The following is a 72,089-nucleotide window of genomic DNA, read 5'->3' as shown; positions in this document are numbered from 1 at the left end:
AATAGAATTAGTGATATGCACGGTGTGTGAAGCATTAAAAATGACCATTTTGATCCATTATTTTTAAGGTCATGTCCGATTTTGTCCTTTCAGCAATTTAAACTCTCATTTTCACAAAATAAAGTCAATGTAGGACTTTAAATGGGAATTGAAAAACCCTAATGGAGTAGGTTTTGTACAAGTTTACATTTGAATAAAAGAATAGGAAAAATAAATAGCACATGCACGTCCCAAATAATATGTGATGACATTTAAATGACAAAATTAGACATGACCGCGAAAATAATTGACCAAAAGTTACTTTTAATATTGCATATGCCGTGCATGTGATTAACCCTGTTAGAACTTTTCAATTTTTCATTAGAGGTCCTAGATTGACATTTTTTTCTATAAAGATAAGCAACTAAAATATATGTGATAATAGATAAGGGACTAAATTACTCGTAAGGAATTAGTGGTAGGAATTACTCGTAAGCGATTTGAGAAATTTATACTAGACTCGTAAGAGTGAGTAATTACAATGTTAAAGGAATTAAATTGGAGGATTAGTGCACAAGTGAAACAAACAAGAGAGAAAAGTGGTAGTGCACCTCACTATTTGAACACTATTCAAAGCTGACTTTTGTAAAGCTTCTTGGTCACATTTTCTTCAAGCTTCCAAAGCAAGATTGATCACTCAAAACACTCTCTCTCTCACTCCTTGTTCGGCTGACCCAAAGAAAGAAAAGGAGGGAAGAAAGCTCTCTTCAAAGAAAAGGAGGGAAGAAAGCTCTCTTCATCTTGCTCCAATTTTGCTTCCATTTCACTTGAAAATCTTCACCCAACTCACAAAACCTTTGGAGATTAGTTCTAGCTTGGAGAAAGACAACATCTTGTGGAGTTTCTTGGAGGATTTGTGGTGGAAAATCTGATTTTTCATCTAGGGTTAGAGGTAACCCTTTAACTCTTCTAGTCTTTCCATTTTCTTCAAGAATGAAGGTTAATTTTCATGGGTTTACAACCCTAAGCAAGAAACTAGGTTAGAGGACATGAGGAAACCATTTACCTTGCTTTAATCTCTAGGCTAGCAGTCTTGAGGAGGCTTGTAGGTAGCTGCCTTGAGGATATGTTGCTTGGTTAATGTTGGTTGTGTGATGAATGAAAGGATTACGGTTAGAAAATGAAGAGAAAGTTAGAAAATTTTGGTTAGTGCGCTGGCCGAAAATTCTGGTCATGTTGTTCACTTTTTATTTCAAAATTTTGATGCTTGGTTGGTTGTAAAATTGATGGATATATGTTGTACATTGTGTGTACAAAGTACCTTTCAAAAATTGTTACATTTGGTTGCACAATGTAAGGATCGGAAACAACCAAGTGAAAGAGATAAACAATGCAAAGATCATAAATGTAACAATAAGTAAAAGGAAAGAATTGCAAACCAATTAACTACCCAACTCCTCTTGAGCTTCAAACAAGCTACTTCAAATTGATGAATTACAATCACTCTTGTGTACAAAGGAAGGTTCACCTCCTCCTTGCCCCGAACTCCCTCGGTCAAGCCAGGACGTTTTACTATCCCTCAGGACAACCCTCACAGAGCTACACTCATGAAGTATTCACTCACAAATGAAAAGCTTACAATGAACCTCACACCACTAAGACTACAAATCTTCTTTGAAGAGTATTTTCTCAGTAAAATCTCTCTAGATCTTTTGTATCTTCAGTGTGCCAAAGTTGTTTGAAATATCTGACCAACCACTATTTATATAGGATCAAGAAAGTGCCTCATTAGTGCTTCCAACGGATAGAAAGTAGCTGAAGAGTCAACTAGCCGTTGGAGTGTCGGACGTCCGATAGCCCTGTTTTATGCGTCCGACAGCAGGCAGTAAGTTTGAGAAATTTTCTTCAATTCTTTCGGACGTCCGGTAGGTCGGTGTTCTACGTCCGAAGTGACGCAACGATTATCGGACGTCCGATCCTGACTTCTGGAGCTTCCGACAGCTTCAGCATACTTTGTCCCCTTTCAATTGCACTTGTTCATGGAATCAAATAACTTCAAAACTGAAAGTATATCTTGAAGAAATATTAGTATCATCCATTTGTTTTGTAAACATCAAAAGATAGGGATCAAGATCAACATTCTCCCCCTTTTTGATGATGACAAAACAATGGATGGAAAGAAACAAAAATAAGTATAAACTCCCCCTCAATCATCGCATCCAAAACTTATAATTTCAGAAAAACTCCCCCTTACACATAGCATCCATCTCTCCCCCTTTTTGTCATCATAAGATGAGAGTAAAAAATCAACTATCATAATCCAGCAACAATAACAGAGTATAAAAACAGAAAAATGACAGCAATCACCAACATATCACAGAGAATTTGATATCAAAAGAAGTATCAACATATGACAGAGAGTTTTGACAAAGCAAACCATCTTTAGATCAGAATTGTTCTTTTCTTTCCCTTTTGATATCATACAGATTCAGTAAAATTCAAAAACTCATATCAAAGTATCAGAAATATCAAAAAAGAAACATTATGAACAAGAATCACTGCAATGATTAACAAAATCTCCTACTTGTTAGAGTTAGCATCATGTCTAACTATCCACATGCATTTCATGCCTTTTTTTATATTCTTTTTCACATAGCAATCACTTTTCATCTGACCTTTTTGACAACAGAAATTACACATAACCAAAGAGTTATTCACATGAACGGGTTTAATAAATCTGACTTGCCTTTTCCTATGGATAGCAAATTCGTTGGAATTAGAATTCAACATATTCTTTTGAAAACAGACTTGTTTCTTGTGTTTAAGCAACTCATTTAGACCATTCATTCTTCTTTTCAAATCACCTTGTTCCTTTTTGAACAATTCACAAAGTTTTGTTTTTCTATCAAGTTCAAAATGTAAAGCAGTCTCACTCTTTTTGAAGTAATCATTTTCAGCTTTCAACTTTTTATTTTGTTGAAAAAGATTTGCATTATCTCGAAGCAAAAAACTAATTTTCTGTTTTAACTCCTTGTTTCTAGCATAGGATTCTTTCAAACTATCATGCAATTTTATAATGAAAGATTCAAGATCATCATCAGTTTCATCATCACTTTCAACTTGAGAGTTACAAGTTGTTACCTCATCATCTCCAATGGCCATGAAAGCCAATTGAGCAGATTCTTCTTCCTCTTCAATTTCACCATCGGAGTTGCATTCATTCCATGTGAACTGGAAGTTATTGAATCTGGGTTTTCTTTCACCTTTTCTCTTCTTCACTGGACACTCACTTGCATAATGTCCAGGTTGGCCGCATTCAAAGCACTTGTCACCTTGCTTTTTGTTGGCCTCATATCTTCCTTTATTTCTTGCATTGTTGAATTGATTAGAATCTGAATTGCTAGATCCTCCTCTTCTAAATCTATTTTTGTTGAGAATCCTCTTGAAACTTCTTGTGATGAGAGCAAGATCACTGTCATCAACTTCCACATCTTCTTTATCTGGGGAGGCAGAATCATCTTCATCTTGAGATGTCTTTAAAGCAATGCTCCTTCTTACTTTCGCATTCTCCTCCTCTTGCACTTTGGATTTAAGTTTCAGCTCATAAGAGGTTAGAGAATTAACAAGAGATTCAACAGGCATAGTATTCAAATCTTTAGCCTCCTCAATAGCAGTCACTTTATTTTCCCAATCATTGGACAAGGCATTCAGGATTTTTCTATTTTTCTCACCTAGAGAATATTCTTTTTCCAACACTTCTAAGTCCTTAATGAGGTCGTTGAATCTACAGTACATCTCATCTATATTTTCATGAGGTTCCATCTTGAACGATTCATACTTGGTAACCAGAATGGACTTCTTTTGTTCTGTAACATTCTCACTACCTTCATGAAATTCTCTCAATTTATCCCAAATTTCCTTGGCTGACTTGCAGCCTTTGACTCTAGCAGATTCATTTAAATCTAAGGCACAATATAACACATTCATGGCTTTTGCATTTAAGGTGAGATGAATTCTATCCGCAGCAGTCAGTTCACTTCTCATTTTTTGTCTAGATCTGTGAGTATTTTCATCTATAAGAGAGGTATCATAAGGACCTTCACTAATAATAAACCACAATTCAATATCAATAGACTGTAAAAAAATAATCATTCTTTCTTTCCAACTCACATAATTTGACCCATTAAACATAGGTGGTTTAATAACAGAATGTCCTTCAAAAAACATAGCATTATTGGTTGTCATTTTTACTCCCAAGCCGATTAAGCTTAATCTCTAGGAGACCAAGCTCTGATACCAATTGTAAGGATCGGAAACAACCAAGTGAAAGAGATAAACAATGCAAAGATCATAAATGTAACAATAAGTAAAAGGAAAGAATTGCAAACCAATTAACTACCCAGCTCCTCTTGAGCTTCAAACAAGCTACTTCAAATTGATGAATTACAATCACTCTTGTGTATAAAGGAAGGTTCACCTCCTCCTTGCCCCGAACTCTCTCGGTCAAGCCAGGACGTTTTACTATCCCTCAGGACAACCCTCACAGAGCTACACTCATGAAGTATTCACTCACAAATGAAAAGCTTACAATGAACCTCACACCACTAAGACTACAAATCTTCTTTGAAGAGTATTTTCTCACTAAAATCTCTCTAGATCTTTTGTATCTTCAGTGTGCCAAAGTTATTTGAAGTATCTGACCAACCACTATTTATATAGGATCAAGAAAGTGCCTCATTAGTGCTTCCAACGGATAGAAAATAGCTGAAGAGTCAACTAGCCGTTGGAGTGTCGGACGTCCGATAGCCCTGTTTTATGCGTCCGACAGCAGGCAGTGAGTTTGAGAAATTTTCTTCAATTCTTTCGGACGTCCGGTGCAAGCTCTTTGTGCGTCCGACAGGAAACAAAGAGATTTGAGAAATCATCTTGTTTCTATCGGACATCGGTGGAGACATATTCAGCGTTTGATGGTTTCGTCGACTTTGAAGGATCCTATCGGACGTCCGATGCTAGCGTCCGATCAAGGTCAGTGATCCAGGGGGAATGTCTTATTTCCTTCGGACGTCCGGTGGTGGAATTCTTCGTCCGAAGTTACGCAATGATTATCGGACGTCCGATCCAAGCGTCCGACAGCTTTCAGCAGCCTTTGTCCCTTTCAATTGCACTTGATCTTGAATCTGATTTGCTTTACAACTGAAAATATTTCTTGAAGAGATATTAGTATTATCCATTATTTTGTAAACATCAAAAGTTAGGGACCAAGGTCAACAGAAATTGGAAGAGCTTTGGGGTTGTTTTTCTTCTCCTTTGGCCGGCTGGAATGGAGTGAAGAGAGAGAGAGAGAGAGTTTTGATTAAAATGAAGCTTCCAAGAGAAGCTTTAATGTGTGGTCCAAAATTGAGCAAAAGTCAACTCTTGCGCCGCGCGTTTTGTGCTCGATTCCTCTCGAGTTTGTTTCACTAGTGCACTAAATCTCTAATGCACTTGTATTCGTACTATTATTATTCACTCTTAGTGGTTTAGAAATAATGGTCTTAAGTCCTTCAATTAATCGCGTGCGTAAAAACGCGTACTTTCGACTTGTGCGTTATAAAGTGAAAATTTCAAGAAATTCTTATAACGATAGTATAACTAACTAACACTTGAACACTTAAATATAAAAACACCTATGTTAAGGCTAATGTACAAGTCTCCAATTTTCCAACCTTATTGTATTCTCGAATTGATTATTGACTCCAATCGCGTATTCACTATTTTCACTTAACGAACTTGTAGACACCAATTTTTGATTTTTTAACTCTATTTGTTTAGTTAATTTAATAGTTTTAGTTGTTTCAATTCTAGGGTTTTTATTTTTATTTTATTTTATTTTGTTCTATTTTATTTATTTTATTTTTGTCTTCATACTAAATTTCAGAAAAACAAAAGAAAAGGGAAATCAATACAAAAAAAAAAAGAAAGAAAAAAAGGGATATTTAGCATTTCATTTTTTAATATATTTTCTTATGTCTAGTTTACGTAAGTTGTTATGTTTCTTTATTATTAATTAACAGAAAAAAGAAAAAATAAAAGCTGTTTCATGCAAGATGGCCATCGGATGGCCAAGGAAAATGCATGAGCTGGGGTGATTTGTGACCATCCAGATGAGGGTAAGAGAGATTCACGATGATATAAATGAAAAAGAAAGGAGCAGCTAAAGGGGGAGGACGGCTGAAAATCTAAAAGAGGGGGTGACGGCTAGGTTTTAAAAAATAGAAAAGAAAAGAGGGGGAAAGGATCCAAGTTGACGGCGGAGAAGGAAAGCAAAGAGAGGGACGGCGGAAAAATCTAGAGCAAGGGGGGAGCAGAGCACTGAATGGCGGCTGGAGAGGTTGGGGTTTTGGGATGGCTGAGAGAGAAATAAGATAGAAAGAGCGAGAGTTGGCGACTGAGAGTGATAGTTAGCGAGTTGACGGCGGAAGATATAGGAAAACAGAAAGGAAAAGAGGAGGAGTAAGGGACGAAAGCTGAACGGAGGAATCTCACCACCACCTGCGGCTGTTCTTCGAGAGAAAAACTTCTGCTCAGAAGGTAGCACGGTAAGATTCCTTCTAGCCATTTTCTCTATAGATAACTTCTGTTGAAGAAATATGGGACTATGAGAAGTGGATGGATATTTCTTCACATTGTATATATAATTATTTTCTAAATTTTAGAAAGTGCAGATTCTTCTTGTTCAAATAAATGGGAAATCATCTGAACAAGTTTTTACAATCAAAGGAGCCCACACTGGGGTAGATTTTGTAACACATTTGAGGATTTCGTCCAAGAATCATGCTGCTCTTCACATGAGTAGTAGGTGCGTCAATAAAATAAGAAATTTTAAGTGCATGTTCTATTTTGGTGAACCCCCTGTGCAAGAATTCATGGCTGAAATCGATGGAGAAACAACTAGTGATGTGGAAGGCCGATATCGAAAAAAGAGAAGAAAGAAGAAGGAAAAAGGGCCCTACACTAGGGCAAATTATTTTTGAAAAGGTTCTCTCGAAAAGACCAAAAATCAGAAAAAAAGAAAGAAAAATCAAAAATCAAAAAATCAAAAAATGAAAAAAAAAATAAAATTCAAATTTAATTTCTTGTGGGCGACGTTTCAGCGTATGTCGCGCACCCTTCCATCCCCCCCTTTTCTTGACAATCACACTTAATTTCTTGACCAATTGGATGGTAGGATTGGGTCTTATCCCACTGAACATCACAAAAATCACGTTGGGCCTGGATTTCGTGACGCCAACATCACAAACGTCACGTTGGGCCTGGACTTTGTGCCGCCAACGTCACGTTGGGCCTGAATTTTGTGCCGGCAACATCACAAAAATCACGTTGGACTTGGATTTCGTGCCACCAATAGCACAAACGTCACGTTGGGCCTGGATTTTGTGCTGCCAACATCACAAAAATCACGTTGGGCCTGGATTTCGTGCCGCCAACATCACAAACGTCACGTTGGGCCTGGACTTTGTGCCGTCAACATCACATCGGGCCTGGATTTTGTGCCGCCAACATCACAAAAATCACGTTGGGCCTGGATTTCGTGCCACCAACTAAGGCAGGCTCGGATTTAATCCCACTGACCAATGCATCACACTGGGACAAATCTTTAGATATTTTTCCAAGCAAGTCTTATACAGTTTCTTCATACATACCAGCATTTCATTTACACTGCCACTAACCGTTGGGTCAGCCCCACTAGTGAGCATTTCATTTGTACCGCCACTAGCCGTTGGGTCAGTCCCACTAGTGAGCATTTCTTTTGCACCGCCATTTCATATTGGGGTCAGTCCCCTTCGGGTCAGTCCCGATTTAAATTCCTGTTGGGGTCAGTCCCCTTTTAATTTCCTGTTCGGGTCAGTCCCATGTTTAAATTGTCTGTTCGGGTCAGTCCCCTTTTAAATTTTCTGTTCGGGTCAGTCCCGTTTTAATTTCCTGTTTCGGGTCAGTCCCGATTTAAATTTCCTGCTTCGAGTCAGTCCCGATTTTAATTTCATGTTGGGGTCAATCCCCTTCGGGTCAGTCCCGATTTAAATTCCTGTTGGGGTCAGTCCTTTTTTAATTTCCTGTTTGGGCCAGTCCCATGTTTAAATTGTCTGTTCGGGTCAGTCCCGATTTAAATTCCTGTTGGGGTCAGTCCCCTTTTAAATTTCCTGTTCGGGTCAATCCCGTTTTAATTTTCTGTTTCGGGTCAGTTCCGATTTAAATTTCCTGTTTCGGGTCGGTCCCGATTTAAATTTCATGTTGCGGGTCAGTTCCGATTTAAATTTCCTGTTACGGGTCAGTCCCGATTTAAATTTTCAATTTCGGGTCAGTCCCGATTTAAATTCCCTGTTCGGGTCAATCTCGATTTAAATTCCCTGTTCGGGTTAGTCCCGTTTAAATTTCCTGTTCGGGTCAGTCTCGTTTTAATTTTCTCATATGGGTCAGTCCCATTTTAAAATTTTGTTAAAAGGGTCAGTCCCCATTTCAGAAAGTGTCAATCGTTCTAGTTGTTCGCAGCCAAATAACAGGTAAGCATTTGGTGTCTACTTCTTTGTCTCAAGTTTTTCCAAAACTCAGACAAAGAGGGGCAAACTGTAGACACCAAATTTTTAATAATTTTTATTTTATTTTAGTGATAATTATTATCTATTTTTATTTACTAATCTCATGATTTTTGTTTCAGCCATTGTTTTTAGCATTTTATAGTATTTTAGATCATTATTATTTATTATTCTAGTTTTTTTTGTCTATTTTTTCTATATTTATTGTTGCTCATTTAGTCGTATAATTTATTTTAAGACTTTTTAGTATTGAGATTCGTCGGGAAAAGAAAATGGTTCAAAAAAAATATGTTTTATTTCTTTTATATTTAAGTTTATTGTTTATTAATTGGAAAAGAGAAAAAAGGGAAATCATTAATCAAACACAAAAATCTTAGCATTTTATCTTTTATTCCTAGTTTTGTTCATTGCATCCGATTTTTCACTTAGATTGTCATTTTGGTTAAAAAAAAAAGCGAAAAAAGAAAGAAAAGGCAAGCTCACAGACCTTGAGAAGGACATGATCCAAACCTTTGCTCTTCATTTTCATTTGTTAAAATGCAGATACAAGAAATTTCCAGCTCCTTTTCCACGGGGTTTCATTTTTTATGCTCCGTTTGATCATTCCACTTGGCTTTAATCCCTATCCTAAGAGCATCATAGGACAACAAACCATCTAAGGGTTTATAAGGTAGGAGGAAGACATCAAGTGAGGGGAACCATCGGATGTTAGGGCTAAAAGATCTTTGGGCTATAAAAAGGAAAGCTAAGGTTGGCGGCTGAAAAGAAAAGAGGGAGGGGACGGCTGATGAAAGGGAGAGCTGACGGCTAGGGGGAAAAAAAAAGGAGAGCTGGAAAAGGTTTTAGGAACAGCGGCTGAAGAGGAAAGAACCAGAAAAGCGAACCTGGGAAAACTTGGAGAAAAGCTTCGGCAAGAAAAAACAGCAAGGAAAAGGGAGAGCTTCGAAGGGGGGGACGGCTGATGTAAGGTCAAAACTGGACGGCTGGGGAGGAAACCGAGTGAGAGTGGGGGGCGGAGAAGAAAAGAAAGCGGCAACGAAGGAGCTAACAGTGGAAGGGGAGATAGCAGGAGCGCAAGGGAGAGAAAGAAAGGCTGAGCAAGGAGCGAAGGAGGGGCTACGGTTAGTAAAGGGAGAATCTGGAAAAACAGCAGGGAAGGGAAGAGCACGTAAGGATCTGGGGGAGCGGTGAAAGGAAAACAAGACGGCAAGAAAGAGAGAGAGAGAGGCTCGTTGGCGGCTGTGGGTAGTGAAAAAAGAGAAGGCTACGGGGGTTTCTGGAAAAGAAATGGGCGGCGGAGTTTGAGAGAAACCAAGAGAGCCGAGGGTTTGGGATAGAAAGGGAGAGTTTTTGCAGATAGCAGAAGGAAAACTGAGAAAGGTGGGAGCTTGAAGCTGAGAAAAAACAAGCAGGGCAGTGCTGTGGTGTCACCTGTTTCCTCCTCTTCTAGGTGCCGACGTCTCATCTGGGATTTGATCAGCAGCAGCAGCGGCAGCAAAGGCTCCCGACAGTTGCCTCAACAGCCAAGGAAGTTCATGGATCTTGGCCGACAGCAACTCCCTTCCAGTGGCCGAGAGGAGGGTCAAAGGTGATGTATCCCGTCGTTTTTCATTTCAGCTGGATTTGCTATGGCATCAAACTTGTTAAAATTTCTTGCTCAACTTGTTTTTTTTTGTTTCCTCTCTTTCTGAAATTTTTGTCGTTTATTTTTGCAACTCATTTGGTTGGATTCTACTGGTTGATGAAAGTTTTAAGTGTAGTTTATGGGTTTGAGTGTATAAAATGTGGTGTCGTCCTTAAGTCCGAAGCTTTGGAAATATGGGTTTCTCCCTTGCGTTTGCAGAAACCCAACAACCAGAAATGAAGAAAGCTTCATTCGATGCATGCATGAACATGTTACTAAAGTGGCATGAACATATGTTTCGGCTAAGTTTCTTTGCTGCATTTTTGTTGTTCTTGTTTTTGGGCCTGGATCATCTCGTTTGGCATAGTTAGGGGTAGGCACCCATGTTTAAGCTATGTTAGGATTTATGTTTACAGATGTGTATGAGTTTGATTGATGAATGATGAAGTTTTGCACAATGTTCTCGGCATTTCATCCATGCTAGTATGAAGCTGCAAAAAAAATTGCAGCAGGGCAAAGGTTGCCGCACCTACTTTGCTGTTTTTCCTTTTCCGTAACTATTCACCAGGCTTTAGCCTCTTCTAATTTGTTAGTTAGTCTTGTGTGAAAAGGGGCAGTGGAAGATTGGTCTGTGTTTGCATGTTTGAGTCCTTAAAACACTTGAATCATGATTCGATGCTTGCTGGAAAATGAAAACCAGCTTGCTGCAAGTCCTCACGTTGCTTTTACTGTTTTTTATGGTTGCACTTGTAGTGAGGTAGAGACAAATGCATATTTCGGATGCTGTGATTGTCCATTGGTTGCTGATCTCCTTTTGTTCAATGTGCAGCGCACATTTCATCATTTTTAGATGGTTTGTGCTTGTTTTTTTACTAAAACTGATGCTTTGTTGTTCAGGGCAGCAACAGCAGAAAATTTTCCAGAAAAGTTGCATGCTCCCATTTCTACGCTTCTCTTTTTCTTTCTTGGTTTGTTTTGAGCGTTGAATTTTGTGAATTCGTTGTTTTGGCATCGAGGCTTTGATGTTGGGTTGAAATATTAACTTGGTTAGGATGGAAAGATTGCATTAGCATGAACACGGCAACGGTAGAGAATTGTAGCAGGGAAAATTTCAGAATGTTATTTCGATGCTTGCATGCCCTTTTTGGCCTAATTTTGTGCGTTTAAATCCAGAAATTTCATGTTGCAAAGTGAGAAGCTTAGGTGGTAGTTTCATTTGTTTTAGTTCAAATGGAATCTGATCGTGTTTGCAAGCTGGGTTTGTGATGCCGTATGTTGCAGATGAAAGAAATTAGCAGAAACAAAGAAAGCTTCATTGCGTGCATGAAGTAGTTTCCAAAAATTGTATTCTCACCTCTTGCTTTTTGTATAATTCCACTATGACCCAACCAATTGAATAATTTCCTCAATTTGGTCCTTGGCAGCTCTAATTTTACAACTTTTCATTGCTTGTTTGCTTCAATTAACTACCATGCTTTGTTTAAATTGCACTTAATTCATGATTTTAAGAGCTTTATGATCAAGTGAGTTTGTGTTTGCATATTTTCTTTAATTTTCTCAAATTAAATTGGTGCCTTGACCTTTTTCTTTGTTTTTGGAGGATAAATAAGTAATTTCACTCCATTAGGGCTCCAACTCAAGGGAGGTACACTCTATCCCTTATTTTCACTTTATTTGATCCTATGTGCATCTACGTGGCTTATGTGTGTACTTGCATGACCTTGATTGTTTTATTTCTATTTTGTTTATTTCTTTAGTTATCCAATTTTGCATTGATTTTAGTTCAATTTTGATCATTTGAAAGGCACTTGAATGCCAAAGTTGTAATAGTTAGGGGTTTGTTTATTTATTTTTTATGCCTCTCCCCTTTTAGATTGTAGTAGGGCCTCCCTAATGTAATAGATAGGGATTTATTTGTTTTGTTTTTACTTTGTGTGATTTGCATGCCTATGTGTTAGGTGTTACCGTTTTCTTAGGACATGCATCTATATATCATGCCTATGTGCTATGTGTCTTATGTGATTTTGTTTATTTGCTTTATTATGGTTTATCTGATTTTTTTAGACTGTAATCAATGCATGTTATCACACTAGTCCAATGCTAGCTGTGATTCCTTTCCTGTCTCCACACTAGTCCAACGCTAGTTGTGGTTCCCTTGTCCGATTTCTCACTAGTCCAACACTAGACTCTTAGGAGCCCTTCGAGCGTTAGATCATGATTGTGTGATAAAATCACTTCATCTCGTGCATGTGTTTCTACTTTTAGGGTTTTTTATCATTTTTGCATGACATTCCCCTTATATGTATAGCCCTTATCCCATATTTTCCCTTATAAGTATATTCCTTCCCCCTATGTGTGATACATAACATTAGATTTGTATTTCATTTAAGAATTAGAATTAGGATAGTACATTTGTTTGATTAGATTAGGGATAGCCCCTTGTGTGAGAACCCGTAAAACCCTAATTATTTTCCTAGGGTTTATTTCCCCTTAATTGCATGTTTTCTGCATTTTCGGGCCTAGGAATATTTTTCTGCTAGATTTTATGAGTAATTATAGTTTTTAGATGATTTTTCTAGTATTGGTGAGTTTTTAGAAAATTAAGAATATATTTTGGACGTGGGACCCACTAGTGCGAAAAGTTTGGAAAAATTCGGCCAATAAGGTTAAGTTTCGGATACAGTGAAAATTTTATCGGGTGTTAAGAGATAAGTAGTGTGTGTGAAGTGATTGATGTGAGAGAGAGAAAAGAATGATAAGGATGCATTTATGGAGGTGACAAGTGTCACCTTCTCATTTGTTGGACTTTAAGAAACACTATTCACTTTCTTGACTTTTTTTGACCAAAGGTTTAAATATCAAAAAAATGCACAAAAACCACCATTTTCTTACCTCTTATGGCCGGCCCTCTCCTTGCAAAGAAGAAAGAAATTTCTTCAACTCTCAAGCTTCCATTTCACTCAATCTTGCAAGACCAAAAGCCTACACTAGATTCTATTCCATAAAAACCTTTCTTCTAGTGCTTGTAAGTGTATTAGTGAAGTTGTTTTGAAGCTCTAAGGTGGCCAACCTCTCTATCTCTCTTAATTTCTTGGTAAGTGATGCTTGAACACCCTACTACACCTAATGATGGTTATATTATGCTTAGAAGTGGCTTGAGTGTTGGATTATATGATTTATTTCTTGGTTTGGCTTGATTTGGTGAAGTTTTCCATTTTATGAGGAATTTTCTGGTTTCATATGATTTTGATGTTTTGGACTAGTATGATGGTTGGTAATAAGGGGCTTTGGCTCTAGTAGGTGTGAATTGTTGTTAAATGCAATCAATTTTGGATTTGGAATGAAATGTGAAAAGTTAGGGTTCTTGAACCCCTATTCTGTCCGAAATTTTAGGTCATAGCTAGAGGCCGAATTGGACTTTGCTCAAAACATGAAAGTTGTAGTTATTGATGAGTTTAGTGTGCCTACAAAATTTCAGGGCAATTGGACAAGTGTAGAGTGAGTTATGCCGTTTTTACTGTTGCTGTTTTTGGTGCACAGAATGTCCGAACTGCGATAGTAATTGCCTGTTTTGACTGGAATTGGTTTGGATTTTGAAGTTGGTGTCTTCTGATGAAATGTAGCTGAATGTCTTAGATAACTTATGCCTTTGGAATTTCGGCATTTGGACTTGTATGGACTGAGATATACCGATTACAGTTTTCTGTGTTTTGCAAACCTGTTTTGGTGATTCTGGTTTAGTGTTTGGCATTTTTGACCTAGTTGGGTCAGGAACTGGATTGAGTGACCTTCTACATTGTTGTAGCCCTGTCCCATAGCTTCGAAACGGTGGGTCTTACACCCCTAACCGATAATTGTAGTGAGAGTTGTGCCATTACCGCATTATGACGTCAAAACCGGTTTTCTTATCAAGGCCAACATTAAAGCCTTTCTTAATTTCTGGTTTGCTTTCATGCTTGTATATGTTTATAAAACCCTATTGGGGTTGTGAATTGGTGTTGTTTATGGCTCGGTATGGTTTCTTGTTTTATGATATTGTGAGCTATGGAACGGCTCTTGACATGAAATGCTTATATGCGTGTTGTTGGGTTGTGATTGAAGAAAAATAATGAAGCCTTATGGCTAGAAAATTTGGTAAACACAAAGGGCATGCTGCCCGAATTTTTACTCGCGATTTAGAAAACTATATTCTCGACTTGAGTAAAGGTTAAGTATTTAACCCTTGAATTTCCATGCATGAAACCCTATTGGGCGATAATTGGTTTGACTTTATGACTCGTTATCGAGTCTTATGGTATTTGTTTACATGTTCTAGGGCGTGACGATAGCTCACGACATTCTCCTGACGGAAGTGCATGAAATAGCACTTAATTGATTGGTGAGTGTACTACTCACTTGTGTGCTATTATATGGCTTTGATATTTGAACTTGAGATGTTGTATGTTAATGGATTGATGTGAGAGTGTACTTTACCACTCTCACTTATTGTTTCACATGTTATTGAAAAGTTATTGGAAAGTTATATGAACTGATATATGAAATGAAATACATGACTTGATATCGATTGGACAAGTATCCAACGACTACAAATGTTATCATTGAGCTCAACCCCATTGGTAGTTGATTGAATCGAGCCGACAAGGGTTTGGTCGTGACAATTAATGAGCCTTGGGTAAAGTTATAAGGAATCTTGTAGTATGAGAGACTCTTGATTCCGGTATACTCGAGTAATACCACAGTGCAAGTGTTTGGAGTGCGGGCCCGGTAGGGGGATGTTTGGTGGAAGGAATGGGAGAGAAGAGGAGTCTACGGTTGGTCACTCTTCAACATTGACGGAGAGTCAATGAGGTTGGATCAAGACATAAGCGTGGAAATGGGCTCTTGAGAGCCGACCGTATCCTTTCACTGATTTACTTTACTTCGAAATTGCATACTGGAATTGAATGGTTTTGCTTATGTGATCTTAATTGCTATTGTGATAGTTGCTCACTGAGCTTTAGCTCACCCCGTTCCTTTTGTTTTCCTTACAGGAATATGACACTTTTGGAATGAATTTTGATAAATGGTTGCCAAATGAACTAGATGAATGACTCTTTTGTATTGTATATAAAATGGGACCCTAAATGTATCATTAGGGCCGTTTTCACTTTTGTCTTGGCAAACCATATATGTAGCGACTTTTGTATCACTTTTAAATGTCATTTTTGGTTTGTAAAGGCTAAATGTTATGGGGCATATGTAATTCGATGTTTGGTTGGGTTCGGACGAGTCGGTTACTATTCATGGCCGACTCCGGGTTTCATTTTCTTTTATTTTGGGTTATTTTGCCCTTTTGCCTTATTTGCGCGCGTTATAAGTTCCGGAACGTGAAAGATCGCTCTATACTGCACCGTTAGTCCTGGCGAGAGTTGGGCAGGCAGTCCGCTAACCTCTTTGGTTCGCCTTAGGGGAAGGTGGGGCTGTCACAGGTGGTATCAGAGCCACGTCGCGTGGTCTCTGCGCGAAGTGAGACTGGGCCAAGTGGTGTTGTGGTCCTAATTTCATGAATATGTGTAAGTGCTCGTTTGAGCATAAGTTATGAACCTTGAAGTGTTATAGGTCTTTAATCTTTCTCATGGTATTTAAGGACCCTAGATAAGTATGTCGGACAGGAATTTTGATTTATAGATGGTTTACTCTTGGGACTGGCCAGCTCGAGATGTGAACTATCTTATTTCGGATTCTCGTGCCCGAGTACCCCAGAATTGAGGTGATGCAAGCTACTAGGTATTTGAACCCTGTGTTTTGGAAACAAGCCTTGTATTTTGGAAACGTGAACAGGCTTTGTCTGACTAAGATGAGCACAAGAGATCAATGGACATCTAGTTTGGATAGTAAGTGACGTGAGAGACCAGACGGGCTGGTACTGGGATGACTTTTCGACTGTATATGACTAAGTCTATATTTGCTTACCTACTTATCCGTCTTTTAATATAACGTGTTATATGCGATATGTTATTGGTATGATAGATTTTGTTATGTTAGTCAATTTATTGCATTCATGCATGGAAGTACCCTTTTGGAAAAAAAAAAACCCGCGGACATGGTCATAGCAGTGACACAAAACGAGACCAAGAGTCAAAGAGAAGAAAGGGACGAAACAACACCTGAACCGAACATGGACCAAGAGTGCTACTTGTAATCAAGACTTTCTTATGACCCATTGTTTTGCCGACAGGCTACCATCTGAGGTCCAGCAACTCTGTAAAATGGCACGTAGGGTTGAGATGTATAATGAAATCGGGGGTCTTCGAGACGAAATAGAAGTCCAAAAGAACCTAGTCGCATACTGGGAAGGGCGCTGGAAGCACGAGTATACAGAGAAAATTGAGCTCCTGCACAAAAACTTAGAGCTAAAAAGGAAATATGAAGGGATTTCCGAGGAGGCCCTGGAAAAGGCTCAATGCATCAAGAATGCAAAGGTGCAAGTGAAAGCTTCCCAAATACGGAAAAGGGGTGCAGTGGGTAGCGTGAGTGAGGAACCTTCTAAAGTATAGAAAGTGAACCAGTTATTCGGGCCGCCATGGACAATGGGGGCGGTAGATAAAAGATTTGTCAATGAAAGCCAAACCAGACAGGGGGAGATTTCTCCGAAAAGCAAAAAGATGACTTTCCACTTGACTTGTGACTATTGCGGAAAGGCCAATCACACTGAGAAGGATTGCTGGAGAAAGGGGAGTAGATGTCTGCGCTGTGGGAGCATCGAGCATCGAATTGCATATTGCCCGATTAAAGTGCGGAAAAAGAAAAGAACTCAACAACCAACCCAGACCGACCCTGCACCGTCAAGTGGAGAAGGGACTGGAATGAAGAACCTCGTTTCTTCTGACTCTGAAGACGGAGAAGGTACAGGCCATTGGATACTTTAAATTTGAAGGAAAATTTCGAGGACGAAATTCTTTTAAGGGGGGGAGAGTGTGAGAACCCGTAAAACCCTAATTATTTTCCTAGGGTTTATTTCCCCTTAATTGCATGTTTTCTGCATTTTCGGGCCTAGGAATATTTTTCTGGTAGATTTTATGAGTAATTATAGTTTTTAGATGATTTTTCTAGTATTGGTGAGTTTTTAGAAAATTAAGAATATATTTTGGACGTGGGACCCACTAGTGCGAAAAGTTTGGAAAAATTCGGCCAATAAGGTTAAGTTTCGGATACAGTGAAAATTTTATCGGGTGTTAAGAGATAAGTAGTGTGTGTGAAGTGATTGATGTGAGAGAGAGAAAAGAATGATAAGGATGCATTTATGGAGGTGACAAGTGTCACCTTCTCATTTGTTGGACTTTAAGAAACACTATTCACTTTCTTGACTTTTTTTGACCAAAGGTTTAAATATCAAAAAAATGCACAAAAACCACCATTTTCTTACCTCTTATGGCCGGCCCTCTCCTTGCAAAGAAGAAAGAAATTTCTTCAACTCTCAAGCTTCCATTTCACTCAATCTTGCAAGACCAAAAGCCTACACTAGATTCTATTCCATAAAAACCTTTCTTCTAGTGCTTGTAAGTGTATTAGTGAAGTTGTTTTGAAGCTCTAAGGTGGCCAACCTCTCTATCTCTCTTAATTTCTTGGTAAGTGATGCTTGAACACCCTACTACACCTAATGATGGTTATATTATGCTTAGAAGTGGCTTGAGTGTTGGATTATATGATTTATTTCTTGGTTTGGCTTGATTTGGTGAAGTTTTCCATTTTATGAGGAATTTTCTGGTTTCATATGATTTTGATGTTTTGGACTAGTATGATGGTTGGTAATAAGGGGCTTTGGCTCTAGTAGGTGTGAATTGTTGTTAAATGCAATCAATTTTGGATTTGGAATGAAATGTGAAAAGTTAGGGTTCTTGAACCCCTATTCTGTCCGAAATTTTAGGTCATAGCTAGAGGCCGAATTGGACTTTGCTCAAAACATGAAAGTTGTAGTTATTGATGAGTTTAGTGTGCCTACAAAATTTCAGGGCAATTGGACAAGTGTAGAGTGAGTTATGCCGTTTTTACTGTTGCTGTTTTTGGTGCACAGAATGTCCGAACTGCGATAGTAATTGCCTGTTTTGACTGGAATTGGTTTGGATTTTGAAGTTGGTGTCTTCTGATGAAATGTAGCTGAATGTCTTAGATAACTTATGCCTTTGGAATTTCGGCATTTGGACTTGTATGGACTGAGATATACCGATTACAGTTTTCTGTGTTTTGCAAACCTGTTTTGGTGATTCTGGTTTAGTGTTTGGCATTTTTGACCTAGTTGGGTCAGGAACTGGATTGAGTGACCTTCTACATTGTTGTAGCCCTGTCCCATAGCTTCGAAACGGTGGGTCTTACACCCCTAACCGATAATTGTAGTGAGAGTTGTGCCATTACCGCATTATGACGTCAAAACCGGTTTTCTTATCAAGGCCAACATTAAAGCCTTTCTTAATTTCTGGTTTGCTTTCATGCTTGTATATGTTTATAAAACCCTATTGGGGTTGTGAATTGGTGTTGTTTATGGCTCGGTATGGTTTCTTGTTTTATGATATTGTGAGCTATGGAACGGCTCTTGACATGAAATGCTTATATGCGTGTTGTTGGGTTGTGATTGAAGAAAAATAATGAAGCCTTATGGCTAGAAAATTTGGTAAACACAAAGGGCATGCTGCCCGAATTTTTACTCGCGATTTAGAAAACTATATTCTCGACTTGAGTAAAGGTTAAGTATTTAACCCTTGAATTTCCATGCATGAAACCCTATTGGGCGATAATTGGTTTGACTTTATGACTCGTTATCGAGTCTTATGGTATTTGTTTACATGTTCTAGGGCGTGACGATAGCTCACGACATTCTCCTGACGGAAGTGCATGAAATAGCACTTAATTGATTGGTGAGTGTACTACTCACTTGTGTGCTATTATATGGCTTTGATATTTGAACTTGAGATGTTGTATGTTAATGGATTGATGTGAGAGTGTACTTTACCACTCTCACTTATTGTTTCACATGTTATTGAAAAGTTATTGGAAAGTTATATGAACTGATATATGAAATGAAATACATGACTTGATATCGATTGGACAAGTATCCAACGACTACAAATGTTATCATTGAGCTCAACCCCATTGGTAGTTGATTGAATCGAGCCGACAAGGGTTTGGTCGTGACAATTAATGAGCCTTGGGTAAAGTTATAAGGAATCTTGTAGTATGAGAGACTCTTGATTCCGGTATACTCGAGTAATACCACAGTGCAAGTGTTTGGAGTGCGGGCCCGGTAGGGGGATGTTTGGTGGAAGGAATGGGAGAGAAGAGGAGTCTACGGTTGGTCACTCTTCAACATTGACGGAGAGTCAATGAGGTTGGATCAAGACATAAGCGTGGAAATGGGCTCTTGAGAGCCGACCGTATCCTTTCACTGATTTACTTTACTTCGAAATTGCATACTGGAATTGAATGGTTTTGCTTATGTGATCTTAATTGCTATTGTGATAGTTGCTCACTGAGCTTTAGCTCACCCCGTTCCTTTTGTTTTCCTTACAGGAATATGACACTTTTGGAATGAATTTTGATAAATGGTTGCCAAATGAACTAGATGAATGACTCTTTTGTATTGTATATAAAATGGGACCCTAAATGTATCATTAGGGCCGTTTTCACTTTTGTCTTGGCAAACCATATATGTAGCGACTTTTGTATCACTTTTAAATGTCATTTTTGGTTTGTAAAGGCTAAATGTTATGGGGCATATGTAATTCGATGTTTGGTTGGGTTCGGACGAGTCGGTTACTATTCATGGCCGACTCCGGGTTTCATTTTCTTTTATTTTGGGTTATTTTGCCCTTTTGCCTTATTTGCGCGCGTTATAAGTTCCGGAACGTGAAAGATCGCTCTATACTGCACCGTTAGTCCTGGCGAGAGTTGGGCAGGCAGTCCGCTAACCTCTTTGGTTCGCCTTAGGGGAAGGTGGGGCTGTCACAGGTGGTATCAGAGCCACGTCGCGTGGTCTCTGCGCGAAGTGAGACTGGGCCAAGTGGTGTTGTGGTCCTAATTTCATGAATATGTGTAAGTGCTCGTTTGAGCATAAGTTATGAACCTTGAAGTGTTATAGGTCTTTAATCTTTCTCATGGTATTTAAGGACCCTAGATAAGTATGTCGGACAGGAATTTTGATTTATAGATGGTTTACTCTTGGGACTGGCCAGCTCGAGATGTGAACTATCTTATTTCGGATTCTCGTGCCCGAGTACCCCAGAATTGAGGTGATGCAAGCTACTAGGTATTTGAACCCTGTGTTTTGGAAACAAGCCTTGTATTTTGGAAACGTGAACAGGCTTTGTCTGACTAAGATGAGCACAAGAGATCAATGGACATCTAGTTTGGATAGTAAGTGACGTGAGAGACCAGACGGGCTGGTACTGGGATGACTTTTCGACTGTATATGACTAAGTCTATATTTGCTTACCTACTTATCCGTCTTTTAATATAACGTGTTATATGCGATATGTTATTGGTGTGATAGATTTTGTTATGTTAGTCAATTTATTGCATTCATGCATGGAAGTACCCTTTTGGAAAAAAAAAAACCCGCGGACATGGTCATAGCAGTGACACAAAACGAGACCAAGAGTCAAAGAGAAGAAAGGGAGGAAACAACACCTGAACCGAACATGGACCAAGAGTGCTACTTGTAATCAAGACTTTCTTATGACCCATTGTTTTGCCGACAGGCTACCATCTGAGGTCCAGCAACTCTGTAAAATGGCACGTAGGGTTGAGATGTATAATGAAATCGGGGGTCTTCGAGACGAAATAGAAGTCCAAAAGAACCTAGTCGCATACTGGGAAGGGCGCTGGAAGCACGAGTATACAGAGAAAATTGAGCTCCTGCACAAAAACTTAGAGCTAAAAAGGAAATATGAAGGGATTTCCGAGGAGGCCCTGGAAAAGGCTCAATGCATCAAGAATGCAAAGGTGCAAGTGAAAGCTTCCCAAATACGGAAAAGGGGTGCAGTGGGTAGCGTGAGTGAGGAACCTTCTAAAGTATAGAAAGTGAACCAGTTATTCGGGCCGCCATGGACAATGGGGGCGGTAGATAAAAGATTTGTCAATGAAAGCCAAACCAGACAGGGGGAGATTTCTCCGAAAAGCAAAAAGATGACTTTCCACTTGACTTGTGACTATTGCGGAAAGGCCAATCACACTGAGAAGGATTGCTGGAGAAAGGGGAGTAGATGTCTGCGCTGTGGGAGCATCGAGCATCGAATTGCATATTGCCCGATTAAAGTGCGGAAAAAGAAAAGAACTCAACAACCAACCCAGACCGACCCTGCACCGTCAAGTGGAGAAGGGACTGGAATGAAGAACCTCGTTTCTTCTGACTCTGAAGACGGAGAAGGTACAGGCCATTGGATACTTTAAATTTGAAGGAAAATTTCGAGGACGAAATTCTTTTAAGGGGGGGAGAGTGTGAGAACCCGTAAAACCCTAATTATTTTCCTAGGGTTTATTTCCCCTTAATTGCATGTTTTCTGCATTTTCGGGCCTAGGAATATTTTTCTGGTAGATTTTATGAGTAATTATAGTTTTTAGATGATTTTTCTAGTATTGGTGAGTTTTTAGAAAATTAAGAATATATTTTGGACGTGGGACCCACTAGTGCGAAAAGTTTGGAAAAATTCGGCCAATAAGGTTAAGTTTCGGATACAGTGAAAATTTTATCGGGTGTTAAGAGATAAGTAGTGTGTGTGAAGTGATTGATGTGAGAGAGAGAAAAGAATGATAAGGATGCATTTATGGAGGTGACAAGTGTCACCTTCTCATTTGTTGGACTTTAAGAAACACTATTCACTTTCTTGACTTTTTTTGACCAAAGGTTTAAATATCAAAAAAATGCACAAAAACCACCATTTTCTTACCTCTTATGGCCGGCCCTCTCCTTGCAAAGAAGAAAGAAATTTCTTCAACTCTCAAGCTTCCATTTCACTCAATCTTGCAAGACCAAAAGCCTACACTAGATTCTATTCCATAAAAACCTTTCTTCTAGTGCTTGTAAGTGTATTAGTGAAGTTGTTTTGAAGCTCTAAGGTGGCCAACCTCTCTATCTCTCTTAATTTCTTGGTAAGTGATGCTTGAACACCCTACTACACCTAATGATGGTTATATTATGCTTAGAAGTGGCTTGAGTGTTGGATTATATGATTTATTTCTTGGTTTGGCTTGATTTGGTGAAGTTTTCCATTTTATGAGGAATTTTCTGGTTTCATATGATTTTGATGTTTTGGACTAGTATGATGGTTGGTAATAAGGGGCTTTGGCTCTAGTAGGTGTGAATTGTTGTTAAATGCAATCAATTTTGGATTTGGAATGAAATGTGAAAAGTTAGGGTTCTTGAACCCCTATTCTGTCCGAAATTTTAGGTCATAGCTAGAGGCCGAATTGGACTTTGCTCAAAACATGAAAGTTGTAGGTATTGATGAGTTTAGTGTGCCTACAAAATTTCAGGGCAATTGGACAAGTGTAGAGTGAGTTATGCCGTTTTTACTGTTGCTGTTTTTGGTGCACAGAATGTCCGAACTGCGATAGTAATTGCCTGTTTTGACTGGAATTGGTTTGGATTTTGAAGTTGGTGTCTTCTGATGAAATGTAGCTGAATGTCTTAGATAACTTATGCCTTTGGAATTTCGGCATTTGGACTTGTATGGACTGAGATATACCGATTACAGTTTTCTGTGTTTTGCAAACCTGTTTTGGTGATTCTGGTTTAGTGTTTGGCATTTTTGACCTAGTTGGGTCAGGAACTGGATTGAGTGACCTTCTACATTGTTGTAGCCCTGTCCCATAGCTTCGAAACGGTGGGTCTTACACCCCTAACCGATAATTGTAGTGAGAGTTGTGCCATTACCGCATTATGACGTCAAAACCGGTTTTCTTATCAAGGCCAACATTAAAGCCTTTCTTAATTTCTGGTTTGCTTTCATGCTTGTATATGTTTATAAAACCCTATTGGGGTTGTGAATTGGTGTTGTTTATGGCTCGGTATGGTTTCTTGTTTTATGATATTGTGAGCTATGGAACGGCTCTTGACATGAAATGCTTATATGCGTGTTGTTGGGTTGTGATTGAAGAAAAATAATGAAGCCTTATGGCTAGAAAATTTGGTAAACACAAAGGGCATGCTGCCCGAATTTTTACTCGCGATTTAGAAAACTATATTCTCGACTTGAGTAAAGGTTAAGTATTTAACCCTTGAATTTCCATGCATGAAACCCTATTGGGCGATAATTGGTTTGACTTTATGACTCGTTATCGAGTCTTATGGTATTTGTTTACATGTTCTAGGGCGTGACGATAGCTCACGACATTCTCCTGACGGAAGTGCATGAAATAGCACTTAATTGATTGGTGAGTGTACTACTCACTTGTGTGCTATTATATGGCTTTGATATTTGAACTTGAGATGTTGTATGTTAATGGATTGATGTGAGAGTGTACTTTACCACTCTCACTTATTGTTTCACATGTTATTGAAAAGTTATTGGAAAGTTATATGAACTGATATATGAAATGAAATACATGACTTGATATCGATTGGACAAGTATCCAACGACTACAAATGTTATCATTGAGCTCAACCCCATTGGTAGTTGATTGAATCGAGCCGACAAGGGTTTGGTCGTGACAATTAATGAGCCTTGGGTAAAGTTATAAGGAATCTTGTAGTATGAGAGACTCTTGATTCCGGTATACTCGAGTAATACCACAGTGCAAGTGTTTGGAGTGCGGGCCCGGTAGGGGGATGTTTGGTGGAAGGAATGGGAGAGAAGAGGAGTCTACGGTTGGTCACTCTTCAACATTGACGGAGAGTCAATGAGGTTGGATCAAGACATAAGCGTGGAAATGGGCTCTTGAGAGCCGACCGTATCCTTTCACTGATTTACTTTACTTCGAAATTGCATACTGGAATTGAATGGTTTTGCTTATGTGATCTTAATTGCTATTGTGATAGTTGCTCACTGAGCTTTAGCTCACCCCGTTCCTTTTGTTTTCCTTACAGGAATATGACACTTTTGGAATGAATTTTGATAAATGGTTGCCAAATGAACTAGATGAATGACTCTTTTGTATTGTATATAAAATGGGACCCTAAATGTATCATTAGGGCCGTTTTCACTTTTGTCTTGGCAAACCATATATGTAGCGACTTTTGTATCACTTTTAAATGTCATTTTTGGTTTGTAAAGGCTAAATGTTATGGGGCATATGTAATTCGATGTTTGGTTGGGTTCGGACGAGTCGGTTACTATTCATGGCCGACTCCGGGTTTCATTTTCTTTTATTTTGGGTTATTTTGCCCTTTTGCCTTATTTGCGCGCGTTATAAGTTCCGGAACGTGAAAGATCGCTCTATACTGCACCGTTAGTCCTGGCGAGAGTTGGGCAGGCAGTCCGCTAACCTCTTTGGTTCGCCTTAGGGGAAGGTGGGGCTGTCACAGGTGGTATCAGAGCCACGTCGCGTGGTCTCTGCGCGAAGTGAGACTGGGCCAAGTGGTGTTGTGGTCCTAATTTCATGAATATGTGTAAGTGCTCGTTTGAGCATAAGTTATGAACCTTGAAGTGTTATAGGTCTTTAATCTTTCTCATGGTATTTAAGGACCCTAGATAAGTATGTCGGACAGGAATTTTGATTTATAGATGGTTTACTCTTGGGACTGGCCAGCTCGAGATGTGAACTATCTTATTTCGGATTCTCGTGCCCGAGTACCCCAGAATTGAGGTGATGCAAGCTACTAGGTATTTGAACCCTGTGTTTTGGAAACAAGCCTTGTATTTTGGAAACGTGAACAGGCTTTGTCTGACTAAGATGAGCACAAGAGATCAATGGACATCTAGTTTGGATAGTAAGTGACGTGAGAGACCAGACGGGCTGGTACTGGGATGACTTTTCGACTGTATATGACTAAGTCTATATTTGCTTACCTACTTATCCGTCTTTTAATATAACGTGTTATATGCGATATGTTATTGGTATGATAGATTTTGTTATGTTAGTCAATTTATTGCATTCATGCATGGAAGTACCCTTTTGGAAAAAAAAAAACCCGCGGACATGGTCATAGCAGTGACACAAAACGAGACCAAGAGTCAAAGAGAAGAAAGGGAGGAAACAACACCTGAACCGAACATGGACCAAGAGTGCTACTTGTAATCAAGACTTTCTTATGACCCATTGTTTTGCCGACAGGCTACCATCTGAGGTCCAGCAACTCTGTAAAATGGCACGTAGGGTTGAGATGTATAATGAAATCGGGGGTCTTCGAGACGAAATAGAAGTCCAAAAGAACCTAGTCGCATACTGGGAAGGGCGCTGGAAGCACGAGTATACAGAGAAAATTGAGCTCCTGCACAAAAACTTAGAGCTAAAAAGGAAATATGAAGGGATTTCCGAGGAGGCCCTGGAAAAGGCTCAATGCATCAAGAATGCAAAGGTGCAAGTGAAAGCTTCCCAAATACGGAAAAGGGGTGCAGTGGGTAGCGTGAGTGAGGAACCTTCTAAAGTATAGAAAGTGAACCAGTTATTCGGGCCGCCATGGACAATGGGGGCGGTAGATAAAAGATTTGTCAATGAAAGCCAAACCAGACAGGGGGAGATTTCTCCGAAAAGCAAAAAGATGACTTTCCACTTGACTTGTGACTATTGCGGAAAGGCCAATCACACTGAGAAGGATTGCTGGAGAAAGGGGAGTAGATGTCTGCGCTGTGGGAGCATCGAGCATCGAATTGCATATTGCCCGATTAAAGTGCGGAAAAAGAAAAGAACTCAACAACCAACCCAGACCGACCCTGCACCGTCAAGTGGAGAAGGGACTGGAATGAAGAACCTCGTTTCTTCTGACTCTGAAGACGGAGAAGGTACAGGCCATTGGATACTTTAAATTTGAAGGAAAATTTCGAGGACGAAATTCTTTTAAGGGGGGGAGAGTGTGAGAACCCGTAAAACCCTAATTATTTTCCTAGGGTTTATTTCCCCTTAATTGCATGTTTTCTGCATTTTCGGGCCTAGGAATATTTTTCTGGTAGATTTTATGAGTAATTATAGTTTTTAGATGATTTTTCTAGTATTGGTGAGTTTTTAGAAAATTAAGAATATATTTTGGACGTGGGACCCACTAGTGCGAAAAGTTTGGAAAAATTCGGCCAATAAGGTTAAGTTTCGGATACAGTGAAAATTTTATCGGGTGTTAAGAGATAAGTAGTGTGTGTGAAGTGATTGATGTGAGAGAGAGAAAAGAATGATAAGGATGCATTTATGGAGGTGACAAGTGTCACCTTCTCATTTGTTGGACTTTAAGAAACACTATTCACTTTCTTGACTTTTTTTGACCAAAGGTTTAAATATCAAAAAAATGCACAAAAACCACCATTTTCTTACCTCTTATGGCCGGCCCTCTCCTTGCAAAGAAGAAAGAAATTTCTTCAACTCTCAAGCTTCCATTTCACTCAATCTTGCAAGACCAAAAGCCTACACTAGATTCTATTCCATAAAAACCTTTCTTCTAGTGCTTGTAAGTGTATTAGTGAAGTTGTTTTGAAGCTCTAAGGTGGCCAACCTCTCTATCTCTCTTAATTTCTTGGTAAGTGATGCTTGAACACCCTACTACACCTAATGATGGTTATATTATGCTTAGAAGTGGCTTGAGTGTTGGATTATATGATTTATTTCTTGGTTTGGCTTGATTTGGTGAAGTTTTCCATTTTATGAGGAATTTTCTGGTTTCATATGATTTTGATGTTTTGGACTAGTATGATGGTTGGTAATAAGGGGCTTTGGCTCTAGTAGGTGTGAATTGTTGTTAAATGCAATCAATTTTGGATTTGGAATGAAATGTGAAAAGTTAGGGTTCTTGAACCCCTATTCTGTCCGAAATTTTAGGTCATAGCTAGAGGCCGAATTGGACTTTGCTCAAAACATGAAAGTTGTAGGTATTGATGAGTTTAGTGTGCCTACAAAATTTCAGGGCAATTGGACAAGTGTAGAGTGAGTTATGCCGTTTTTACTGTTGCTGTTTTTGGTGCACAGAATGTCCGAACTGCGATAGTAATTGCCTGTTTTGACTGGAATTGGTTTGGATTTTGAAGTTGGTGTCTTCTGATGAAATGTAGCTGAATGTCTTAGATAACTTATGCCTTTGGAATTTCGGCATTTGGACTTGTATGGACTGAGATATACCGATTACAGTTTTCTGTGTTTTGCAAACCTGTTTTGGTGATTCTGGTTTAGTGTTTGGCATTTTTGACCTAGTTGGGTCAGGAACTGGATTGAGTGACCTTCTACATTGTTGTAGCCCTGTCCCATAGCTTCGAAACGGTGGGTCTTACACCCCTAACCGATAATTGTAGTGAGAGTTGTGCCATTACCGCATTATGACGTCAAAACCGGTTTTCTTATCAAGGCCAACATTAAAGCCTTTCTTAATTTCTGGTTTGCTTTCATGCTTGTATATGTTTATAAAACCCTATTGGGGTTGTGAATTGGTGTTGTTTATGGCTCGGTATGGTTTCTTGTTTTATGATATTGTGAGCTATGGAACGGCTCTTGACATGAAATGCTTATATGCGTGTTGTTGGGTTGTGATTGAAGAAAAATAATGAAGCCTTATGGCTAGAAAATTTGGTAAACACAAAGGGCATGCTGCCCGAATTTTTACTCGCGATTTAGAAAACTATATTCTCGACTTGAGTAAAGGTTAAGTATTTAACCCTTGAATTTCCATGCATGAAACCCTATTGGGCGATAATTGGTTTGACTTTATGACTCGTTATCGAGTCTTATGGTATTTGTTTACATGTTCTAGGGCGTGACGATAGCTCACGACATTCTCCTGACGGAAGTGCATGAAATAGCACTTAATTGATTGGTGAGTGTACTACTCACTTGTGTGCTATTATATGGCTTTGATATTTGAACTTGAGATGTTGTATGTTAATGGATTGATGTGAGAGTGTACTTTACCACTCTCACTTATTGTTTCACATGTTATTGAAAAGTTATTGGAAAGTTATATGAACTGATATATGAAATGAAATACATGACTTGATATCGATTGGACAAGTATCCAACGACTACAAATGTTATCATTGAGCTCAACCCCATTGGTAGTTGATTGAATCGAGCCGACAAGGGTTTGGTCGTGACAATTAATGAGCCTTGGGTAAAGTTATAAGGAATCTTGTAGTATGAGAGACTCTTGATTCCGGTATACTCGAGTAATACCACAGTGCAAGTGTTTGGAGTGCGGGCCCGGTAGGGGGATGTTTGGTGGAAGGAATGGGAGAGAAGAGGAGTCTACGGTTGGTCACTCTTCAACATTGACGGAGAGTCAATGAGGTTGGATCAAGACATAAGCGTGGAAATGGGCTCTTGAGAGCCGACCGTATCCTTTCACTGATTTACTTTACTTCGAAATTGCATACTGGAATTGAATGGTTTTGCTTATGTGATCTTAATTGCTATTGTGATAGTTGCTCACTGAGCTTTAGCTCACCCCGTTCCTTTTGTTTTCCTTACAGGAATATGACACTTTTGGAATGAATTTTGATAAATGGTTGCCAAATGAACTAGATGAATGACTCTTTTGTATTGTATATAAAATGGGACCCTAAATGTATCATTAGGGCCGTTTTCACTTTTGTCTTGGCAAACCATATATGTAGCGACTTTTGTATCACTTTTAAATGTCATTTTTGGTTTGTAAAGGCTAAATGTTATGGGGTATATGTAATTCGATGTTTGGTTGCGTTCGGACGAGTCGGTTACTATTCATGGCCGACTCCGGGTTTCATTTTCTTTTATTTTGGGTTATTTTGCCCTTTTGCCTTATTTGCGCGCGTTATAAGTTCCGGAACGTGAAAGATCGCTCTATACTGCACCGTTAGTCCTGGCGAGAGCTGGGCAGGCAGTCCGCTAACCTCTTTGGTTCGCCTTAGGGGAAGGTGGGGCTGTCACAGGATATGGGATATGGACGAGTTTGGCTCTTCTAGCCTTAGCACGCTCGTATTCCCTCTATTAAAAGGGAAAATTGAGTCACGAACATTAGTCCCCCGTACCCGACATGATGCACTCCTTTAAAACATGTATATTTATAATTATTTTATTTCTTTTCTTTTCTTAGAGTCTCATATTTTTTGTATTATTCGTGACTTCTTCGAAGAGTCTTCATTGGGCGTCACAATTAATGTGATTGGTACCAAATAAGCTTTGAAGATACATTTCGACCCCCCAACACCCTCCTAGGTCTAGGGTTTGCATTCATATAGTACATCCAAATGTGATAAATCTTTAGGTTAAATTAAGAAAATCTTTGACTAAATCACACAATTAGCCTTGGCTAGGTTGAAAAGGTGCCTTGGATTTTTATCCTTGCCTTCCCTTTCTTCAAATGTGACTCCCCGAACATTTTTCTTTGATTTACGTAGACTAGGAGTCGTTTAAAAGGGGTTTTCTATCTTTTCCTTTGAAAATTCATTTTTAGGTGACTTGGTACACCTTAACTCTATACCAAGTGGCAACTCCGATTTTTATTCAAAAACCCTTTTTAAACTACAATTTGGGCCCAAATCGTCGCACTTTCAAACCCCATTTAGGCCCTTTTTCTTTATTCATTTTCCTTTTTAAATCAAAAAATCATTTTTTCAATCAAAAATTCAATTTTTAAACCATTCATTTATATTATACAAAATGGGGCGCGACACTAGTAAGTAGTTAAATAATCAAGTAAAGAAACATAGAAGGAAATATAAATTAATTTTTCAAAAATCGAGGGAATTCTAAACAAATTTTCGGGTCCTCACAAAAGAACTTGAAGCTTATGATCTTTTGTTACATTTTGATGAAGAAATTTGATATGCATATGAAGGATTAAACCTCATTTCCTTAGTTTATAGTGTTGCATATTAAGTTTTGAGCCAAGGAGAGGAATTTTGTTGAAAAAGAAAGCTAAACTTTGCCTGAAATTTTCTAGACTAAACCAAGACCATAAAGTTGATTTTTCTTGTTTTAAATTTAAAATTTTGATACGTTTTATATAGGAATTTTACTGTATGTACATTTTATTTCCTTTGTTTTGAGATACATGTTGAAATATACTTGATTTGAGGTGAAATTTAGCTTAAATATAAAAAATTACTCAAAACTAGAAATAGTTGCCTAAGCTATTCGAGTATTATTAATAAAGAAGTAGACAACTAAATGTAAATTTTAAGAAAGTTGGGGTTATAAATTAGAATAAGAATTTGAGATAATTGGATTTCAGGTGTTGAGTTTAATCAAGAATCCTACCACAAAGACCATGCATAATTTGAACCTAAATCAGTGAGTGTTCTTAAATTGTTAATACTTGTTTATTTGGTTGTTTGATTTTGGTGGTTTGTTTGCATATTGGTAAACGATATGAATGAAAAGGAATGAAGTTATTGCTATGTTATTGGAATTATTGTTAAAAAGGCTAGAGCATACTTTATCGCCGCTTGCCTTATTGAACTACAATAGTTTATCACCATGATTGTTGAATGGAATGTACATAACTGTAGGCCGTTATGTACTTTATCACATCGGTCAAATTGGGTCCTAAGCCCTTGGCAAGTTGACCTAGTCGAGCCAGTAGTGGACCTGGTCGATTAGGTCAGCCCCCTCAGGCAATTGTCTAGTAAACTAGAGTATTACTCAAAAGTTTGGAGATTATTGAAATTATTAATGAATGTAGGGAATTGTTTATTGTTTTGGAGGTTATAAGGGGAAAAAATGGCACAGTGAGCAGAATATGTATCCTCTGAATTGATTGATTACTTTTATTGAAATTGATAACTTGAATTGCTATATTTAGTGAATATTTTCTATCGCTTATTGGTTACTTGTCCCTTTTAAACCTCACTGAGCTCTAGCTCAACCCTTTGTTTTGTTTTCCTTATAGGAGATGAGGTTGGGAGAGCATCGAGTAGAGATAGTTGGTTTGGAAGTCCAATTTGTATTTAGATATTAAAACTTGTATTTTGTGTTTTAATGGATAGATTTATATTCTAATCTGGCTGGTGATGTACTTAAGATAGAATGTTTGGATGTTTAATGGGAAATGTTTGTGACTTTTGGAAGTTATTGTAGCGAGTCTTAGCGAGAGTTAGGCAGACGGTCCGATAAACCCTATGGTTCGCCTTGGGGTCCAGCTGGATCGTAACAGGTATGGCTAGAATGGCACCTATTGCCCTTTGTAGCCTAAACACATCAAGTTTGACCCTCAGCCTCCACAAATCCTCCCCAACACTTGATGTTTCTCCATTCAGCATACTAGCACTCCTTACTAATTGCGCCTTGCACATCTCAAGCTCCTTCTTGAGCTTTGCAACATCTTTATGGAGTCACACAACCTCAAGCCCAAGGGCTTCATTTTCTTGGCGTAACTCATCCATGGTCCGATTTAGAGCACCTTGCATCTCCCCAAGCAACTCATCCCCATCGAATTGCCCGATACATGAGTCCAGCTCTTCCCAATAATCGTGATGGTCTACTACAGCTGATTCCACTCTTGCCAGCCATTTCTTGTACATAAATTTGTCCCTTCAACCCTTGCCTCGATTAGACTTCTCTGGCTCTTATAGGGCATGTTCTTCCTCGACCTCCTTCAGGTTAGAGGCGTCTGATACGGTAGTCATGTCGGCCAATGGCTTCACTCAAACCTTGGTATCAAGCTCTGATACCACTTATCATGGGTTGTCTACTTGACACACACTAAAGCCCATGCAACGCTAGCAAACTCGTACGCAGAAGGAAGGAGATAAGCTAGTTCAGCCTTTTCTCTAAAATGCACGAAATGTGTAGAAGCGTATGATCCAACACCCAACCATAGAGTTTGGAAGCAAGAAAGAAAGCTCTTAGAGAACTTGGAAACTCCTATATTGCACTCTCAAAGGTTTACAGCTCAACTTGTTACAAATAAGGAGGTCTTGCCCTATTTATAGGTAAGCTTCGTGACTCAAGATGATTCTAGACTATTCTACTCCTATGCTACACACTCTTGGACTTTAGAACATTCCACTAACCTCTTGAACATTCCAGTACTACTACTTACAAGTGAGAACATCTAAAAGGTTCCTTCCTATTCTAGTCCTAATCTTACAAAGCTTCAAGGCTCTTCCACCATGCCCATGAGAAGCCTAGAACATTTTGGAGGTTTCCCTAACTCTCTAGCGACTCCTAAATGCTTGCACACACATATTATTTCTCCAACAAAAGCTCTAAACATTGGCCATAGCCTCTATGGCCCTTCTTACGTTAGTTGTAACAGACTATGCCTCTACTATCGAACCTGACTTTTCCTATATGCAGTAGTGCATGTCTAGTCAGTCACATAATGGACATGTACGAACCATGTGATACGAACCCACCAAGATGGCCTGAACTCGTATCCCACGCAACCCCGAATCTTGACAAAGAATCAAGTTGAAGGTTTGTGAATTAACCTTGACCCTTCTATATCACAAGTTATAACCAAGGAGAGCCTTAACCCACAATCTAATAATTTAGTGAGCCAGAGGTTGAAGGTAGAAGATGCCACAACCAAGTGCATTTCTTGGTTGATAAGTCAATTGAATACCTAAGAATCTCTCAAGTATTCAAGTTGGATCTCTTAGACAAGAGAATTGTTAAACACACAAGTGTTTGCTGGAAATTTTCTTTATTGATTCTTGATGAATGAAAAAGAATGACGTTTTATGTTTCTTTACACCATAACCCTAACGTAACTAGGACTAGCTAAAGACATAACTAATTGGACCATTCTAACCCTAACTAAGGTCGGCTCCAAGCGTAAGAGCTGGACCGTTACATTAACTCATAATGTGAACCACAATTGACTAACACTAATGACTAACGTAAAAAGACCATAAGCTGGAACATTTGACCCTTCAAGCTCCTTCTTCAACCTCGACTTGAAGTAGATTAATGAAGCTTGAATCTCCATCTTGAACTCCACTTGGCACTCCAATTGAGTCTTGAACAACTTGAACCATGGCTTGTAATGACTCGTTGAGTCTCTTCGCTCGAGCATCATTGGTCCCCCCGCCACTACCACGAAATTGGCTTGAGCTTGGTGATCAACTTGAACAACTCTATCACTGTGTCATTCTCCCTCACTTGTTTCAGGCATTGTCTGTGAGGACTCGCAAATTTATCTATTTTAAACTCCTATTATTAGCTTATTTAAATATTTAATTGCCCGTTTACCCCGAATATTTCATTTCAATCTTTTTAGACCCAATTACATGGAGCTATGGCTTACATGTATTTTTAAAATGGCTTGTTACAAAAATTTAATTTTTGAAAACTCATTTAGTGAGAATAGTGAATGCGCGTTTGGAGACAATAATCGATTCGAGGGGACAATGAGCTTGGAAAATTGGAGACTTATACATTAGCCTTAAAATAGGTATTTTTATGCCTAAGTACTCAAGTATTAGTTAGTTATACTATCGTTATAAGAATTTTTTGGAAGTTTCACCGTAACACGTGCAAATCGAAATTTCTTGGAGATTTAAGGAATTTATTCTAGACTATTAAGAGTGAATAATTATAATGTTTAAGAAAGTGCATTGGAGGTTTAATGCACAAGTGAAACGAACCCGAGAGGAATCGGGCACAAAACGCGCGCGAACGCGCACTATTCCTAGTTGACTTTTGAAACATTTTTGGCCACACACTTAAGCTTCTCAAGGAAGCTTCATTTTCAGCAAACACACTCTCTCTCTTCACTCATAGCAGCCGGCCATCCAAGAGGAGAAGAAGAAACAAAACCCTCTTCATTTCACCTCTCATTTCTTGCTCAAATCTTCTCAAAATTTTCACACATTTTGTAAACCACTTGGAGATCAACCTAAGCTAGGAAAGAAGCTTGTTTCTCACGGTTTTTTTTGAACTTCAAAGGACCAAAAATTTCTGCTTTAGTCATCTAAGGAGGTAACAAATGATCAACTTCTTGAATCGTGGTTTATATAAGTTATATTGCACTTGTAAGCTTATAGATGCATGTGGGTAGCTCTATATTGTTGGAAATCTTGTGAGTGGGCTCTATGAAATCCCATAATGGACTTGATGAGCTGATTTGATGATATTGGGTGTTATTTATGTTGGATTAGTGCTTAATCTAGTGGATATAAGTTGTATTGTGGAAGAAAACTCAAAGGGAGTGAAATGAGAAAAAAGACCGATTCTGCCCCTCCCTTTGTCGCGCCTTTTGGTGCAAAATTTTGTGGTTCAATTGACTTGATTTTGACATATATATGTTGTAGAGGTTGTGTGGAAAGTTTCCACCAAAAATCACTTGATTTGGTTGGCCAAATGTTGAGATTTTGAAATTTTATCAAAACTGGAATTTGTGTCCCGAATTGTTCTGGCAGCGATTTTGAAATGACCATAACTCTTTGCTCCGATGTCAAAATCGAGTGCCTTTTGTGGCATTAGAAACTAGACACTTCCAGTTTTCCAACGGTATAAAATGCATCCCCTGATTCCACCTGAGTGAACCGTACCAATCTTTAAAAGTCACCTGCCCTGTTTCTTGACTGTGTTGGTAAATCTGTTATGAGTTGCAACTTGATGCTCAAATATGAGCTAGTTGTGGACAGAACTTTAAAATGATTCCTTCTGTAAAATTATATCCTTATAAATGTAGTTTTCAACGCCACCAACTGCACTCAATTCCAAGTTGAATTGAGTGAGTTATGGCTGAAATACAGACCTGCCCCATTGGTTGAAAACCCTAAATTTGGGCTGATCAATGGCTAATCTGGATTGGGAGTTGTTATTTCGAAACTCTTGGTGTTAATCACCTATAAAACACATTTTGGATGTTTCTTAAACATTTTCTTCATAAATGGATCATGTTTGAAAAGATTTCATTGGCCAAATGTTTGAGAAGAGGAAAATGGAAGCGCAAGGCAGATTTGCCTTAGAAATTTTTGGAACTTGAGTGACTTTGTTAACTAACTTCCCGTACGAATTTTTATATGATATTTGACAGAGGAATAGCCCTTATATGGTAGTGTAATACTACCAAATTTAGTGCCATTCCAAGTCCATTTCGATACTCAACCAAAGTCTCAAAGTTCACCTTTTAAATCTGGAAAATCCTTGTTTAAGGAGAAAATTTTAGTAAATTTGAGCCGTTATATCTTGGTGCTCAAAACTTCAATTCGTGTTCCTCTTGTTGTGTTTTAAACTTTGATTATAACTCTAATTGGGTTCCAAATTTCAGAGGCTAGTTCGCATTGTGTGAATTTTGTCGAATTTCCAAACTTTGTCAAAAATCAACCCCAAAACTGTCTTGGTACTCCAAGACAACATCTTGAACCCAAAATTTGAATGTCTTCCAATTGGAATCATAAAAAAGTGTTTTCTAGGAACTTTTAGTACTTTGGAAGTAGTTTCCAACGGTACCAAATTTTTCAATTTTCGACTTTTAGGGAGTAAGTTATGATTTTTCAAAGAATGCCCCTAAATTCAAAAATTCTTGGCCGGATTGTGACGTGGCTTCTGCAGTCCATCTTCGATCATTCGTTTGAAAAATGATTTATACTTACTTGTTTCCCTCCAACGATATCAAAGATAAAAATTGGATTTTTCTTGTGTTTTTAAAACCCCACTTTAGAGTCTCGATTTACAAGTAATTAAGGCTCTCTTTTACGACATTTTCTTAATATTGTACAAGAGTACAATCTTTCCTGTAACAAGGGGGTTTATAAATAACGGTGTGTGATAGTTAATTACTGTTTGCTCAGGTGCTCAAGGAGACCTTCAAGAGGATCTCGAGGGGAACATCTAAAGGCTTGTTTACGCACTTACTCTCTTGTTTCGATTGGTGAGTGTCAAGTGCATGAATTTGTTGCTAAGTGGCTAACTGTTTCTTATCCGTTATGTGAATTTGAAATTTTGAGATGAGGGTGTACTTATCGTACTCGTTCTCTTTCGAACGAAATTATATTCGTATTTTGCTATGTGAATTCATATCCGACTTGTGCATAGTAATGTGGATGTGATTCGTATTTGTGATTCGTATATGTGATTCATAATTGTGATTCCTATTTGGAATCGTCGATTTGAGCGTTGCTCATCGACTTATATTCGTATTCGTATTCATATTCGTATTCGTATTCGGCGGACGCCCAAACTCGTTGGCTAACTTTGCGAATCGAGCCAACATGGGCTTAGTCGATAAGCTTAGCAAACCATGAGATATTCATAAAGCATAATCTATTGGAGAGATCTTGCTCAGCATACTCACGTAGTACTGCCATGATATACTCGAGTATTATCAGAACTTTGATGGGCCCTGGTAAGGATGTGTAATGGTGACGGGATTCGAAGAAAAGTGGTGTATCTATGGATTTGATACTTATGTGGTTGACGGAGTGTCAACATGAGATGTGATCAAGACTTTGATTCGACTACATGGAATTTAGTTCCTAAGAGCTACAGTATCCTTGAATTGTTTCTGTTTATTTTTCCTATTCGAAAGGTAAATTATTCGAACTATATAGCTTTACTTACTATGTAATTTGTGTGTGAGAACCCTGAAAATATACATATAAATATCAGTGCATATTTTATTTGCATTTTAATTCTTTAATAAATTTTAGCACTAAGTCCCATTTTTTTTTAAATAAGTACATAGAAATAAACGTTATGTGCAAAATAAAAGAATTGTGCTAGACTACCAAACTTCTTAGTTTTGTTACATTAACTTCATATTTCGATGGTAAACTATTTCATTGATCTAAGAATTAAATTTCTTTTTTGAATTCTAGTATTGTAATTAATTGTTTTGAAATAAAAGTGTAAAGATAATTTCTATGTAAAAAAAAAAAATAATATAATTGTGCCCAATATTGAATTATTCGGTTTTGTTACACTAAATTAATATTTCTCGAGTTAGAGTAATTTTATTGCTTAAAAACAAACTCTTTGAATTCCGATAGCTAATTTAATCGTTAATAATGTTAAGAGTTAATAGGAACCTTAGTATTAAGTTGCATTTGATAATTTTAGACAAAACCATTACAAGTACACTTAGTATACTTAGGACGTTAAAATCTCGATAATCAAATCTTTGCGAGATTAGTATATTATTAAGTATTCAAATTACATTTGGGATAAATTTTGGAATTAGATTAAGTTAGAAATAGGGACTTAAGTGGATATTAGGAGTGGATATTAGGAGAGCAAGTGAAAAGATCAAAATTACCCTCACAACCTCACGAAATAACCGTCTGTCACCACCTCACATTCGGCCAATACATTTCTTTCCCACTCCAACACACAACCGCACAAGCACTCTACCTCCATTGCCAAAACCGCGGCTCCACCTCCACTTTTCTTCACAATCCAACTTCTCACCTCAGCTCCACAACACCATTTCCCTTTCGGATCAGCAGCTGGAGCAAGGTAGGAGAGCTGAAATCCGCAAGCTACACCCAGTTTTCCAGCCGCAACAACCACCACAGCTCCACCATCTGCTCAGCCAAGACAACCCCAAACCAGTCGCGAGCCTAGGGAAATAATTCTGCCCAGATTTGTTCGTGCGTGAACGGAGCATTAGCAGAGGTACTTCTTGATCTAGTTTGAGTTGATTAGAGGGTTCTGGAGCTAACTTAAAATCTTGCATGTTGATTATTAGACTTCGGATGGTAGTTACAAAAACAGCAAAAATTTTCTGATGTGCGATAGTGCTTCATCCGAGACTGATTGGAATGATGCTACCTTAGATGATCAAACTCTGTTATTCTGAGCTTGTTGTGATGTTTAATTAACTAATCACTAACTAATTAAATTGTTCAAAGCTTTGCATGGGAACTTGGAACTTTCGGATGATGAACCAAGGAACATAAGAAATTCTGTTTTGATGTAGTAATGTTGCCGTGAGCTTGAGCAGAAAATGTAAGTTTAACTTGCCTAAATGTGACCCTCTGAATTGATCCCTGTGCTTAATTAGTCAATAACTAATCAGTTAAGCTGTGCATGTAGCAATGAGATGGCCTAAACCAGAAAAATAAAAAGGAAAATTTGAAAGTGGTTCATGCATGATCACCGAGGCTCATGGGAGAATTTCTGGATTTTTGGGAAATTTGTAGTTGCTAATTGAATTCAATTTTTGAGTTAAAAATGTCAACTAGTTAGCTAAGTGTTTAAACGCTGAATTGAGTACCTAATACCATACTTAAACCAAGGAAAAATTCGAACTAAAGTAGATTGGTTGCTGGAAATTTTGGGTGATAGCCGAAGGGGTATGATCCAGAATTTCAATATCGTTGGGAAAATTGTAATTTGTTTCTGGAAATTTATTTTATTTCCTTGGATTATGGTGGCTCAGAATTTCATAAGAGATGCAAATTTCAAGATATACAATTTGTTTAGCAACGAACCAATTAGTACATATAAAGTTGGAACCAAAAACGCTAGTATACAATTGCTGGAAATTCTCTTGTGATTGCCGAATATTGAGTTGAATTATCAACTTGGATTCTGGAAATTTTCTTGAAAATATAATGGTTAAAATGCCTGGAATATGTTGTTTGGGAATCTATAAGGAATGCATGGACGGCTTGAAATAAAAACATGTTGGTGTTAAAAGAAAAAAAAAAAAAAGGAGTTTTTCATTAGTGGAAAATGAAACTCCAGATTTTCGGATGTCCCTGACCAGTCTCGATAAAATGTTTATATCTTGGTGTAGGAAAATCCGTTTAAGGCGCCGTCAGTGGTATTTGAAACTAGAATCATAGGCCTTTGACCTATAGAGATTTCGTATTTTTCCTCCATGTGTATCGCTGTCTGTGAATGTTTAAAGTAGACTGTTTTGCATGAATATCCTGTTTCTTTGAGAAACTAAACTTGAATTTGGATTGAGATTTTATCTTACTTGTGGTTCAAATTCTTGATTCAATTGTAGTTGGAAGTAACTAATGTCGTCAAGGGCCAATGATTGATGAAGCCCTTGGCCATTTGAATGACTTTATAAGTACCACGGTGTGATGAAAGTGAATTGCTGGAATGTCTTGGAAGCTTTACTTTTACTTTTACTTGCTTATGTTGGGTTTGCTGAGACCAAGTGCTAATGATTGATGAAGCCTTGGTTGATCATGTTAGTTTATTCGGAAATGCACTTGTTGAAATTTAAGGCTAATGATTGACGAAGTCCTAGTAATTTGTTATGTGATTTTTACCACATTTTGATTCATATTATGATTTCGAAACGGAATCGGAGCTGTGGAAGTTGTATCGACTTAGCGAACTCGAGTAACTGTGGTCAAATTAATCAAAAATATTTTTCCAGCTAGTATTATATTATAAAACTCCATATCTAGTGCTTTGCCTAAAAATTTTCCAACTCGATAATTTCCTTTAGCTCAAACTAGCCTTGATAGCTATAGTAAATAAGTTCTATAGCTTTTGAAAACTTTAAGTCTTATTTTAACTCCTTTTCTTTCCTTAAGCTTTGCACTTGGATAGTTAACTATAGGAAAAGTTCCAAAATACGAGTTTTACTAATTTTAGTGAAAAGCTTGAGAAACTTACTCGGCAAGAAACCTTATTTTTAGGTAAAATAGTTTAGTAATAATTTTGCAAAAACCATAGCTTTAAAGAAATGTTCAAAGTAACTTCCTAACGTGGATATTAAGAGATTTGTCGATTTATTTCAAGAAAGTAATACAAGTTATTTTTTTCAGGAAAAGTATCTTAATGAAAACTATAGGAAACAATCCTTCTACTTTGTCACGTATTAACCCAAGGGACTCTTGATTTCCTAAGGGAAAGTGAATTAGTAGTATGTAATTATACCTCAATGTCTATAAGCTTAAAAACGGAGTAAAAACTTATAGTTTCAATATTTGTTATTTTAGGGTATCGTGAGGAAGTGGAACTCGAATCCCAATTTGACATCTGAACTTCACTCTTGGTGAGTGTCCCTGTTTGTTCTATTCTTACATGATTAAGTGCTTCCTTGAATTTAAGTGTGATAATCGCAAAAATTGGTTTTGATCCATCGAAGTGAGCGGTGTGTACTTTACCACACTAGTCGTTCGAGTGGTGACTTGTGTAAAGCATTTTTTTTGTGAATCCAAGTGCTTGACGTAAAGTCGTTGGGTGAATCCCTCGACGAGTCAATAATAATAAATCAAGTGCTAGACGTAAAGTCGTTGGGTGAATCCCTCGACGAGTCAATAAGAGTAAATCAAGTGCTAGACGTAAAGTCGTTGGGTGAATCCCTCGACGAGTCAATAATAATAAATCAAGTGCTAGACGTAAAGTCGTTGGGTGAATCCCTCGACGAGTCAATAAGAGTAAATCAAGTGCTAGACGTAAAGTCGTTGGGTGAATCCCTCGACGAGTCAATAATAATAAATCAAGTGCTAGACGTAAAGTCGTTGGGTGAATCCCTCGACGAGTCAATAAGAGTAAATCAAGTGCTAGACGTAAAGTCGTTGGGTGAATCCCTCGACGAGTCAATAATAATAAATCAAGTGCTAGACGTAAAGTCGTTGGGTGAATCCCTCGACGAGTCAATAATAGTAAATCAAGTGCTAGACGTAAAGTCGTTGGGTGAATCCCTCGACGAGTCAATAAGAGTAAATCAAGTGCTAGACGTAAAGTCGTTGGGTGAATCCCTCGACGAGTCAATAATAATAATGTAAGTTCAGGACGTAACGTCGTTGGGTGAATCCCTCGACCAGTCTAAGGTACACTTGGGTATTATCGCCTTCCTATTTGTTTACTTCAGTCGAATCAATACGTGCTAATTGTTTTAATTGATTGCATGTTTTTGGGGCACCACTGAGCTTTAGCTCACCCCACGTTTAATTGTTTTCCTTGACAGGTCTTGAAGTTTGAGAAATCTGAGCAGTGCTGATTTCTTTTAATTTGTACTTGAATCTTAAGACTGCAGTTTACCGTTGTATTGTATTGTGAATTGAAAAACGTATTGGTTATTTTGGATTGCCACTTGAAGCTGGAAAATGTTTAAACCCTAATTATTATGTTTGGCTTGTATGGTTGTAATCGTGGTGTGTGACAGTATATATCCGGATTGGTACGACCTTATACCTTAGAGGTAACGCGTGAGATGTATAAGAGCCGTCGACTGGCTATCTTCTTTACTGCTATCTCTGAAGTTAATGTAGATTTAAGGATGATCCTATCTGGGAAAAGTTGTTTTGTAACAGATTAGGTTATTCTTCGGAAGGATCCGGGTTAGTGTGCGTGCGTGAGTCCTGGCGAGAGCTGGGCAGACGGCCCGCCAACCCTCTGGTTCGCCTTAGGGGGAAGTGGGGTCGTCACAGGTGGTATCAGAGCTCTTATCGAGCTCGTGCCGGGAAAGGATTCTCGGACTGTGGGGATTGGCTTGTTAAGTGTGAAACAAAAGTCGATAGTTGAGGATATTAGATATGTATGTTGGGTAGGAATCTCAAATGTAGGTAAGTTACTCTTGGGACTGGCCAGCCTGAGATGTAAATTATCCTATTGTCGGATTCTTGTACCCGAATACCAGATATTTCATTCAATGATGTATTTGCAAATTTGGAAGAATTTAGTATATTGCATTATGATGTGATTAGAGATCAAATCCAGAAAAGTAGAACCGAAAGTATCAAGTTTAGCTTTTGAAAGATAAAAGTGAAGAGCCAATAGTGAGATCTTGAAGATTAGTGCCAATTCTGTACTTAAGATGAATAATTTTACTAGTCATTCAATGGTAAATGGAATATATGCCATCTCTTACCCAAAATAATGGTTTAGACATAGAATTGAGTGAAATAGTAGTTTAGACAGGAACTATGCAGTTGTGAACAGCTTTAAACCTTGAGGAGAGTCTTTAAAACTGAGGTGAGATAAGTTGACGAATTTGCCATGTGAGGTGAGTTATCGATGACATTGTGGTTCCTTAAGTTTTACTGGAGGACTATTCGGGACTAACGTCCAAAAGGATAAAGATAACTAGTTGTTAGGTTATTAGAAAAGCCAATGTATGAAATGTTTGAGATCATTTAGAATACTTAAGAGTCATTGATGTACTTAAGTAATGATCATGTTATTCGATTTAATATTAGACGTGGTAGATCTACAATCCACTAAGGTTAAGTTGAATCTAAACTAAGGGGTTGAGCTATTAGTTATGTGGTTATAATAATTTGCGTATTATTGAATTGTTTTCTTTCGTGTTTATAAAGATTGAAGTTTGAGTTATGTATGAAAATATTGAATGTATTCGTGAATTGTTTGGCTCTTGAAGTTGTATGAAATTGGTGTGCAATGTGACTCATATTGTGTGTATGAAACTTGATGACTACACGTCTACTTTGTTATAATGTTGAAAAAAAAATAAATAAATAAATTCTCGAACCAACTCAATTCCAAACACCAATGGGTGATAAGAATATAATCAGTAGCTTAACTCATAATAATTGCGAATTCTGGATCGGAGGGCATAAAATACTAGTGGATCTAATCAGAGTGGATATAAAAGGTTATGATGTTATTATAGGAATGAATTTTTTAACTCATCATCATGCTAAGCTTGATTTCAGAGCAAAAGTGTTAGAATTTTGGATTTCCGGAGAAGCAACTTGGGAGTAAGAAGAAGAAATACAGAAAAAGTATTCCGATTTGTTTCTCAAGAAAGTGTGAATTTTGAGGACAAAATTCATTGTAAGGAGGGGAGGATGTGAGAACCCTGAAAATATACATATAAATATCAGTGCATATTTTATTTGCATTTTAATTCTTTAATAAATTTTAGCACTAAGTCCCATTGTTTTTAAATAAGTACATAGAAATAAACGTTATGTGCAAAATAAAAGAATTGTGCTAGACTACCAAACTTCTTAGTTTTGTTACATTAACTTCATATTTCGATGGTAAACTATTTCATTGATCTAAGAATTAAATTTCTTTTTTGAATTCTAGTATTGTAATTAATTGTTTTGAAATAAAAGTGTAAAGATAATTTCTATGTAAAAAAAAAAATAATATAATTGTGCCCAATATTGAATTATTCGGTTTTGTTACACTAAATTAATATTTCTCGAGTTAGAGTAATTTTATTGCTTAAAAACAAACTCTTTGAATTCCGATAGCTAATTTAATCGTTAATAATGTTAAGAGTTAATAGGAACCTTAGTATTAAGTTGCATTTGATAATTTTAGACAAAACCATTACAAGTACACTTAGTATACTTAGGACGTTAAAATCTCGATAATCAAATCTTTGCGAGATTAGTATATTATTAAGTATTCAAATTACATTTGGGATAAATTTTGGAATTAGATTAAGTTAGAAATAGGGACTTAAGTGGATATTAGGAGTGGATATTAGGAGAGCAAGTGAAAAGATCAAAATTACCCTCACAACCTCACGAAATAACCGTCTGTCACCACCTCACATTCGGCCAATACATTTCTTTCCCACTCCAACACACAACCGCACAAGCACTCTACCTCCATTGCCAAAACCGCGGCTCCACCTCCACTTTTCTTCACAATCCAACTTCTCACCTCAGCTCCACAACACCATTTCCCTTTCGGATCAGCAGCTGGAGCAAGGTAGGAGAGCTGAAATCCGCAAGCTACACCCAGTTTTCCAGCCGCAACAACCACCACAGCTCCACCATCTGCTCAGCCAAGACAACCCCAAACCAGTCGCGAGCCTAGGGAAATAATTCTGCCCAGATTTGTTCGTGCGTGAACGGAGCATTAGCAGAGGTACTTCTTGATCTAGTTTGAGTTGATTAGAGGGTTCTGGAGCTAACTTAAAATCTTGCATGTTGATTATTAGACTTCGGATGGTAGTTACAAAAACAGCAAAAATTTTCTGATGTGCGATAGTGCTTCATCCGAGACTGATTGGAATGATGCTACCTTAGATGATCAAACTCTGTTATTCTGAGCTTGTTGTGATGTTTAATTAACTAATCACTAACTAATTAAATTGTTCAAAGCTTTGCATGGGAACTTGGAACTTTCGGATGATGAACCAAGGAACATAAGAAATTCTGTTTTGATGTAGTAATGTTGCCGTGAGCTTGAGCAGAAAATGTAAGTTTAACTTGCCTAAATGTGACCCTCTGAATTGATCCCTGTGCTTAATTAGTCAATAACTAATCAGTTAAGCTGTGCATGTAGCAATGAGATGGCCTAAACCAGAAAAATAAAAAGGAAAATTTGAAAGTGGTTCATGCATGATCACCGAGGCTCATGGGAGAATTTCTGGATTTTTGGGAAATTTGTAGTTGCTAATTGAATTCAATTTTTGAGTTAAAAATGTCAACTAGTTAGCTAAGTGTTTAAACGCTGAATTGAGTACCTAATACCATACTTAAACCAAGGAAAAATTCGAACTAAAGTAGATTGGTTGCTGGAAATTTTGGGTGATAGCCGAAGGGGTATGATCCAGAATTTCAATATCGTTGGGAAAATTGTAATTTGTTTCTGGAAATTTATTTTATTTCCTTGGATTATGGTGGCTCAGAATTTCATAAGAGATGCAAATTTCAAGATATACAATTTGTTTAGCAACGAACCAATTAGTACATATAAAGTTGGAACCAAAAACGCTAGTATACAATTGCTGGAAATTCTCTTGTGATTGCCGAATATTGAGTTGAATTATCAACTTGGATTCTGGAAATTTTCTTGAAAATATAATGGTTAAAATGCCTGGAATATGTTGTTTGGGAATCTATAAGGAATGCATGGACGGCTTGAAATAAAAACATGTTGGTGTTAAAAGAAAAAAAAAAAAGGAGTTTTTCATTAGTGGAAAATGAAACTCCAGATTTTCGGATGTCCCTGACCAGTCTCGATAAAATGTTTATATCTTGGTGTAGGAAAATCCGTTTAAGGCGCCGTCAGTGGTATTTGAAACTAGAATCATAGGCCTTTGACCTATAGAGATTTCGTATTTTTCCTCCATGTGTATCGCTGTCTGTGAATGTTTAAAGTAGACTGTTTTGCATGAATATCCTGTTTCTTTGAGAAACTAAACTTGAATTTGGATTGAGATTTTATCTTACTTGTGGTTCAAATTCTTGATTCAATTGTAGTTGGAAGTAACTAATGTCGTCAAGGGCCAATGATTGATGAAGCCCTTGGCCATTTGAATGACTTTATAAGTACCACGGTGTGATGAAAGTGAATTGCTGGAATGTCTTGGAAGCTTTACTTTTACTTTTACTTGCTTATGTTGGGTTTGCTGAGACCAAGTGCTAATGATTGATGAAGCCTTGGTTGATCATGTTAGTTTATTCGGAAATGCACTTGTTGAAATTTAAGGCTAATGATTGACGAAGTCCTAGTAATTTGTTATGTGATTTTTACCACATTTTGATTCATATTATGATTTCGAAACGGAATCGGAGCTGTGGAAGTTGTATCGACTTAGCGAACTCGAGTAACTGTGGTCAAATTAATCAAAAATATTTTTCCAGCTAGTATTATATTATAAAACTCCATATCTAGTGCTTTGCCTAAAAATTTTCCAACTCGATAATTTCCTTTAGCTCAAACTAGCCTTGATAGCTATAGTAAATAAGTTCTATAGCTTTTGAAAACTTTAAGTCTTATTTTAACTCCTTTTCTTTCCTTAAGCTTTGCACTTGGATAGTTAACTATAGGAAAAGTTCCAAAATACGAGTTTTACTAATTTTAGTGAAAAGCTTGAGAAACTTACTCGGCAAGAAACCTTATTTTTAGGTAAAATAGTTTAGTAATAATTTTGCAAAAACCATAGCTTTAAAGAAATGTTCAAAGTAACTTCCTAACGTGGATATTAAGAGATTTGTCGATTTATTTCAAGAAAGTAATACAAGTTATTTTTTTCAGGAAAAGTATCTTAATGAAAACTATAGGAAACAATCCTTCTACTTTGTCACGTATTAACCCAAGGGACTCTTGATTTCCTAAGGGAAAGTGAATTAGTAGTATGTAATTATACCTCAATGTCTATAAGCTTAAAAACGGAGTAAAAACTTATAGTTTCAATATTTGTTATTTTAGGGTATCGTGAGGAAGTGGAACTCGAATCCCAATTTGACATCTGAACTTCACTCTTGGTGAGTGTCCCTGTTTGTTCTATTCTTACATGATTAAGTGCTTCCTTGAATTTAAGTGTGATAATCGCAAAAATTGGTTTTGATCCATCGAAGTGAGCGGTGTGTACTTTACCACACTAGTCGTTCGAGTGGTGACTTGTGTAAAGCATTTTTTTTGTGAATCCAAGTGCTTGACGTAAAGTCGTTGGGTGAATCCCTCGACGAGTCAATAATAATAAATCAAGTGCTAGACGTAAAGTCGTTGGGTGAATCCCTCGACGAGTCAATAAGAGTAAATCAAGTGCTAGACGTAAAGTCGTTGGGTGAATCCCTCGACGAGTCAATAATAATAAATCAAGTGCTAGACGTAAAGTCGTTGGGTGAATCCCTCGACGAGTCAATAAGAGTAAATCAAGTGCTAGACGTAAAGTCGTTGGGTGAATCCCTCGACGAGTCAATAATAATAAATCAAGTGCTAGACGTAAAGTCGTTGGGTGAATCCCTCGACGAGTCAATAAGAGTAAATCAAGTGCTAGACGTAAAGTCGTTGGGTGAATCCCTCGACGAGTCAATAATAATAAATCAAGTGCTAGACGTAAAGTCGTTGGGTGAATCCCTCGACGAGTCAATAATAGTAAATCAAGTGCTAGACGTAAAGTCGTTGGGTGAATCCCTCGACGAGTCAATAAGAGTAAATCAAGTGCTAGACGTAAAGTCGTTGGGTGAATCCCTCGACGAGTCAATAATAATAATGTAAGTTCAGGACGTAACGTCGTTGGGTGAATCCCTCGACCAGTCTAAGGTACACTTGGGTATTATCGCCTTCCTATTTGTTTACTTCAGTCGAATCAATACGTGCTAATTGTTTTAATTGATTGCATGTTTTTGGGGCACCACTGAGCTTTAGCTCACCCCACGTTTAATTGTTTTCCTTGACAGGTCTTGAAGTTTGAGAAATCTGAGCAGTGCTGATTTCTTTTAATTTGTACTTGAATCTTAAGACTGCAGTTTACCGTTGTATTGTATTGTGAATTGAAAAACGTATTGGTTATTTTGGATTGCCACTTGAAGCTGGAAAATGTTTAAACCCTAATTATTATGTTTGGCTTGTATGGTTGTAATCGTGGTGTGTGACAGTATATATCCGGATTGGTACGACCTTATACCTTAGAGGTAACGCGTGAGATGTATAAGAGCCGTCGACTGGCTATCTTCTTTACTGCTATCTCTGAAGTTAATGTAGATTTAAGGATGATCCTATCTGGGAAAAGTTGTTTTGTAACAGATTAGGTTATTCTTCGGAAGGATCCGGGTTAGTGTGCGTGCGTGAGTCCTGGCGAGAGCTGGGCAGACGGCCCGCCAACCCTCTGGTTCGCCTTAGGGGGAAGTGGGGTCGTCACATCACGTCCTTGAACTTCCCACTTATGGGAACCTGTGAGACCCCGAAAATTTACTTGTCTTTATAATCCTTATGTGAACTCACTTACCTTTGATTCTTGGTTGCTTTAATGGTTGAATTTGAGCCAAGGAAGTGAATTTTGTTAAGAAAAGGTTCATAATCTCAAGTTGTTAGAAAATCTAGAAATTTTCGCTGGAGGCTCTGTGCAGCTTTGGGAAATTGGCTATAGCTTCGTATAGGAAAGTCGGAATTGAGTTTCGTTTGTTGCGTTTGAAACTAGACTCATAGAGCTTCCTATGGTGTAAAATTTAGAGTTTGATTCCATCTCTATAAATTCTAGGAAATTGGTAAATTTGACTGAAAATTCTGCCCTGCACAAGTAAACATAAGAAAGTTGTAATAGCTTATGGCTCAATTTGGACTGACTTATGAGTTGAATCTCTTTGAGATGTCTTCTAAAGATAATTAGTATGTGAAGTATAGGTTTTAGCAGGCCAAGTTGTATGAATTTTTGATATTTATAACTCAAGTTATGATTTTTCTAAATGAAGGGTATTAGTTAGGGTTTTTGTGCATATTAGGGTTTTTGGTGTGGCTTTGGTGCATTTTGGTGGTGTGATCACTTGCTGAGGTGTGTGTACTAAATTTGGTGATTAAGAGTGAGTTTTAGATAAGAAATATGTGTGATTAGAAGTGATAATAATAATTTAGTGAATTATAAGTTAAAACCCTAGTACGTGTGAAATAAGGAAAATCGGGTTGAACCGATGTGTACAGTTCGTTACCGATTGAGTGCACTACTTTATTACCTTAATCTCCTTGTTATTAATTGAGAAAAATCATCCCTAAAATATCTCCTAAAGTAGTCAAAATTTTGGACTAAAGAAAAGGGAGAAAAGAAAAAAAATAAGTAGCCATCTTGAGTTGACACTTGTTGGCAATCCATGGAACTTTGACCAAATGAGTTTCCTTCCTTCTTATCTTTCTTCTTGGCTCCACTCTCTTCCATTTTCTTCCTTCTTGGCTGAAAATAAGAGAGGGAAAAGAGAGAAAAAAACTTCAACTCCAACCTTGATTCTTCCTTGTTGAGCTGAAATTAACCGAACCAAACCGATTAAATTTACCTTTTGGTGCTTGGAAGGCTTGGTGTGCTGAAATTTTGGGAAGATAGTGGTGTGTTTCTCACCTACAAGGAGTTTCTAGAAGGTACCATGGCTGTCTTTCTTATTTTTCTTCCTTAATCATGTTTAAGTTTGGATAGAAACTTCTATTCTTGGCTAATGATGGTTATTTAAGTAGTTTTGATTGATATGGTGGATGTTTAGCTAGGGTTTACATTTTTAGCCTTGATTATGGTTATTTATCTAGTAATGGATGTTATAGAGTTAGTAATTGTTGGTTTTGATGATTGACTGCTTATTAGATATGAAATTCTAGAGGAAAAGTTCAAATTCCAGAAATTGAACTAACCTGTTTAGCTTCTGACCTGTTTAATTCATCCATGTTAGAGCCGAATCAAGCTTAGGTCAAAACATGAAAGTTGTAGGAAATGATGTTATATAGTTTCCTGTAAAATTTCAGCTCAATCATAGTACTTTATCATGTGAAATGACCAAAATACCCTTGACTGGCAAATGTACAGTGTTGCGGACAGTTTCTATTTTCCTCTGCGATGTCACATTTTGACCTTGAAAATGGACTAATTGGCCGTTGATGTCTTCATATGATTTGTATTTCTCTGTCTTAGCTTCGAAATGGTATAAAGTGTACAACAATCCGAGAAACATAGCTTCAGTTGTGACCAAAACACCAAGAGAAGTCAAATCTGCCATTTAGCTATTTGCCTTTAAACTTGATTTCCGGATGCCTTGTTAAGACTTGTGTTGTAATTGGATTATTTTGAGCCTAGTTGAAGGGCTATTGTGGTAACATTGCCTATGTGTGACATTGGAGTTGATTTGAGGAAAATAATAAAGCCATAAATGGCTGAAAAATAGGTAAACACAAGGGGCATGCCGCCCAAATTTTCACTAGAGGTATAAACTAGCATTTGGAGTTCTGGTTCTGTAATCTGCAAATTCGACCCAGATCCACTGAAAACTGGGTTGAGTTGTCTTCATGAAAGTTGTAACCCTTTGTCTTAGCTTCGAGAAGCTACCTAGTACACCTTGATCGGATAACAACATCTCTGGTTATGGTCAAAACCGTGTAACCCATTTTTATACCATTTTCATTTCCGCGCACGCGCACATGCATTTCTTTGCCGTTTTTGCCGTCTTGGCCGTTTTAGTCCTTACTTCCATTTGTGATGGTCGGTTGACTGATAGTCGAGTATAATCTTCTGTCACAGGCAGTGACGAACCGGACGGAGTCGGTGGACCTGTATAAAGTGCCTTGATTTACGCGCTAACTATTTTGAGTGAGTAATTGGGTTGGTTTATATGATAAATTATCGATGTGATTTGTATATGTTGAATGGGTACTTAGGTGAGGGTGTACTTTATCTTACTCGACCTAAACCCATTCTCTGTTGTTGACTCAATATGTGAGAATACATGCTTTGTGCTGAGTAACACCCTTTTGCTGTGTGCTGTTGGGGTGATTACATGACTTGAGTTGAACCCTTTGTGTTGTGTGCTGGTGGGGTGAGTACTTTGTTGAGAGATATCATCTATTGAGAGATTGGATATCTCAGGGCTTGGTTCCAACCCGGTTCCAAGGATAGACGAACTATTCGAGCCAGTCGGGGCTTGGTCGAAGATAGTTCCATGCTAACCTTGGGATTTTGTTCTTTGTTAAAGCTTTGATTAAAGCTAAGTTATTTTGTTTCGCTCGAGCTGTTGTACGCTGTTGACTGGCCAGCGGGGGTTGATAAGGTGAACGGGGAAAGTTAAGTGAAGTCTACGGTCTATGAGTATTTTGGTTGACGGAGTGTCAACAGGTGGTCAAGCTCGGGGAATTGAACTGGCTTTGAATCCACCCGTATCCTACCATTATGATGTTACATTTCTGTCTATTGATGTGAAATATCTTGGTTACATGTTTATTTGGATGTGATTTTACATTTTTACCCCCGATTGTTCACTAAGCATATAGCTTACCCCATTCCATTTGTTTTCCTTAGCAGGGGGTACAAGCGAGGTGTGAGACTTGTACAGAGTAGTCTAGTTTTGAAATTTTGAATTGTACTCGCGCTAGCACCCGATTAGGGTTGATTGGACTTGGATTGTAAACACGTTAATATATTTGGGCGTGTATAAGCCTTGTAGCTGGATCTGAGCATCAATGTATATATTAAGTTTGAACTTGTTGTGTTACTTATTTGCTATGAATGTAAGTTATTTTCTTGAGTTTCGAGCGAGTGAGTCCTGGTGAGAGCTGGGCAAGCGATCCGCTAAACCCTTTGGTATGCCCTAGGGGGAGGTGGGGTCGTCACAGAACCCATGTGATCCTCATTGTTTGTGCGGTGTCTTGGATCATGTACTTGACATTTGCACCAATGTCTACCAAAGCCATAGTTTTGTGCCCAACTATATTTGATTCCACGTATGTATGCCCCTTTCGTTGATCATTCACCTTTGAATGTACTGCGTTGAGTTGTATACACGCGATCCACCATTGTTCCAGTTCTTGGCACGACTCCTGTATAATAGCAACAAATTTGCCTTGGTGTGGACAATCCCTCGAGCAATGTGACATTTCATAACATATACAATATTTAAACTCCTTGCAGGTCTTGTCACTATTCCATTTTCCAGCCCTATTCTGGCTAAACTTGCTCCCGTCTCCTTCATTCGAGCATGAGGTTGACTTGGCTCAATCTCCCCAACTTGAACCTTGGCTAGACCCATTACTTTTCCCATTAGTCACATCCCTGCACTCCTCTATTCCACCTCAATTTTGGCCCATGGCCTTAAGCCATCCATAAAAGTGAAGAGAGCATCCTTCGGGCTCATATCTGGGATTTCCAGTAGTAGCTTTGAGAACTCCTCAATATATTCACGGATATGTTTTCTTTGTGTTGGAGATGACCAAGAGTAACCCGCACTTCGTCTTCTGTGTTAGCTAGGTAGAATTGTTCCTTCAACTTGAACGTGTCCCAATTTGTGATGGCATTGGACCCTCACCATACATCATCATACCTACATCTCGACCATACTAATGGCAAGTTCTTCAAGTATAGCAGGGACGTTCTTAATCTAGCACCATTTCCTATGATGCCAAGGTCCTCGAAGTACCATTCGAACACATAAAGAAAATTCTCAATACCCTATGCTTTCCATTGTACTCTATAAGCCTCGGGTCTCAGCACCTCTACTATTAGTGTGGCTATAACCGCATCCGTTGCCCTTTGTAACCTAAACACGTCAAGTTCAATCCTCAGCATCTATAGCTCCTCCTGAACACTTGACATTTCTCCAGTTGTCATACTAAGCACTCCTTGCTAGTTGCACCTGGTATGCCTCAAGCTCCTCCCTAAGTTTCGCAACCTCTTTATGGAGTGACACAGCCTCGAGCCTAAGGGCTTCGTTTTCTTAGTACAACTTATCCATGGCCCAATTTAGAGTACCTTTCATCTCTCCTCGCAACTCATCCCCATCGAGTTGCCCAATGTGTTGGTCCAACTCTTCCCAATGGTCTACTACAGCTAATTCCACCCTTATCTTCTAGGGTAGCCATGTCGACCCAATGGCTTCACTCAAACCTTGGTATCAAACTCTGATACTACTTGTCATGGGTTGTCTACTTGATATACACTAAAGCCCATGCAACACTAGCAAACTTGCATGCAGAAGGTAGGAGATAAGCTAGTTCAGCCTTTCGTCTAAAATGGGCAGAATGTGCGGAAGGATATGATAAAACACCCAAAAATATAGTTTGGAAGTAAGAAAGAAGGCTCTTAGAGAACTTGGAAACTCTTGTATTGCACTCTCAAAGATTTATAGCTCAATTTGTTATAAATGAGGAGGTCTTGCCCTAATTATAGATAAGCCTAATGATTCAAGATGATTCTAGACTATTCTACTCCTAAGATACCCACTCTTGGGCTCTAGAACTTTTTGCTAACCTCTTGAACGTTCCATTACTACTTACAAGTGAGAACCTCTAGAAGGTTCTGCCCTATTTTAGTCCTAAACTTACAAAGTTTCTAAGCTTTTCTAGCATGCCCATAAGAAACCTAGAGTATTCTGGGGGTTTCCCTAACTCTCTAGCAATTTATGCTCCCAACAAGAGCTCTAAACATTGGCCATAGCCTCTATGGCCTCCCTTTCCTTAGTTGTAACAGACTATGCCTCCACTACCAGTCTTGAGTTTTCCTTGATTTCCCTACAGCTTAGTATGTTTGGCTGATTGCGAAATGGACAAGTGCAGACCGTGTCACTCGGATGTCGACTATATGTTGGTCATCATAAAAAGATGTATTTTCAAGACATGCCATTCAGTTGTCAAGAGGATTGGTTCATGGAAGAATAGACTTTTGTCTCATAGTGGTAAGATAATTTTTTTACATATATGTCGACATCTATCTAGTTCATATGCGAATCCTCCAAAAAGGATTTTTGAGATGATTAGAAAAGTTCTTGCTAATTTTCTTTAGTACTTGTCTAAATATTGGATGAAACACCACTAGATTAAGTTGTCTGAACTTTGCTTTCTAAGAAATGAGGGAGAAGCTAGTGTTCAGTCTCTTATTGATGTTTTTTCAATCAAGTTTTGGTGAAATTTTTGAAGTCAGACTTCTTTGTGGGCTGTCTACAAAATACTGTTTTAATGCTCATCCTTATGAAGTTCAGCTTTCACAAATGCATTCATTTACTTGGTCTTGTTGGGGATAAGAGAGGTAGCTAATTTTTTATTAACTAGCTTTTAAAAGATGGTTCTTGTAATTTCTGATTCGATAATTGGTTGGGAACTGGTGCATTATCATCTCGAGTAGAGGAAACTTTGAATAATATAGTAGCTGATTTTGTTCAAAAAGGGGAACGGGATTAGAATCTATTAAATGTTTGGTTGCCTCGAGAAATTATTTCAAAAATTTTGTAGGTTCAGTTGCTATATTTCCAGGAGCGAGACATCATGATCTGCACTGTTACTAACTTTGGGAATTTTTCCACTTCTATGGATTTTCAACTTTAAAGGAGATTCAAAGGTTCTTCATTCATGTTTGGCAGATTATGGCATAAGTATATACCTTTGAAGATATCCTTTTTTGTGTTGCACCTTTTGCTAAACTGTTTACATATTCATGATTTTGTTAATATATAGAACTCTCTAACTGAAAAATATAAGTCTTATTCTCTTTTCTCTTGTAATATAAAACATTATTTGAGTTTCTTTTTCATTTCTAGTATTTCCAACATAGTTGTAGTTTACTCTAGTTGATAATCACTTAATTAGACAAATAAGCTTTGTAATCTAGCTTTCTTGAGAATGCAGCTTCAAGTCACATATTCTTATATATGAAACTTTTTTTCACTATTTTAGTTTAGCCCCTTATCAGGTTGTTAATTTCTTCTTCAAGATTTTTATTTGCATTATGTTTATAAATGTAACTAATCATGAGGCGATTTAAGTTCTTTAAATTAAAGTGTACGACACCATATCACGACTTATTGATCACACACTATTTTCTTAATGAAAATGTACAAACACTCCCGTTGACTCAGAATGATGCTCCGCTCCAATTCTGTCTCTTTCCTGGTAATTCTCAAACCTATGTTATATTTTTCAGCTCTTTCCAACTTTGTTCAGAAGTTCGGGTTCGGGTTTCACCTAGGCTTGTTCAATACGTCGAATAAAATTTGGGTTTGCTGGAAATCATCCTTTGCTGTCCATATAGTGAAAAATGACGATCAACTATTCCACTTGGCTGTTACGCATGAATCCTTTTCCACAGTTTTTTACTGCTCCTTTATTTACGCTAAGTGTACACGGTGGGAACGGCAAGCGCTATGGGGCTCTTTGACTAGTATTTGCCAATCTATAGAGTAGCGGCCATGGCTTGTGGGAGGTGATTTCAATGTCATATCCTCACTAGATGAATATTCTGGAAGCTCCCCCAAAGATAATTGTGCGATCGCTGATTTCAACACTTTCATCCATGGCTGTTCACTCAAAATAAGCGCAGGTAACCGGAAGTCCATTTACTTGGTCGGGTATTCGCAATGGGAGACGAATGTGGAAAAAGCTCGACTGTGTGCTCTATAATCATGAGTGGGAGCAGCTTTTCCTGTGTTTCACAGTCCATCATCTGAGTCACGCAACTTCAGATCACTCACCTCTCCTCTATTCCATAGGCGACCTTCAACGGCCTGGTCCGAAGTCGTTTAAGTTTCAGCATATGTCGGTTAAGCACCCCACTTTTATGGAAACAGTTTGCCAAAACTGGAGCTTACCGTCGAGGGCTACGGAATGTATGCCTTAGCAAGCAAATTGAAATGTTTGCGGCAATGTTTGCGCGAGTAGAACAAATCCACGTTCGGCAATATATTTGATAAGGTGGCTCAAGCCGAAGAGCTGGTTCGCCAGAAGGAAATTTTCCTTGAGCAAGTCAACACGGATGAAGCTCACGCGGAGTGGAGTCGTGCTCACGCAGCCCTCCTCCAAGCTCTGGCAAACGAGGAACTTTACTGGAAGCAGAAAGCCCGAGTTAAATGGTTGAAGGAGGGTGAATCAAACTCAAAGTTTTTCCACTCATCTCTACGGGAGAAGAGAAATCGACTAAGTATAACTCGCATCAAGAACTCGAACGGGGAGTGGGTCGACAAGTTGGAGGCTATTGAGAAGGAGGGGGTGACCTTCTTCCAGAACTTATTGACAAGTGACCAACAGTGTGCTGAGGGCAGTAATGCTACTCACCAGCTTATCCAGCACATTCCCAGACGTGTCACTGCACAACAAAACGAGATTCTGATAGGGGAGGTGTCATTGAATGAGGTTAAAGCTGCGGTCTTTAGGCTGGATGGGGACAGTGCCGCTGGTGCAGATGGGTTTTTAGGGTGCTTCTTCCACCATTGTTAGGACCTTGTCGCCCTTGATGTCTTCAATGCGGTCTGGGAATTCTTTATTGGGGTGTCCATCCCCAAAGCCATTGCCAGCACACTCATTGTGCTTATCCCAAAGAAGAAGGCATGCTTTTCCTTTGCCGACTTCAGACCAATAAGCCTGTGCACTTTCATCAACAAGATCTTCACCAAAGTGCTAAGCAGCCGGTTAAAGCCTCTTCTACCCTCGCTGGTCTCGCAGGAGCAGTCAGCTTTCGTCCAGGCTGCGAAATCTCAGATAACATACTCCTCGCATAGGAGTTGGTGTGCTCATTGGATAAAAAGGTGCGGGGACACAACGTTATTTTCAAGTTGGACATGATGAAGGCTTTCAACAAGGTCTCTTGGCCCTTCTTGGCCATGTTGATGTCAAAGCTCGGTTTTCATTCCCACTTTATTGCCCTTGCCATGCATAATTTGGCAGTTAGCTGGTTCTCATTGCTGATCAATGGGAAACCGTATGGGTTTTTCCAGGCCTCAAGGGGGATCAAACAGGGAGGCCCGCTTTCACCATTTTTGTTCATCCTCGCATCGGCGGCTCTAAGCATGGGCCTCAATCATCTAATAGCGACAGGCTTGATAGCTAGCTACGGGTTGCCCCGGGAATGCCTGAGCATCTCTCACTTAAGTTTTGCGGATGATATTATGATATTCACCAGGGCAGACAGGAGATCGGTCAGGGGACTCATGGACTTCCTGACCCTCTACGAGAAGGGCTCAGGCCAAAAGGTTAATTTGGCAAAGAGTTTCTTCATCTTCTCGGAGAAAAGCCCTCGGGGTCGGGCAAGACATGTTTCTTCTTTAACAGGTTTGAATAGGAGACGTCTTCCGATAGACTACTTGGGGTGCATGCTTTTCAAAGGCCGGCCCAAGGGAATCTATTTCCAACCTCTTGTAGCGAAGGTTTCCCAACGCCTTGCTGGGTGGCAGAGCAAGCTCTTAACAGCAAGTGGGCGACTTATACTTATTAAGCACGTTCTAGCTGCAATGCCTCTACATACTATGGCCGTCCTAGCCCCTCCTAAGTCGACCCTGAAAACACTAGAGAAATTGATGGCTCGTTTCTTCTGGGCAATTCGGATGGAGTACAGAGGAGGCACTGGCTCTCATGGGATAAATTATGTTACCCAGTGGAGGAAAATGGCCTTGGGTTCCGACGGCTTGATGACGTATGCATGGCCTTCAGTTGCAAGCTTCGGTGGAAATTTCGATCCCATGTGACCCTCTGGTCCGATTTTTCGGATTCCAAGTACGTCAAACAATTTGACCACGCCTCCATAACTATATTGCGGCAAGCGGACTTATGGATTTAGCGAAAAATGCTTGATGCACGCGACGTTGTAGAAGGTTACTCCCATATACTGGTTCGGGATGGGTCATCATCATTTTGGTACGACAATTGGCTCGGCAATGGCCCTTTGGCAGCATTCTTGACAGCAGTCCCTTCCCCTCAAGCTTGCATCTCCAATTTCTTCGATAATGGGGGCTGGAATTTCAAAGCACTCGAACCGAACACCTCTCCTGCCCAGCAGGCAAAGATTCGGCAACTCTCATTGCACCCCGACATGAAGGATGAGCTTGTGTGGTCTCCTGTAGCCACCGGTCACTTCTCCCTCTAGTCGGCCTACAACGTTATCCGACGCTGGAGACCGCCAATGGTATCACGGCGCTATATTTGGAACTTACGAATCCCATTGTGCATTTCAATATTCATGTGGCGGCTTTTGAACAATGCGATTCCCCTGCCTGATATTCTCCAAAGCTTAGGATTCAACATGCACTCAAAATGCCCCTTCTACCCCAGCTGCGAGACACTGGACCATTTATTCTCCTTGTGCCCTCTTGCTGATGAACTCTGGTCTTTCTTTGAGCGGCTTCTAGATATTTCGCGGTCTAGGAATGATGAAATTCTAGCTCGTCTGCAAGGCCTATGGTCTCACTCCACTGAGTCGTCCACGAGAGGCTGCTTTTCACAGGTTCTGCCCGCCGTTGTTTGTTGGGAAATCTGGAAAGATCGGAACCTCCACTTCTTTGAAGGTATAGTCACCTTGGCTGCTCAGCTCCGTCGTCTCATCATGATGAATGTGCAAGCCATCGTGCGTGCCTGGCCCCGGCCAAGCAAGAATTCAGACGCCGGTCTTCCGACCACGGGCTTGATTTCTTTCCCTGCCCCACGAAGGCCCTGTTCAAAACAAACCTTTTTTTGGGAAGCACCCCCGTTCCCACTAACGAAACTAAACATGGATGGGTCCTCACTGGGCAACCCCGAGCTCTCCGGTGGGAGAGGTATCATTCGGGATCATTCAGGGCATGTGCTAGCGGCTTTTTCTACTTTCTTTGGACATTGCACAAGCTTAGAAGCGGAGGCACGGGCACTGTTAGAAGGGCTTCTTAACTGCCAGGCACACGGTTGTTCCTGGGTTTGGATAGAAATGGACTTCAAAGTGTTGTTGGATGTGATTCGGGTGAAAGTAAAATGCCCGTGGCGCATTGATAATATTGTCTGCCAGATCTAGTCAATCGCCCGGGCTTGGCATTTTCACTTTCTTCACGGGTTCCGACAAGTCAACGCGGTGGCGGACGTGCTCGCACGCCTCACCAGTACTAATCAAACCTCCTCCCGCTGCCTCTCACACAACCTGTCGCACCCAGTCAAAGGAATTGTTTGTCTAGATAGGGTTCACTACCCTTACTTCCGTTCTTCATGAGCACGAAAGTGTTTTCTATTAGGACAGGGAGTAGTGAGTCTTGTAAAGGCTTTCATAGCCTCTTTTATGCACTTGCATACGTTGAATAAAACTTGGATTTTGTTTATAAAAAAAAAAACTGTGGATCATGATTTTACCATTTTATCTACTCACATTAGATCCAAAGATGGAAAAAAAAAAGTAGAACATTCACTCCTTAGTTCAAAACTTTTCACTCAACAAAGAAAGCCTTTACTTTTGTAATGACGTAAAAATATATTTCTTCTCAAGTTCAAGGTACCAAACACCATGAAATAATAACACTTAAGAAAAAGGTAATAAATAATATATTTTACCACAAAAGAAAAAGGCGAATTGCAGTAAACTCTTCTAACTTTTAGTCTAAAAATTAATTTGCACAGTAACAATTATCTTTTAGGCACTTTGCTCCCCTTTATCAATCAAAGTCATGTTCAACTGTTAAATAATGTCCAAATTTCAAATCGACCATACAAAATATATTAATTTAAGGTTTACCCTAAGAACTATGACTATAATTTCACTTTGTTCCCTAATGAATTATATTGACAATTTACTTTGCTATGTTAATTTTTTTTCTCACTTTTATCTTTTATTTCTTCTCTCTCTTCTTTTACCTTTTGTTAATATCTTTTCCCCATTCCCTCTCATCACTCTATTCTAAGCTATAATGTCATTATGAATGATTGGTTAACACAAGGCATAGGTTTTAGACTTTTAGGGAAATGGCCATTTTCCCTCACCTTTGAGATTTTGGTCAATTTAGTCCCTTATCTATTATCACAATCATTTTAGTCTCTTGTCCTTATAGAAAAACCAATCTAGAACCTCAAATAAAAAATTAAAAATTTCTAATAGAATTAGTGATATGCACGGTGTGTGAAGCATTAAAAATGACCATTTTGATCCATTATTTTTAAGGTCATGTCCGATTTTGTCCTTTCAGCAATTTAAACTCTCATTTTCACAAAATAAAGTCAATGTAGGACTTTAAATGGGAATTGAAAAACCCTAATGGAGTAGGTTTTGTACAAGTTTACATTTGAATAAAAGAATAGGAAAAATAAATAGCACATGCACGTCCCAAATAATATGTGATGACATTTAAATGACAAAATTAGACATGACCGCGAAAATAATTGACCAAAAGTTACTTTTAATATTGCATATGCCGTGCATGTGATTAACCCTGTTAGAACTTTTCAATTTTTCATTAGAGGTCCTAGATTGACATTTTTTTCTATAAAGATAAGCAACTAAAATATATGTGATAATAGATAAGGGACTAAATTACTCGTAAGGAATTAGTGGTAGGAATTACTCGTAAGCGATTTGAGAAATTTATACTAGACTCGTAAGAGTGAGTAATTACAATGTTAAAGGAATTAAATTGGAGGATTAGTGCACAAGTGAAACAAACAAGAGAGAAAAGTGGTAGTGCACCTCACTATTTGAACACTATTCAAAGCTGACTTTTGTAAAGCTTCTTGGTCACATTTTCTTCAAGCTTCCAAAGCAAGATTGATCACTCAAAACACTCTCTCTCTCACTCCTTGTTCGGCTGACCCAAAGAAAGAAAAGGAGGGAAGAAAGCTCTCTTCAAAGAAAAGGAGGGAAGAAAGCTCTCTTCATCTTGCTCCAATTTTGCTTCCATTTCACTTGAAAATCTTCACCCAACTCACAAAACCTTTGGAGATTAGTTCTAGCTTGGAGAAAGACAACATCTTGTGGAGTTTCTTGGAGGATTTGTGGTGGAAAATCTGATTTTTCATCTAGGGTTAGAGGTAACCCTTTAACTCTTCTAGTCTTTCCATTTTCTTCAAGAATGAAGGTTAATTTTCATGGGTTTACAACCCTAAGCAAGAAACTAGGTTAGAGGACATGAGGAAACCATTTACCTTGCTTTAATCTCTAGGCTAGCAGTCTTGAGGAGGCTTGTAGGTAGCTGCCTTGAGGATATGTTGCTTGGTTAATGTTGGTTGTGTGATGAATGAAAGGATTACGGTTAGAAAATGAAGAGAAAGTTAGAAAATTTTGGTTAGTGCGCTGGCCGAAAATTCTGGTCATGTTGTTCACTTTTTATTTCAAAATTTTGATGCTTGGTTGGTTGTAAAATTGATGGATATATGTTGTACATTGTGTGTACAAAGTACCTTTCAAAAATTGTTACATTTGGTTGCACAATGTAAGGATCGGAAACAACCAAGTGAAAGAGATAAACAATGCAAAGATCATAAATGTAACAATAAGTAAAAGGAAAGAATTGCAAACCAATTAACTACCCAACTCCTCTTGAGCTTCAAACAAGCTACTTCAAATTGATGAATTACAATCACTCTTGTGTACAAAGGAAGGTTCACCTCCTCCTTGCCCCGAACTCCCTCGGTCAAGCCAGGACGTTTTACTATCCCTCAGGACAACCCTCACAGAGCTACACTCATGAAGTATTCACTCACAAATGAAAAGCTTACAATGAACCTCACACCACTAAGACTACAAATCTTCTTTGAAGAGTATTTTCTCAGTAAAATCTCTCTAGATCTTTTGTATCTTCAGTGTGCCAAAGTTGTTTGAAATATCTGACCAACCACTATTTATATAGGATCAAGAAAGTGCCTCATTAGTGCTTCCAACGGATAGAAAGTAGCTGAAGAGTCAACTAGCCGTTGGAGTGTCGGACGTCCGATAGCCCTGTTTTATGCGTCCGACAGCAGGCAGTAAGTTTGAGAAATTTTCTTCAATTCTTTCGGACGTCCGGTAGGTCGGTGTTCTACGTCCGAAGTGACGCAACGATTATCGGACGTCCGATCCTGACTTCTGGAGCTTCCGACAGCTTCAGCATACTTTGTCCCCTTTCAATTGCACTTGTTCATGGAATCAAATAACTTCAAAACTGAAAGTATATCTTGAAGAAATATTAGTATCATCCATTTGTTTTGTAAACATCAAAAGATAGGGATCAAGATCAACATTCTCCCCCTTTTTGATGATGACAAAACAATGGATGGAAAGAAACAAAAATAAGTATAAACTCCCCCTCAATCATCGCATCCAAAACTTATAATTTCAGAAAAACTCCCCCTTACACATAGCATCCATCTCTCCCCCTTTTTGTCATCATAAGATGAGAGTAAAAAATCAACTATCATAATCCAGCAACAATAACAGAGTATAAAAACAGAAAAATGACAGCAATCACAGCTTATGGCTCAATTTGGACTGACTTATGAGTTGAATCTCTTTGAGATGTCTTCTAAAGATAATTAGTATGTGAAGTATAGGTTTTAGCAGGCCAAGTTGTATGAATTTTTGATATTTATAACTCAAGTTATGATTTTTCTAAATGAAGGGTATTAGTTAGGGTTTTTGTGCATATTAGGGTTTTTGGTGTGGCTTTGGTGCATTTTGGTGGTGTGATCACTTGCTGAGGTGTGTGTACTAAATTTGGTGATTAAGAGTGAGTTTTAGATAAGAAATATGTGTGATTAGAAGTGATAATAATAATTTAGTGAATTATAAGTTAAAACCCTAGTACGTGTGAAATAAGGAAAATCGGGTTGAACCGATGTGTACAGTTCGTTACCGATTGAGTGCACTACTTTATTACCTTAATCTCCTTGTTATTAATTGAGAAAAATCATCCCTAAAATATCTCCTAAAGTAGTCAAAATTTTGGACTAAAGAAAAGGGAGAAAAGAAAAAAAATAAGTAGCCATCTTGAGTTGACACTTGTTGGCAATCCATGGAACTTTGACCAAATGAGTTTCCTTCCTTCTTATCTTTCTTCTTGGCTCCACTCTCTTCCATTTTCTTCCTTCTTGGCTGAAAATAAGAGAGGGAAAAGAGAGAAAAAAACTTCAACTCCAACCTTGATTCTTCCTTGTTGAGCTGAAATTAACCGAACCAAACCGATTAAATTTACCTTTTGGTGCTTGGAAGGCTTGGTGTGCTGAAATTTTGGGAAGATAGTGGTGTGTTTCTCACCTACAAGGAGTTTCTAGAAGGTACCATGGCTGTCTTTCTTATTTTTCTTCCTTAATCATGTTTAAGTTTGGATAGAAACTTCTATTCTTGGCTAATGATGGTTATTTAAGTAGTTTTGATTGATATGGTGGATGTTTAGCTAGGGTTTACATTTTTAGCCTTGATTATGGTTATTTATCTAGTAATGGATGTTATAGAGTTAGTAATTGTTGGTTTTGATGATTGACTGCTTATTAGATATGAAATTCTAGAGGAAAAGTTCAAATTCCAGAAATTGAACTAACCTGTTTAGCTTCTGACCTGTTTAATTCATCCATGTTAGAGCCGAATCAAGCTTAGGTCAAAACATGAAAGTTGTAGGAAATGATGTTATATAGTTTCCTGTAAAATTTCAGCTCAATCATAGTACTTTATCATGTGAAATGACCAAAATACCCTTGACTGGCAAATGTACAGTGTTGCGGACAGTTTCTATTTTCCTCTGCGATGTCACATTTTGACCTTGAAAATGGACTAATTGGCCGTTGATGTCTTCATATGATTTGTATTTCTCTGTCTTAGCTTCGAAATGGTATAAAGTGTACAACAATCCGAGAAACATAGCTTCAGTTGTGACCAAAACACCAAGAGAAGTCAAATCTGCCATTTAGCTATTTGCCTTTAAACTTGATTTCCGGATGCCTTGTTAAGACTTGTGTTGTAATTGGATTATTTTGAGCCTAGTTGAAGGGCTATTGTGGTAACATTGCCTATGTGTGACATTGGAGTTGATTTGAGGAAAATAATAAAGCCATAAATGGCTGAAAAATAGGTAAACACAAGGGGCATGCCGCCCAAATTTTCACTAGAGGTATAAACTAGCATTTGGAGTTCTGGTTCTGTAATCTGCAAATTCGACCCAGATCCACTGAAAACTGGGTTGAGTTGTCTTCATGAAAGTTGTAACCCTTTGTCTTAGCTTCGAGAAGCTACCTAGTACACCTTGATCGGATAACAACATCTCTGGTTATGGTCAAAACCGTGTAACCCATTTTTATACCATTTTCATTTCCGCGCACGCGCACATGCATTTCTTTGCCGTTTTTGCCGTCTTGGCCGTTTTAGTCCTTACTTCCATTTGTGATGGTCGGTTGACTGATAGTCGAGTATAATCTTCTGTCACAGGCAGTGACGAACCGGACGGAGTCGGTGGACCTGTATAAAGTGCCTTGATTTACGCGCTAACTATTTTGAGTGAGTAATTGGGTTGGTTTATATGATAAATTATCGATGTGATTTGTATATGTTGAATGGGTACTTAGGTGAGGGTGTACTTTATCTTACTCGACCTAAACCCATTCTCTGTTGTTGACTCAATATGTGAGAATACATGCTTTGTGCTGAGTAACACCCTTTTGCTGTGTGCTGTTGGGGTGATTACATGACTTGAGTTGAACCCTTTGTGTTGTGTGCTGGTGGGGTGAGTACTTTGTTGAGAGATATCATCTATTGAGAGATTGGATATCTCAGGGCTTGGTTCCAACCCGGTTCCAAGGATAGACGAACTATTCGAGCCAGTCGGGGCTTGGTCGAAGATAGTTCCATGCTAACCTTGGGATTTTGTTCTTTGTTAAAGCTTTGATTAAAGCTAAGTTATTTTGTTTCGCTCGAGCTGTTGTACGCTGTTGACTGGCCAGCGGGGGTTGATAAGGTGAACGGGGAAAGTTAAGTGAAGTCTACGGTCTATGAGTATTTTGGTTGACGGAGTGTCAACAGGTGGTCAAGCTCGGGGAATTGAACTGGCTTTGAATCCACCCGTATCCTACCATTATGATGTTACATTTCTGTCTATTGATGTGAAATATCTTGGTTACATGTTTATTTGGATGTGATTTTACATTTTTACCCCCGATTGTTCACTAAGCATATAGCTTACCCCATTCCATTTGTTTTCCTTAGCAGGGGGTACAAGCGAGGTGTGAGACTTGTACAGAGTAGTCTAGTTTTGAAATTTTGAATTGTACTCGCGCTAGCACCCGATTAGGGTTGATTGGACTTGGATTGTAAACACGTTAATATATTTGGGCGTGTATAAGCCTTGTAGCTGGATCTGAGCATCAATGTATATATTAAGTTTGAACTTGTTGTGTTACTTATTTGCTATGAATGTAAGTTATTTTCTTGAGTTTCGAGCGAGTGAGTCCTGGTGAGAGCTGGGCAAGCGATCCGCTAAACCCTTTGGTATGCCCTAGGGGGAGGTGGGGTCGTCACAGAACCCATGTGATCCTCATTGTTTGTGCGGTGTCTTGGATCATGTACTTGACATTTGCACCAATGTCTACCAAAGCCATAGTTTTGTGCCCAACTATATTTGATTCCACGTATGTATGCCCCTTTCGTTGATCATTCACCTTTGAATGTACTGCGTTGAGTTGTATACACGCGATCCACCATTGTTCCAGTTCTTGGCACGACTCCTGTATAATAGCAACAAATTTGCCTTGGTGTGGACAATCCCTCGAGCAATGTGACATTTCATAACATATACAATATTTAAACTCCTTGCAGGTCTTGTCACTATTCCATTTTCCAGCCCTATTCTGGCTAAACTTGCTCCCGTCTCCTTCATTCGAGCATGAGGTTGACTTGGCTCAATCTCCCCAACTTGAACCTTGGCTAGACCCATTACTTTTCCCATTAGTCACATCCCTGCACTCCTCTATTCCACCTCAATTTTGGCCCATGGCCTTAAGCCATCCATAAAAGTGAAGAGAGCATCCTTCGGGCTCATATCTGGGATTTCCAGTAGTAGCTTTGAGAACTCCTCAATATATTCACGGATATGTTTTCTTTGTGTTGGAGATGACCAAGAGTAACCCGCACTTCGTCTTCTGTGTTAGCTAGGTAGAATTGTTCCTTCAACTTGAACGTGTCCCAATTTGTGATGGCATTGGACCCTCACCATACATCATCATACCTACATCTCGACCATACTAATGGCAAGTTCTTCAAGTATAGCAGGGACGTTCTTAATCTAGCACCATTTCCTATGATGCCAAGGTCCTCGAAGTACCATTCGAACACATAAAGAAAATTCTCAATACCCTATGCTTTCCATTGTACTCTATAAGCCTCGGGTCTCAGCACCTCTACTATTAGTGTGGCTATAACCGCATCCGTTGCCCTTTGTAACCTAAACACGTCAAGTTCAATCCTCAGCATCTATAGCTCCTCCTGAACACTTGACATTTCTCCAGTTGTCATACTAAGCACTCCTTGCTAGTTGCACCTGGTATGCCTCAAGCTCCTCCCTAAGTTTCGCAACCTCTTTATGGAGTGACACAGCCTCGAGCCTAAGGGCTTCGTTTTCTTAGTACAACTTATCCATGGCCCAATTTAGAGTACCTTTCATCTCTCCTCGCAACTCATCCCCATCGAGTTGCCCAATGTGTTGGTCCAACTCTTCCCAATGGTCTACTACAGCTAATTCCACCCTTATCTTCTAGGGTAGCCATGTCGACCCAATGGCTTCACTCAAACCTTGGTATCAAACTCTGATACTACTTGTCATGGGTTGTCTACTTGATATACACTAAAGCCCATGCAACACTAGCAAACTTGCATGCAGAAGGTAGGAGATAAGCTAGTTCAGCCTTTCGTCTAAAATGGGCAGAATGTGCGGAAGGATATGATAAAACACCCAAAAATATAGTTTGGAAGTAAGAAAGAAGGCTCTTAGAGAACTTGGAAACTCTTGTATTGCACTCTCAAAGATTTATAGCTCAATTTGTTATAAATGAGGAGGTCTTGCCCTAATTATAGATAAGCCTAATGATTCAAGATGATTCTAGACTATTCTACTCCTAAGATACCCACTCTTGGGCTCTAGAACTTTTTGCTAACCTCTTGAACGTTCCATTACTACTTACAAGTGAGAACCTCTAGAAGGTTCTGCCCTATTTTAGTCCTAAACTTACAAAGTTTCTAAGCTTTTCTAGCATGCCCATAAGAAACCTAGAGTATTCTGGGGGTTTCCCTAACTCTCTAGCAATTTATGCTCCCAACAAGAGCTCTAAACATTGGCCATAGCCTCTATGGCCTCCCTTTCCTTAGTTGTAACAGACTATGCCTCCACTACCAGTCTTGAGTTTTCCTTGATTTCCCTACAGCTTAGTATGTTTGGCTGATTGCGAAATGGACAAGTGCAGACCGTGTCACTCGGATGTCGACTATATGTTGGTCATCATAAAAAGATGTATTTTCAAGACATGCCATTCAGTTGTCAAGAGGATTGGTTCATGGAAGAATAGACTTTTGTCTCATAGTGGTAAGATAATTTTTTTACATATATGTCGACATCTATCTAGTTCATATGCGAATCCTCCAAAAAGGATTTTTGAGATGATTAGAAAAGTTCTTGCTAATTTTCTTTAGTACTTGTCTAAATATTGGATGAAACACCACTAGATTAAGTTGTCTGAACTTTGCTTTCTAAGAAATGAGGGAGAAGCTAGTGTTCAGTCTCTTATTGATGTTTTTTCAATCAAGTTTTGGTGAAATTTTTGAAGTCAGACTTCTTTGTGGGCTGTCTACAAAATACTGTTTTAATGCTCATCCTTATGAAGTTCAGCTTTCACAAATGCATTCATTTACTTGGTCTTGTTGGGGATAAGAGAGGTAGCTAATTTTTTATTAACTAGCTTTTAAAAGATGGTTCTTGTAATTTCTGATTCGATAATTGGTTGGGAACTGGTGCATTATCATCTCGAGTAGAGGAAACTTTGAATAATATAGTAGCTGATTTTGTTCAAAAAGGGGAACGGGATTAGAATCTATTAAATGTTTGGTTGCCTCGAGAAATTATTTCAAAAATTTTGTAGGTTCAGTTGCTATATTTCCAGGAGCGAGACATCATGATCTGCACTGTTACTAACTTTGGGAATTTTTCCACTTCTATGGATTTTCAACTTTAAAGGAGATTCAAAGGTTCTTCATTCATGTTTGGCAGATTATGGCATAAGTATATACCTTTGAAGATATCCTTTTTTGTGTTGCACCTTTTGCTAAACTGTTTACATATTCATGATTTTGTTAATATATAGAACTCTCTAACTGAAAAATATAAGTCTTATTCTCTTTTCTCTTGTAATATAAAACATTATTTGAGTTTCTTTTTCATTTCTAGTATTTCCAACATAGTTGTAGTTTACTCTAGTTGATAATCACTTAATTAGACAAATAAGCTTTGTAATCTAGCTTTCTTGAGAATGCAGCTTCAAGTCACATATTCTTATATATGAAACTTTTTTTCACTATTTTAGTTTAGCCCCTTATCAGGTTGTTAATTTCTTCTTCAAGATTTTTATTTGCATTATGTTTATAAATGTAACTAATCATGAGGCGATTTAAGTTCTTTAAATTAAAGTGTACGACACCATATCACGACTTATTGATCACACACTATTTTCTTAATGAAAATGTACAAACACTCCCGTTGACTCAGAATGATGCTCCGCTCCAATTCTGTCTCTTTCCTGGTAATTCTCAAACCTATGTTATATTTTTCAGCTCTTTCCAACTTTGTTCAGAAGTTCGGGTTCGGGTTTCACCTAGGCTTGTTCAATACGTCGAATAAAATTTGGGTTTGCTGGAAATCATCCTTTGCTGTCCATATAGTGAAAAATGACGATCAACTATTCCACTTGGCTGTTACGCATGAATCCTTTTCCACAGTTTTTTACTGCTCCTTTATTTACGCTAAGTGTACACGGTGGGAACGGCAAGCGCTATGGGGCTCTTTGACTAGTATTTGCCAATCTATAGAGTAGCGGCCATGGCTTGTGGGAGGTGATTTCAATGTCATATCCTCACTAGATGAATATTCTGGAAGCTCCCCCAAAGATAATTGTGCGATCGCTGATTTCAACACTTTCATCCATGGCTGTTCACTCAAAATAAGCGCAGGTAACCGGAAGTCCATTTACTTGGTCGGGTATTCGCAATGGGAGACGAATGTGGAAAAAGCTCGACTGTGTGCTCTATAATCATGAGTGGGAGCAGCTTTTCCTGTGTTTCACAGTCCATCATCTGAGTCACGCAACTTCAGATCACTCACCTCTCCTCTATTCCATAGGCGACCTTCAACGGCCTGGTCCGAAGTCGTTTAAGTTTCAGCATATGTCGGTTAAGCACCCCACTTTTATGGAAACAGTTTGCCAAAACTGGAGCTTACCGTCGAGGGCTACGGAATGTATGCCTTAGCAAGCAAATTGAAATGTTTGCGGCAATGTTTGCGCGAGTAGAACAAATCCACGTTCGGCAATATATTTGATAAGGTGGCTCAAGCCGAAGAGCTGGTTCGCCAGAAGGAAATTTTCCTTGAGCAAGTCAACACGGATGAAGCTCACGCGGAGTGGAGTCGTGCTCACGCAGCCCTCCTCCAAGCTCTGGCAAACGAGGAACTTTACTGGAAGCAGAAAGCCCGAGTTAAATGGTTGAAGGAGGGTGAATCAAACTCAAAGTTTTTCCACTCATCTCTACGGGAGAAGAGAAATCGACTAAGTATAACTCGCATCAAGAACTCGAACGGGGAGTGGGTCGACAAGTTGGAGGCTATTGAGAAGGAGGGGGTGACCTTCTTCCAGAACTTATTGACAAGTGACCAACAGTGTGCTGAGGGCAGTAATGCTACTCACCAGCTTATCCAGCACATTCCCAGACGTGTCACTGCACAACAAAACGAGATTCTGATAGGGGAGGTGTCATTGAATGAGGTTAAAGCTGCGGTCTTTAGGCTGGATGGGGACAGTGCCGCTGGTGCAGATGGGTTTTTAGGGTGCTTCTTCCACCATTGTTAGGACCTTGTCGCCCTTGATGTCTTCAATGCGGTCTGGGAATTCTTTATTGGGGTGTCCATCCCCAAAGCCATTGCCAGCACACTCATTGTGCTTATCCCAAAGAAGAAGGCATGCTTTTCCTTTGCCGACTTCAGACCAATAAGCCTGTGCACTTTCATCAACAAGATCTTCACCAAAGTGCTAAGCAGCCGGTTAAAGCCTCTTCTACCCTCGCTGGTCTCGCAGGAGCAGTCAGCTTTCGTCCAGGCTGCGAAATCTCAGATAACATACTCCTCGCATAGGAGTTGGTGTGCTCATTGGATAAAAAGGTGCGGGGACACAACGTTATTTTCAAGTTGGACATGATGAAGGCTTTCAACAAGGTCTCTTGGCCCTTCTTGGCCATGTTGATGTCAAAGCTCGGTTTTCATTCCCACTTTATTGCCCTTGCCATGCATAATTTGGCAGTTAGCTGGTTCTCATTGCTGATCAATGGGAAACCGTATGGGTTTTTCCAGGCCTCAAGGGGGATCAAACAGGGAGGCCCGCTTTCACCATTTTTGTTCATCCTCGCATCGGCGGCTCTAAGCATGGGCCTCAATCATCTAATAGCGACAGGCTTGATAGCTAGCTACGGGTTGCCCCGGGAATGCCTGAGCATCTCTCACTTAAGTTTTGCGGATGATATTATGATATTCACCAGGGCAGACAGGAGATCGGTCAGGGGACTCATGGACTTCCTGACCCTCTACGAGAAGGGCTCAGGCCAAAAGGTTAATTTGGCAAAGAGTTTCTTCATCTTCTCGGAGAAAAGCCCTCGGGGTCGGGCAAGACATGTTTCTTCTTTAACAGGTTTGAATAGGAGACGTCTTCCGATAGACTACTTGGGGTGCATGCTTTTCAAAGGCCGGCCCAAGGGAATCTATTTCCAACCTCTTGTAGCGAAGGTTTCCCAACGCCTTGCTGGGTGGCAGAGCAAGCTCTTAACAGCAAGTGGGCGACTTATACTTATTAAGCACGTTCTAGCTGCAATGCCTCTACATACTATGGCCGTCCTAGCCCCTCCTAAGTCGACCCTGAAAACACTAGAGAAATTGATGGCTCGTTTCTTCTGGGCAATTCGGATGGAGTACAGAGGAGGCACTGGCTCTCATGGGATAAATTATGTTACCCAGTGGAGGAAAATGGCCTTGGGTTCCGACGGCTTGATGACGTATGCATGGCCTTCAGTTGCAAGCTTCGGTGGAAATTTCGATCCCATGTGACCCTCTGGTCCGATTTTTCGGATTCCAAGTACGTCAAACAATTTGACCACGCCTCCATAACTATATTGCGGCAAGCGGACTTATGGATTTAGCGAAAAATGCTTGATGCACGCGACGTTGTAGAAGGTTACTCCCATATACTGGTTCGGGATGGGTCATCATCATTTTGGTACGACAATTGGCTCGGCAATGGCCCTTTGGCAGCATTCTTGACAGCAGTCCCTTCCCCTCAAGCTTGCATCTCCAATTTCTTCGATAATGGGGGCTGGAATTTCAAAGCACTCGAACCGAACACCTCTCCTGCCCAGCAGGCAAAGATTCGGCAACTCTCATTGCACCCCGACATGAAGGATGAGCTTGTGTGGTCTCCTGTAGCCACCGGTCACTTCTCCCTCTAGTCGGCCTACAACGTTATCCGACGCTGGAGACCGCCAATGGTATCACGGCGCTATATTTGGAACTTACGAATCCCATTGTGCATTTCAATATTCATGTGGCGGCTTTTGAACAATGCGATTCCCCTGCCTGATATTCTCCAAAGCTTAGGATTCAACATGCACTCAAAATGCCCCTTCTACCCCAGCTGCGAGACACTGGACCATTTATTCTCCTTGTGCCCTCTTGCTGATGAACTCTGGTCTTTCTTTGAGCGGCTTCTAGATATTTCGCGGTCTAGGAATGATGAAATTCTAGCTCGTCTGCAAGGCCTATGGTCTCACTCCACTGAGTCGTCCACGAGAGGCTGCTTTTCACAGGTTCTGCCCGCCGTTGTTTGTTGGGAAATCTGGAAAGATCGGAACCTCCACTTCTTTGAAGGTATAGTCACCTTGGCTGCTCAGCTCCGTCGTCTCATCATGATGAATGTGCAAGCCATCGTGCGTGCCTGGCCCCGGCCAAGCAAGAATTCAGACGCCGGTCTTCCGACCACGGGCTTGATTTCTTTCCCTGCCCCACGAAGGCCCTGTTCAAAACAAACCTTTTTTTGGGAAGCACCCCCGTTCCCACTAACGAAACTAAACATGGATGGGTCCTCACTGGGCAACCCCGAGCTCTCCGGTGGGAGAGGTATCATTCGGGATCATTCAGGGCATGTGCTAGCGGCTTTTTCTACTTTCTTTGGACATTGCACAAGCTTAGAAGCGGAGGCACGGGCACTGTTAGAAGGGCTTCTTAACTGCCAGGCACACGGTTGTTCCTGGGTTTGGATAGAAATGGACTTCAAAGTGTTGTTGGATGTGATTCGGGTGAAAGTAAAATGCCCGTGGCGCATTGATAATATTGTCTGCCAGATCTAGTCAATCGCCCGGGCTTGGCATTTTCACTTTCTTCACGGGTTCCGACAAGTCAACGCGGTGGCGGACGTGCTCGCACGCCTCACCAGTACTAATCAAACCTCCTCCCGCTGCCTCTCACACAACCTGTCGCACCCAGTCAAAGGAATTGTTTGTCTAGATAGGGTTCACTACCCTTACTTCCGTTCTTCATGAGCACGAAAGTGTTTTCTATTAGGACAGGGAGTAGTGAGTCTTGTAAAGGCTTTCATAGCCTCTTTTATGC

The 72,089-nt window shown here is 39.1% G+C and overlaps 2 protein-coding genes and 2 long non-coding RNA genes across 4 annotated transcripts; all 4 read left to right on the top strand.

Moving 5' to 3' along the window:
• The first annotated feature begins 37,171 nt into the window (after positions 1–37,171).
• LOC140014900 (uncharacterized) lies at positions 37,172–41,271 on the top strand. Its single transcript, XR_011821633.1, has 3 exons — positions 37,172–37,821; positions 40,116–40,171; positions 41,090–41,271. It is a non-coding gene; the product is annotated as an uncharacterized lncRNA (long non-coding RNA).
• A 2,048-nt stretch (positions 41,272–43,319) lies between these two features.
• On the top strand, positions 43,320–47,419 carry LOC113733757 (uncharacterized). Its single transcript, XR_011821634.1, has 3 exons — positions 43,320–43,971; positions 46,264–46,319; positions 47,238–47,419. It is a non-coding gene; the product is annotated as an uncharacterized lncRNA (long non-coding RNA).
• A 9,978-nt stretch (positions 47,420–57,397) lies between these two features.
• LOC140014590 (uncharacterized) lies at positions 57,398–58,258 on the top strand. Its single transcript, XM_072065653.1, has one exon. The coding sequence runs from the start codon at positions 57,398–57,400 to the stop codon at positions 58,256–58,258; it is 861 nt and encodes a 286-aa protein (XP_071921754.1).
• A 12,708-nt stretch (positions 58,259–70,966) lies between these two features.
• LOC140014589 (uncharacterized) lies at positions 70,967–71,827 on the top strand. The gene has a single exon (XM_072065652.1). The coding sequence runs from the start codon at positions 70,967–70,969 to the stop codon at positions 71,825–71,827; it is 861 nt and encodes a 286-aa protein (XP_071921753.1).
• The last annotated feature ends 262 nt before the right edge of the window (positions 71,828–72,089 follow it).

The sequence above is a fragment of the Coffea arabica genome, chromosome 9e (assembly GCF_036785885.1).
Source record: "Coffea arabica cultivar ET-39 chromosome 9e, Coffea Arabica ET-39 HiFi, whole genome shotgun sequence".
Lineage (NCBI taxonomy): Eukaryota > Viridiplantae > Streptophyta > Magnoliopsida > Gentianales > Rubiaceae > Coffea > Coffea arabica.
Note: the sequence above shows the minus strand (reverse complement) of the source record. Positions and strands in the feature narration are given on the sequence as shown.

Excerpts from the sequence above, each read along its gene's own strand:
- LOC140014589 (XM_072065652.1), top strand. The coding sequence starts at position 70,967 with ATGGTATCACGGCGCTATATTTGGAACTTACGAATCCCATTGTGCATT.
- LOC140014590 (XM_072065653.1), top strand. The coding sequence starts at position 57,398 with ATGGTATCACGGCGCTATATTTGGAACTTACGAATCCCATTGTGCATT.